This window comes from Lampetra fluviatilis, chromosome 2, assembly GCF_964198595.1.
Source record: "Lampetra fluviatilis chromosome 2, kcLamFluv1.1, whole genome shotgun sequence".
In the NCBI taxonomy this organism is placed as follows: Eukaryota; Metazoa; Chordata; class Hyperoartia; order Petromyzontiformes; family Petromyzontidae; genus Lampetra; species Lampetra fluviatilis.
Window position 1 is genome coordinate 1,711,203 of NC_136276.1, and position 66,056 is coordinate 1,777,258.

The 66,056-nt window shown below is 52.7% G+C and overlaps 1 long non-coding RNA gene across 1 annotated transcript; it reads left to right on the plus strand.

Moving 5' to 3' along the window:
- Window positions 1-20,485: 20,485 nt before the first annotated feature.
- Window positions 20,486-43,494, plus strand: LOC144939142 (uncharacterized). The gene is made up of 3 exons (XR_013638341.1): window positions 20,486-21,360; window positions 32,980-33,089; window positions 43,323-43,494. It is a non-coding gene; the product is annotated as an uncharacterized LOC144939142 (long non-coding RNA).
- Window positions 43,495-66,056: the final 22,562 nt, after the last annotated feature.

A 66,056-nucleotide genomic window follows, 5' to 3' on the forward strand; every position in this document is an offset into this window, starting at 1 on the left:
TTCCATATCAACAGGGACGGATTAAGGCTAATGGGCGGGATGAGGAAGAGGCGGGGGGGGCTGCTATAGTTTTGGGGGGCATCCCCTGCCCCCTACTATTTGTAAATTAGATTCCTACCCCTTGACTGGTTCACCACCACACTCTGTCACAGCTCTTCACCTCGGCTAGAGCCCTTTGTTGAGATATTCATGAAATGTTCACTCGGAATCGTGAAGTTTAAATGCGTGCTGTTGTTGTTTTTTCCCTTTCATGTAAACAAACAAAACTCGTTTTAATTTCGGCAAGTAACCGGGAGCGAACGGTCCGCGTAGCGACGTTAACTGCAACAATCACGGCGACACATGCGTTGAGAAGACTTTGATGATTTGTGTTGCTGTGAATGTCCCAAATGACGGGGACAATTTGTCGAGCTATCATTTGTGGTGGGCAGGTCGCTCCTGAAAAATAAGTTGATAACCTCAGTGAGCTTAGCCTGGTAGGATGGGGGTGGTTTAGTTGTATTAGTATGTGTTTGGGTGGAGTTGTTTACATTTCCTGTATTTCGCGCTACTGTCGTGTTTGTGTAACTGTTGTTGTAACGTTCTTACCCCGTTCCCCAACTGGACATCTGTGAAAAAGAGCTTTATAGCTCATCGGATTCCTCCTGCGCAGTATAAATAAATATTCTGATTCTCTTAATTGGTGTAATTGGCGGCGCTGCTGCTGTTGCTGCTGCTGCACACGCAGCGTCAACCACCACGAATTCCAACACAATCGTAAGCAGCGCGGCCTTCAGAGGATGCACATGGAAATAATAGGCGACGTTTCGAACAATGACGCTTCCGAATGGCCGCGTGCTATGTAGGAGGGGCCATTGTTCGAAACGTCGCATATTATTTGCGCATCGCATGCACCCCTCCGATTAGCACGCATGGAGACGTACGGTGCTAAACAAGTTGAACGCGCGTCCTCATCACGATAAAGTTTTGTGTTTGAACCATTATAAAGCAATGTAGAGTATGTATATATATACAAACAAATTCTGGGCCCTCTAGATTCCAGAGGCCTGCAGTCCGACTGTGCGTGGGCAGTCCATGCGGTCCCCGTGTGCGAGTCGCGGTGCCTGGTGGACGTGTTGTGATCGCGATAGCCGCTGCCCACAGCCACCCCCACAGAGCGGCCCCAATAGGTGCTCGCTAACACCATTTTCCCCAACAGCCTGCGACAGCGTACACGGGAGTTGTGCCTGCGTGTGTGTGTGTGTATGTGTGTAAAGTATAGCGGGGAGCGCGCTCGGCTACCAATCCAGCGAGCGGTGTGTGGGATGCGGCGACCCGAGTTCGATTCCCGCTCACGGCCAACTTCGGTGACGTTGATGCGAACCAGTCCTGCGCCCCCCCCCCCTAGGTCGACTCAACCTCAAATGAGTACACGGTGCGGCGTGTAGTAAACATCGGCCCCAGGGAGACAAAGGCGGCCGGGCGTGTTATTGGCTGCCCACCACCTCTCGTGTGTCATGCGGGCCATGTGATCGCGAACAGCACTTGCCCCACAGGGGATCTTTGTTAGAACGTATTTATTTTCTCGAACAGTAAACACGGGGAGTAGAGATTCACTCCTTTGGCCGCGTGAAGAAGCCTCGCCGAGTCGCACGACTCTGCGTGTCGAGAAGATCGTGGCCCCGACCGATACAATTCCTGCTTAGATAGAAACCCGCGACTCCTGCAGAACGCCCCCCCCCATTCCCCACCACAACACGCACCGTGGGCTCAGCACAGATGGTTGTATTCAATAATCCACCCGCCGTACTGACGTGCACCGGCCATAGCCTGCGGTATTCCCAGGACTGTCTCCGATCCGAGTGCAGTACTCACCAAGTTCCGAGCCTGCTTAGCTTCCGGTGGCTAGGAGATGTTAACTACCTCGCCTGGTATACAGGAGCTCGTGGGTTCGATCCCGACTGTATATTCGGAGTGTGCATGTACTCCCCCCGTGGTCGCGTGGATTTGTCTCCGGGTCTTCCGGTTTTTCCCTCCACATTTAGAATGAACGTCACTCGTTTAGAGTATTCGGCCGATATGCATGTCCACGTGATAAGCCACACTTAGTTGAGCTACATAGCTCAGTGGGGCCTTTGCCTGGTAAAATAAAAGAAGTTTAGTTGAGTGCAAGGACAGCAGTAATTACAAACCGGACCCTCCATCACTGCAGGTGAGCCTCGGCACCTCGAGGAGGCAAGCACGACAGACAACCAGAACAATTCACCGCCTAAGCCGGACAAGGTCCCCCCCGTGGGGGGGGGGGAGGGTAAACGTGCCCCCGTTAGAGAGCACATGCTAAGGCCGGCAACGACACACGAAGGAGCAGTGTGGCCAGGACCGCCTTTGTCTTCCCGATGCTGTGACAGTCGGGGGGAGGGGGGGTAACTGTGTCGACCTCGGCAGAGGGAGGAGGCCCCAGAACTTGGCCAGTGCAGCAGCCGCGTCCACGGCAGCGGCGTCGGCCACGAAAGGCGAAACACGAAGCCGAGAGTCTCGCCGCCACTGCGACAACTGCCGAGCGGTGGTCTCGCCTCGTGGGGCCGAGCGCCGGAGAGGGCCTCGCGTGCCGAGAAAACACGACGACAACAATCCGCACGTACAGCCACGCGCGGCCGAGGCAAAGATCCACCCCCACCACCACCTGATGTTCACACACGGCACCGGGTCTAATTTATTACGGGCTGAATCGACCTAGGGGATGCCCAGGACCGGTTATAAATATCCGCAACTGTAGTTGGTCGCGAGCGTAAACTCGAACTCGGACCGCCGGTTTCGCAGCGACAACCCCGCGGCGCCACCGCTCCGCGCAGACGGCGCAGCACACGGGAGACATCGCCACGCAGCGCCGCCGAACTACTCACCCGCAACATCGCCAACTCCACTGCTGGATGAGGGCCTCCTCCACGCCCGTCAATTGGCCATACTTCACCGCGCGGGTCGGTGCTCCAGGCGAAGACCGCGCGAGGCGGGTGGAGTGGCGAGCGCGCGCGTGCGTGCGCGCGCTCGTGTGGGGGGGGGGTGTCGCTAGCCGACTGAGTGACTCACGCTGCCGCGCAACGACATCGGAGGGCGGATGGGTTCGATTCCTGGCCACGAGACGCGTTCACCGCCAGCGGGGGGGGGGGGGGTGCCATGCTGTAATTGTAATGTGAACAAACAAATAACTTGGCCTGGGCTTCCTTTGGGTCGACTCAGCCTAAAATCATTGCAGCGTTTGGCGATGCCATGAATATTATTGCAAGGCATTTCCAACTCCGAACAAGTGTTATGTTGTGCAGGCTACGTGTGTGTTCGAGCATCCACAGTACAATTGCTCCGTGCTAATGATTATAGAAGACAGACGGTGAAAATGTTTTTGAGAACGTAAAATAGTATATACAGCAGTGTGGGGTGGAGCGGTGGCGCAGTGGTTAGCGCACCGCACTGTAAATCTAAGCACGAGTCCCATCCACCGGTCATGCACAAGCCCCCCCCCCCACACCGCATTAACCAAAGTGGTGAAGTATGGTCGAACAACTCGCTCGACCGATATATGCACAGCCATGCTTCGTCCATCCAACAGTGCCTTGGCAAAGGGCTGTGGATGATGATTCGTGACGTATCACAACACACACACACACATTTGAATACAATATCTCGCATCAATATCACAATCATCAGCAGTCGTCATCATCATCGCCGGCGTCGTCGTAACAATAACTGCATGTCGCGTTATCATCAACTGCGTGTGGCTGTTGCAATGCACGACACCGACTCGCCGTACATTCACGACTCACGGAGAGCCCTGGAGGGGAAAACCTCAGCATATTCGTCACTAACACTGTGGCCTTCAAACAAATTGAAACGCATGCAATAGGCGACGTTTCGAGCAATAGCCCTTCTCTACAGCGCGCAGAGAAACCAAAGAGAGGGTGGCAATCGTCGTGGAAGATTAGCTTCCCACGTGTGTGTGTACTGTATATATATACACACACGTGGGGAGTGAACACCATTCATGTACACACACACACGTGTAGGGGAGCGGCAGTGTCGTGGTTAGCGCGCTGCACTACGGACCCGGCTACCGGAGTTCGATTCCCGCTCACCAGTGACTGTCCTGGGCCTCCCCTAGGTTGACTCGGCCTCAAACGAGTACCTGCTGCGGTGTGTAAATATCGCCACTGGGGAGACAAAGGCGGAAGGGCGTGGTGCCGGCCGCTTCGTGTGCCGTACCGGCCTTCACAGGTGCCCGCTAACAGCACTCGCTCCAAGCAGTCTGCTAAGGCTATACGGGGCTTCTTTGTCTTTATACCACTGCACGTCTCGCAGCACGCCAAGTCGAGCGATTCAAGCTGCGGAGAGACCCCCGCCGATCGTTTAAAACCATTTCGGTGCCACGAAGGCGGAGAGGGCAGCGAATTCGGTGCCGCACCAAACGGAATCGGGGACAATCGGAGGCAACTGGGAGGGAGGAGAATCAGGAGCAAAGCTCGTGAGTGAAACAGCCCACGGGACAGAGTCGAATGGGAAGGGCGACGTCTTTGCCAGAGGCCGCGATGGACGTCTGAAGACGGCGAGTGAGCCGCAGTGCCCGTGCAGGGTTTTTCAAACTCAAAATGCAAGGAACCTGTCCAGCCTATGCATTCATTTTATTTAGCTTCAAAGCGAACGAGAAAGCGGTAACGAGTCGGCTTGGAACACCGCTCTATGCGGTGAGATGGAGGGGTGATGGGTCGTGGTGGTGGGTAGTGGTGGTGGGTAGTGGTGGTGGGTAGTGGTGGTGGGTAGTGGTGGGTGGATGGTGGGGTGGTGGTGGGGGGTGGTGGTGGTTAGTGGTGGGTGGTAGTGGTGGGGGGTGGTGGTGGTGGGTAGTGGTGGGTGGTAGTGGTGGTGGTGGGTAGTGGTAGGTGGTGGTAGTGGGTAGAGGTGGTGGGTAGTGGGTGGTGGTGGTGGGTGGTAGTGGTGGTGGTTGTGGGTGGTGGTGGTAGTGTGTGGGTGGTTGGGTGGCTACACAAAAACAACCACAATCGGCTGAGGCTACACGACTGCGACCCCGACAAACGCGTGACGAGGGGGGGGGGCGGTGTGGAAGCCCCCCCGGGGTTCAGGGGAACCGTTCCGTGCAACCGAATCGCTCTCACGTCGGGCGACTGCTCGCATGCAACCGGTTGCGCGAGCGACCGCGCCACCGGTTTGCTTCGTGCGACGTTCGCGGCGAATTCGCGCGATTCGCGAAGCTGTGTTTGTATTTGTATCACGATGACTCGGGCGGTGAAAGTCCCGGTGAAACGCGCGCTCGGTGCGCAATTGCCCGCTCAGATGCGTGGGCGCAGCGGTTGCAGGCGATGATTTAAAACCGGTTTTTGTTTTTTTTGTTGCTCCGAGAGAGATTTCATTTTTGCACAGCTGATCGCTCGCGATGCGGGCACAGCGGCTTTAGTTGAAATGCACCCAGAGGAGGCGGCGATCCGATGCGGGTTGGTTTAAGTTCGACACGAACTGTGTTTGTTCCCAGTGTGACTTTAATTTTGTTCACGTAACAAGTGTTTTTTTTGTCGTCACATCAATGGGGATAAGTCGACGTTTGGATGAAACGTTATTATGGCAGAAGCGGCTGTCGCTTGAACACTTGCAGTCAAGAGTTTACATCGGCAGGGTCTGCACGTAGACATATGCAGTATATACATACACTCACGTGTAGAATATAGACAGTATGTGTGTACAGCATACATGTAGCGTAGGTGCAATTTATATAACGTGTGTTCGAACTGACATGGAAGTCAATTGTTGAGTAGGTGCTGTGATTACATGTTGAGTATGTCAGTAGTGAATATGTGTGCTGTGAGTACACTGTGTGTGTGCTGTGTGTACACAATGTGTGTGTGTGCTGTGAGTACACTATGTGTGTGTGTTGTGAGTACACTATGTGTGTGTGTGTTGTGAGTACACCATGTGTGTGTGTGTTGTGAGTACACTATATGTGTGTGTGTGCTGTGTGTACACTATGTGTGTGTGTTGTGAGTGCACTATGTGTGTGTGTTGTGAGTGCACTGTGTGTGTGTTGTGAGTACACAGTGTGTGTGTTGTGAGTACACAGTGTGTGTGTTGTGAGTACACAGTGTGTGTGTTGTGAGTACACTATGTGTGTGTTGTGAGTACACTATGTGTGTGTGTTGTGAGTACACTGTGTGTGTGTTGTGAGTGCACTGTGTGTGTGTTGTGAGTACACAGTGTGTGTGTTGTGAGTACACAGTGTGTGTGTTGTGAGTACACTATGTGTGTGTTGTGAGTACACTATGTGTGTGTGTTGTGAGTACACTATGTGTGTGTGTTGTAAGTGCACTATGTGTGTGTGTGCTGTGTGTGTACTGTGAGTACACTATGTGTGTGTGCTGTGTACACAATGTGTGTGTGTGCTGTGAGTACACTATGTGTGTGTGCTGTGTACACAATGTGTGTGTGTGCTGTGAGTACACTGTGTGTGTGTTGTGAGTACACTATGTGTGTGTGAGTTGTGAGTACACTATGTGTGTGTGTTGTGAGTACACTATGTGTGTGTGTGTGTGCTGTGTGTACACTATGTGTGTGTGTTGTGAGTGCACTATGTGTGTGTGTTGTGAGTACACAGTGTGTGTGTTGTGAGTACACTATGTGTGTGTTGTGAGTACACTATGTGTGTGTTGTGAGTACACTGTGTGTGTGTTGTGAGTACACTATGTGTGTGTGTTGTAAGTGCACTGTGTGTGTGTGCTGTGTGTGTACTGTGAGTACACTATGTGTGTGTGTTGTGAGTACACAGTGTGTGTGTGTGTGTGAGTACACAGTGTGTGTGCTGTGTGTACACAATACGTGTGTGTGTTGTGAGTACACAGGTGTGTGTGTTGTGAGTACACAGTGTGTGTGTGTGTGTTGTGAGTACACAATGTGTGTGTGGTGTGTGTACACAATGCGTGTGTGCTGTGTGTATATAATGTGTGTGTGTTGTGAGTACACTATGCGTCTGTGTGCTGTGTGTATACTATGTGTGTGTGTGCTGTGTGTATATAATGTGTGTGTGTTGTGAGTACACTATGTGTGTGTGTTGTGAGTACACTATGTGTGTGTGTGCTGTGTGTATACAATGTGTGTTGTGTGTGTGCTGTGAGTACACTGTGTGTGTGCTGTGTGTACACAATGTGTGTGTGTGTATATAATGTGTGTGTGTTGTGAGTACGCAATGTGTGTGTGCTGTGTACCCTCTACCACCCGCCACGGCCCGGCAAATAAAGCGGTCTCCTCGACAATTGTACGGATTCATGGGCACTTAGACTTTGTAAGCGTTCCATCTCTTTCTCTCTCGTTTGTGAGAGCGACTTCGAGGTGGAGCGAGGAGGCGTTACAGACGAGCGGGAAGACGACAGCAGCAAGTCACCGTCTCTGAATATGCACTAACAACAATTGCCCAAGATCTGCGGTCCTCGATATATTGTTAGATGTCTTAGGCCAATACACGCGTGTGCGTGCGTGTTGCTGCGAATACAGGTATGTCCGTGCAGTGGATGTGTTATGCGTGGCTGTGTTGTGTGTGCGGTGTGTGCGGTGTGTGCGGTGTGTGCGGTGTGTGTGCGGTGCGTGAGGTGTGTGCGGTGTGTGTGTGGTGTGTGCGGTGTGTGAGCGGTGTGTGTGTGTGCGGTGTGTGTGTGTGTGCGGTGTGTGTGCGGTGTGCGGGGTGTGCGTTCGGTGTGTGTGTGGTGTGTGCGTGCGGTGTGTGTGTGTCCTCCAGCACGAGTGTGAGAGTGTAGTAGTCAGCGCACTGCTCTACGAACCCGACGATCCAAATTCGATTCCCGCTCACGGCGATGAATATCCGCACCGATGCCTATCCCCTAGGTAGACTCAGCCTTAAATGAGTACCTGGTGCGATGTGTAAAACATCGCCACTTCGGGAGACAAAGGCGGTCGGGCGTGATGTTCGCGCACGCTCGTGTGTGCAGAACTGACCTTAATAGTTGTTCGCTAACAGCACTTGCCCCAACAGTCTGTCGAAGGCTATGTGGGTGATTGTTGTCCCCGTATGTGTGTGGCTTTGTGTTGTATGTGGTTTATATGTATTGTGTGTTGATTGTGTGTTGAGGACATGTTCTGAGTGTGTGTGTTAGTTGCGTTATGAACACGCTACATCATTTAAGCCGTGTTGTTATGTCTGGTGTACGCGTTAAGTTGTGCGGGTGTTAAGCACGCATTCGTACGTTGCATAATGTGCGTGTTGTATTGTGTGTGTGTGTGTACATGGTGTGTGTGTTCATGGTGTGTGTGTGTGTACATGGTGTGTATGTGTGCACATGGTGTGTACCGATTAACTGCGTTGTACATACTTGTGTTTTGTGTGCGTGTGTATATATGTTACGGTGTGTGTACATGTCTTTGTGGAGATGTTCTTTCATGTGTGTAACTGTGTTGTGAGTACATACACGTGTCATTGTGTCTATGTGATGCGTGTGTGTGTTAACTGTGAGTACGTGTCTTTGTGTCGTTCTGTATGTATCTGCATTGTGTCCATGGTATAGTGTGTGTTAACTGTGTTGTGTGTACACGTGTCTGTATTGTGTACATGGTATAGTGTGTGTGTAACGGTGTTATGTGTACACGTGTCTGTATTGTGCACATGTGTGTGTTTTAACTGCGTTGTGTGTACACGTGTCTGTATTGTGTACATGGCATAGTGTGTGTGTGTGTAACTGTGTACATACACGTGTCTGTATTGTGCACATGTGTGTGTGTTGTGTGTACACGTGTCTGTATTGTGTACATGGTGTAGTGTGTGTGTTGTGTGTACACGTGTCTGTATTGTGTACATGGCATAGTGTGTGTGTGTGTAACTGCGTTGTGTACACGTGTCTGTATTGTGTACATGGCATAGTGTGTGTGTAACGGTGTTATGTGTACACGTGTCTGTATTGTGTACATGGCATAGTGTGTGTGTGTGTGTAACTGTGTACATACACGTGTCTGTATTGTGCACATGTGTGTGTGTTGTGTGTACACGTGTCTGTATTGTGTACATGGTGTAGTGTGTGTGTTGTGTGTACACGTGTCTGTATTGTGTACATGGTGTAGTGTGTGTGTTGTGTGTACACGTGTCTGTATTGTGTACATGGTGTAGTGTGTGTGTTGTGTGTACACGTGTCTGTATTGTGTACATGTGTGTGTGTGTGTTGTGTGTACACTTGTCTGCATTGTGTACATGTGTGTGTGTGTGTTGTGTGTGTACACGTGTCTGTATTGTGTACATGGTGTAGTGTGTGTGTTGTGTGTACACGTGTCTGTATTGTGTTCATGGTGTAGTGTGTGTGTTGTGTGTACACGTGTCTGTATTGTGTACATGGTGTAGTGTGTGTGTTGTGTGTACACGTGTCTGTATTGTGTACATGGTGTAGTGTGTGTGTTGTGTGTACACGTGTCTGTATTGTGTTCATGGTGTAGTGTGTGTGTTGTGTGTACACGTGTCTGTATTGTGTTCATGGTGTAGTGTGTGTGTTGTGTGTACACGTGTCTGTATTGTGTTCATGGTGTAGTGTGTGTTGTGTGTACACGTGTCTGTATTGTGTACATGGTGTAGTGTGTGTGTTGTGTGTGTACACGTGTCTGTATTGTGTACATGGTGTAGTGTGTGTGTTGTGTGTGTACACGTGTCTGTATTGTGTACATGGTATAGTGTGTGTGTTGTGTGTGTACACGTGTCTGTATTGTGTACATGCTGTAGTGTGTGTGTTGTGTGTGTACACGTGTCTGTATTGTGTTCATGGTGTAGTGTGTGTGTTGTGTGTGTACACGTGTCTGTATTGTGTACATGGTATAGTGTGTGTGTTGTGTGTGTACACGTGTCTGTATTGTGTACATGGTGTAGTGTGTGTGTGTTGTGTGTACACGTGTCTGTATTGTGTACATGGTGTAGTGTGTGTGTTGTGTGTGTACACGTGTCTGTATTGTGTACATGGTGTAGTGTGTGTGTTGTGTGTGTACACGTGTCTGTATTGTGTACATGGTGTAGTGTGTGTGTTGTGTGTACACGTGTCTGTATTGTGTTCATGGTGTAGTGTGTGTTGTGTGTACACGTGTCTGTATTGTGTACATGGTGTAGTGTGTGTGTTGTGTGTACACGTGTCTGTATTGTGTACATGGTGTAGTGTGTGTGTTGTGTGTACACGTGTCTGTATTGTGTACATGGTGTAGTGTGTGTGTTGTGTGTACACGTGTCTGTATTGTGTACATGGCCTGCTATTTGTGCGTTAAATCTCAAATTCACTCCCGAGTAGAATTACTCCGTAAGAAGACGTACAACCCGTGATAGTTGTTATTATTATGAATATTACATATATATGTTGACAATGTCTTTCAAGAAATGCATTATCCGCAAGGTGAAAATTACGAAAGTTAAAAATGAATGAATGAAGAAGCTCTTACCGAGGTCTATTAAAACCGCGACGGTCGGCAGCACATATTCCATGCGACTGTCGTCCACAACCCAGATCTCCGCCTTGCTCTCTCCCCCCCCTCTCTCCCTCCTCTCCCTCCTCTCCCTCCCCCTCTCCTCCCCCTCTCCCTCCCCCTCTCCCCCTCTCTCTCTCTCCCTCCCCACTCTCCCCCCTGTCTCCCTCCCCTCTCTCTCTCTCTTTTCCCTCCCCCTCCATCCCCCTCCCCCTCTCTCTCCCTCCCCCTCTCCCGCTGTCTCCCCCCCCCTCCATATCTATGCTGCTTCCCCCACTCTCTCTCCCTCTCCTGTCTCCCCCTCCCCCCTCTCTCCACCCACCACCTCTCTCTCCCCCCTCTTTCCCTTCTCGCCCCCCCCCTCGTCTCTCCCTCCCTCTGTGCATGAATTCTAAAGCCGCAGGGAACCGCGAGTTTCTACACGTGGGGGAGGGGAGAGACGGGGTGTAGGTGTGTGTGTGTAGAGACGGGGTGTAGGGTGTATGTGTGTGTGTAGAGACGGGGTGTAGGGTGTGTGTGTGTAGAGACGGGGTGTAGGGTGTGTGTGTGTGTAGAGACGGGGTGTAGGGTGTGTGTGTGGGGGTAGAGACGGGGTGTAGGGTGTGTGTGTGGGGGTAGATGGGTGTAGGGTGTATGTGTGTGTGTAGAGACGGGGTGTAGGGTGTGTGTGTGGGGGTAGATGGGTGTAGGGTGTGTGTGGGGAGATGGGTGTAGGGTGTGTGGGGATGGGTGTATGGTGTGTGTGTGGGGGAGGGGAGACGGGGGTAGGGTGTGTGTGTGTGGAGAGACGGGGTGTAGGGTGTGTGTGTGTGTGGAGAGACGGGGTGTAAGGTGTGTGTGTGGGGGGAGATGGGTGTAGGGTGTGTGTGTGGAGAGATGGGTGTAGGGTGTGTGTGTGTGTGTGTGGGGGGAGAGATGGGGGTAGGGTGTGTGTGTGTGTGTGGAGAGATGGGTGTAGGGTGTGTGTGTGTGTGGGGGGAGAGATGGGTGTAGGGTGTGTGTGTGTGTGTGGGGGGAGAGACGGGGTGTAGGGTGTGTGTGTGTGTGTGTGGAGAGATGGGTGTAGGGTGTGTGTGTGGGGGGAGAGATGGGGGTAGGGTGTGTGTGGAGAGATGGGGTGTAGGGTGCGTGTGTGTGTGGAGAGATGGGTGTAGGGTGTGTGTGTGTGTGTGGGGGGAGATGGTTGTAGGGTGTATGTGTGTGTGTGGAGAGATGGGGTGTAGGGTGTATGTGTGTGTGTGGAGAGATGGGGGTAGTATGTGTGCGTGTGGGGAGATGGGGTGTAGGGTGTATGTGTGTGTGTAGAGATGGGGGTAGGGTGTGTGTGTGTAGAGATGGGGGTAGGGTGTGTGTGTGTGTGGAGATGAGGGGAGGGTGTATGTGTGTGGGTGGAGAGATTGGTGTAGGGTGTGTGTGGAGAAGGGGGTAGGGTGTGTGTGTGTAAAGAGATGGGGTGTAGGGTGTGTGTGTGTGGAGATGGGGGTAGGGTGTGTGTGTGGAGATGGGGGTAGGGTGTGTGTGTAGAGAGATGGGGGGTGTAGGGTGTATGTGTGTGTGTGGAGAGACGGGGTGTAGGGTGTGTGTGTGTGTGTGGAGAGACGGGGTGTAGGGTGTGTGTGTGTGGGGAGATGGGGGTGTAGGGTGTGTGTGTGTGTGTGGGGATATGGGGGTGTAGGGTGTGTGTGTGGAGATGGGGGGAGGGTGTGTGTGTGTGTGGGGAGACGGGGTGTAGGGTATGTGTGTGTGTGTGGGGAGATGGGGGTAGGGTGTGTGTGTGTGTGGGGAGACGGGGTGTAGGGTGTGTGTGTGGGGAGATGGGGGTAGGGCGTGTGTGTGTGTGTGTGTGAAGAGACGGGGTGTAGGGTGTGTGTGTGTGTGGAGAGATGGGGTAGGGTGTGTGTGTGTGGAGAGACGGGGTGTAGGGTGTGTGTGTGTGTGTGGAGAGACGGGGTGTAGGGTGTGTGTGTGTGTGGGGAGATGGGGGTGTAGGGTGTGTGTGTGTGTGTGGGGATATGGGGGTGTAGGGTGTGTGTGTGGAGATGGGGATAGGGTGTGTGTGTGTGTGTGGAGAGATGGGTGTAGGGTGTGTGTGTGTGTGGGGGGAGAGATGGGTGTAGGGTGTGTGTGTGTGTGGGGGGAGAGACGGGGTGTAGGGTGTGTGTGTGTGTGTGGAGAGATGGGTGTAGGGTGTGTGTGTGTGTGGGGGGAGAGATGGGGGCAGGGTGTGTGTGGAGAGATGGGGTGTAGGGTGCGTGTGTGTGTGGAGAGATGGGTGTAGGGTGTGTGTGTGTGTGGGGGGGGAGATGGTTGTAGGGTGTATGTGTGTGTGTGGAGAGATGGGGTGTAGGGTGTATGTGTGTGTGTGGAGAGATGGGGGTAGTATGTGTGCGTGTGGGGAGATGGGGTGTAGGGTGTATGTGTGTGTGTAGAGATGGGGGTAGGGTGTGTGTGTGTAGAGATGGGGGTAGGGTGTGTGTGTGTGTGGAGATGAGGGGAGGGTGTATGTGTGTGGGTGGAGAGATTGGTGTAGGGTGTGTGTGTGTGGAGAAGGGGGTAGGGTGTGTGTGTGTAAAGAGATGGGGTGTAGGGTGTGTGTGTGTGGAGATGGGGGTAGGGTGTGTGTGTGGAGATGGGGGTAGGGTGTGTGTGTAGAGAGATGGGGGGTGTAGGGTGTATGTGTGTGTGTGGAGAGACGGGGTGTAGGGTGTGTGTGTGTGTGTGGAGAGACGGGGTGTAGGGTGTGTGTGTGTGGGGAGATGGGGGTGTAGGGTGTGTGTGTGTGTGTGTGTGGGATATGGGGGTGTAGGGTGTGTGTGTGGAGATGGGGGGAGGGTGTGTGTGTGTGTGGGGAGACGGGGTGTAGGGTATGTGTGTGTGTGTGGGGAGATGGGGGTAGGGTGTGTGTGTGTGGGGAGACGGGGTGTAGGGTGTGTGTGTGGGGAGATGGGGGTAGGGCGTGTGTGTGTGTGTGTGTGAAGAGACGGGGTGTAGGGTGTGTGTGTGTGTGTGGAGAGATGGGGTAGGGTGTGTGTGTGTGGAGATGGGGGGTGTAGGGTGTGTGTGTGAAGAGACGGGGTGTAGGATGTGTGTGTGTAGAGAGACGGGGTGTAGGGTGTGTGTGTGTGGAGAGATGGGGGTGAGGGTGTTTGTGTGTGTGGGGGGAGATGGGGGTAGGGTGTGTGTGTTTGGAGAGATGGGGGTGAGGGTGTTTGTGTGTGTGGGGGGAGATGGGGGTAGGGTGTGTGTGTGTGGAGAGATGGGGGTGAGGGCGTTTGTGTATGTGGGGGGAGATGGGGGTAGGGTGTGTGTGTGTGGAGAGATGGGGGTGTAGGGTGTATGTGTGTGTGTAGAGAGACGGGGTGTAGGATGTGTGTGTGTGGGGAGATGGGGGTAGGGTGTGTGTGTGTAGAGAGACGGGGTGTAGGGTGTAGGGTGTGTTTGTGTGTGTGTAGAGAGACGGGGTGTAGGGTGTGTGTGTGTGGAGAGATGGGGGTAGAGTGTGTGTGTGTGTGAGATGAGGGGAGGGTGTATGTGTATGTGTGGGGAGATGGGGGTTGGGTGTGTGTGTGGATAGGGTCTATGTTTGCTTGGGGAGCGGTGGCGCTGTGGTTAGCGCACGGCGTTACGACCCCGGCGAGCCGAGTTCAATTCCCGCTAACAACCTAGGGCCTCCCCTACGTCGACTCAGCCTGAAATGAGTTCCTGGTGCGGTGTCTAAACATGAGTGGAGACAAAAGCGGCCGGGCGTGGTGCTGGCCACGAGCCCCGACCTCAACAGGAGCTCGCTAACACTCTGTGTGAGGCTGCCCTGCGATCTTCATGTTTGTTCTGTAGGCGATTGGGATTTGGGGTTGTGGAGAGAGGGGTGTGTGAGTGGGGGGTGGGGTTCTGGGGGCATATTAAGGGATTGTGTGTGTGGGGGTGGGGCGGCAGGGCTTGGATAGGGAATGATTGTCCAGTTTCACAAAACCCACACACTACACCCTGCACCCACTACACCCTGCACCCACTACACCCTGCACCCACTACACCCTGCACCCACTACACACTGCACCCACTACACCCTGCACCCACTACACACTGCACAGACTACACCCCGCTCAGACTACACCCTGCACCCACTACACCCTGCACCCACTACACCAACTACACCCTGCACCCATTACACCCTGCACCCACTACACCCTGCACCCACTACACCCTGCACACACTACACCAACTACACCCTGCACCCACTACACCCTGCACCCACTACACACTGCACCCACTACACCCTGCACCCACTACACACTGCACAGACTACACCCCGCTCAGACTACACCCTGCACCCACTACACCCTGCACCCACTACACCAACTACACCCTGCACCCACTACACCCTGCACCCACTACACCCTGCACCCACTACACCAACTACACCCTGCACCCACTACACACTGCACAGACTACACCCCGCTCAGACTACACCCTGCAGCCACTACACCCTGCAGCCACTACACCCTGCAGTCACTACACCCTGCACCCACTACACCCTGCAGTCACTACACCCTGCTCAGACTACACCCTGCACAGACTACACCCTGCACCCACTACACCCTGCACCCACTACACCCTGCACCCACTACACACTGCACAGACTACACCCTTCACCCACTACACCCTGCACCCACTACACCATGCACCCACTGCACCCTGAACCTACTACACCCTGCACCCACTACACACTGCACAGACTACAACCTGCTCAGACTACACCCTGCACCCACTACACCATGCACCCACTACACCCTGCACTCACTGCACCCTGCACCCACTACACCCTGCACTCACTACACCCTGCACCCACTACACCCTGCACCCACTACACCCTGCACCCACTACACCCTGCACCCACTACACACTGCACAGACTACACCCTGCTCAGACTACACCCTGCACCCACTACACCCTGCACCCACTACACCCTGCACTCACTGCACCCTGCACCCACTACACCCTGCACTCACTACACCCTGCACCCACTACACCCTGCACACACTACACCCTGCACCCACTACACCCTGCACCCACTACACCCTGCACACACTACGCCCTGCACCCACTACACCCTGCACACACTACACCCTGCACCCACTACACACTGCACAGACTACACCCTGCACCCACTACACCCTGCACCCACTACACCATGCACCCACTGCACCCTGCACCCACTACACCCTGCACCCACTACACCCTGCACCCACTACACACTGCACAGACTACAACCTGCTCAGACTACACCCTGCACCCACTACACCCTGCACTCACTGCACCCTGCACCCACTACACCCTGCACTCACTACACCTTGCACCCACTACACCCTGCACCCACTTCACACTGCACAGACTACACCCTGCTCAGACTACACCCTGCACCCACTACACCCTGCACCCACTACACCCTGCACCCACTACACACTGCACAGACTACACCCTGCTCAGACTACACCCTGCACCCACTACACCCTGCACCCACTACACCCTACACTCAGTGCACCCTGCACCCACTACACCATGCACTCACTACACCCTGCACCCACTACACCCTGCACACACTACACCCTGCACCCACTACACCCTGCACACACTACACCCTGCACCCACTACACCCTGCACACACTACACACTGCACAGACTACACCCTGCACCCACTACACCCTGCACCCACTACACCATGCACCCACTGCACCCTGCACCCACTACACCCTGCACCCACTACACCCTGCACCCACTACACACTGCACAGACTACAACCTGCTCAGACTACACCCTGCACCCACTACACCCTGCACCCACTACACACTGCACAGACTACACCCTGCTCAGACTACACCCTGCACCCACTACACCCTGCACCCACTACACCCTGCACCCACTACACCCTGCACCCACTACACCCTGCACACACTACACCCTGCACCCACTACACCCTGCACCCACTACACCCTGCACACACTACACCCTGCACCCACTACACCCTGCACACACTACACCCTGCACCCACTACACCCTGCACCCACTACACCCTGCACTCACTACACCCTGCACCCACTGCACCCTGCACACACTACACCCTGCACCCACTACACCCTGCACACACTACACCCTGCACCCACTACACCCTGTCTAGACTACAACCCACGGGTCTCCTGCTCGATCTCCCGGCACGGCATAAGCAACTGGGGGCCGAGTTTGTGTGTTCACCGGCCCCCACGTGCCCCCCCCCCCCACTCCCCCCCCGCACTCCCACCCGCCCCCCCCCCACTCCCACCCTGTGGAGCGGTGGCGACACGCGGGGGCCTCTCCACCTCTCCCACTCCGTCTGATCGGCGTGGAAGAGTAGGCCAAAGACCCTCGAGACGGGGCTCGGCTCTCCAGAGCTCCCTCGAGCTCAGCTCGCTCGGAGTACGGTGCAGGGCGATCCATTTGTAGATACCCCACGCATTTCGAATGGCCCTCTTGCTCGCTCCTCGGCTGCTGATCGATTGACGCCAGCGAATGCAACGGGGCGGCTCCGTGTCTTGCAGAGGGCTCGGCCAGAGATGCAACGGGTGCAACTGGGATTGGCGGGGAACGTGCAATCGATCGTCTGCCCTTGTTATATATATTTTAGTGGGGTATCTATAAATGGATCGCGCTGCGTGTTTCACCGTTTCGCCACTTCTGGGCGGTCGGGTAGGAGCGGTGGCGCAGCGGTTGCCGCAGCGAATTGCCGCGCTGTGAACTCGGCCACGGACGAGTTCGACTCCCAGCCAGGCCATCGCGAGTGGGATCACAAGCCGCCCTTGGCGGGGCGAAGCGCGATCAATCAATCCCCGTGACCCAGAGGCGTGCGGAAGACTTCATCCAGCAGTGGAGAGACAACGGGATTCATGCAACGTGTTTACTAGATCACGGTGTGCGCATGCTGATCGATCAGTATCGATTATTAATCTTAGGATGCACACCCAGGCGGGGTGTTGCTCCTCCCGGCGGCTCCATCTCCACGAAGGTGGTCCAGTGGGTCGCCTTTGACTCCCGTTCCGTCACCGGTCTTGCCCATCGCTGATCGTCCCCTTCCTGCCCAGGCCTCTTCCTTGCAGCCAATTCTCAACACGGTCGATACCAGCACCGTATGTGGCCTTCAGGGAGAACACTGTATAATCGGTGACGTTTCGGGAAATGGCCCTTCTTCAAAGCACACAAAGCACAGATGGGGGGCTTTTATTCTTTCAATCAAAACATTGAAAACTCGTTCGATTTAAAGCTTTCTTTTAGATCGTTTTAAACTAATTTCTTTCGAACTGCTTTTCGTGTTTAGTTTGCTGTCCTTCACCCGCAACTCCGATCATCACGGTTGGCTACGTACGGCGAGAAAGAAGTTCAACGTAAATACAGAGGCCGGAGAGAAACATCGCATATTACATATTAGACATTTAAAGCGAATGTGTTGAGGGGTGGGGTTCTTCTTCTGTTTAATTGTGCTTGTGCAACCTTTGCCAACGTAACAGCAGCAGCAGCAGCATCAGGCAATGAATGAAAACTACACACGAGACGACCTGTTTCTGTTTTACCAGCTAAGTAGCCCGGGGTAGCGGACTGATGAGTCGCTGTGTGGATGCACCGCGCTCTCAGGGATGGGTCACCTCGCCCGGCGTCTCCTGGCACTGTCCATCAGCCGCTCGTCCCCAACCTCAGCCACTGCCAACGTCTCTGCTTCATTGTCGTCTGGAAACACGCATTTATTTTAGATCGTTTTAGATGATGTATGTTTTTTCCGCGGCTGTAAATTTCCCCGTGAGAAGCCACTTTGTTGAACTATCATTTGTGGCGAGGTTGCTTCTGAAAAAATAAATCTCAATACCTCGGTGGGGGTTTACCTGATAAGATGAGTAAAACATAGTTTAGTTTTGTTTGTATATATTTAATGTTATTTGTTTACCTTTACTCTACTCTGCACTCCTATCGCGTTTCTGTATCGTTTGTTGTTAAAACAAAATGTATCTACGTGACTTTACCGAAAGAAGCAAAGAATGTAATTTATTGTTGTTGTAACATTCTGGCCGCGTGCCCCCTACTGGACATCTGTGAAGAAGAGCTTGTTTGCTCATCGGATTCCTCCGGAATAAATACTGATTCTGAATGCCAATCAATAACTCTACCCACACACAGCCTGATGGAGCAAAGCTACAGTCCGACTCGACTCTTCTCTGTGCGTGGAGACGAATGCGGAGCTCTGCCAAGCCACCATCGGCACGGCCGTCAGCACCCGCCGGCTGGAAACGCCACTTCCGGCCTCTTATTGTTGAGTTCACGACCTGAACATCTGCGTGTGGCATTGGTGAGTGTTACTGTGTTGTTGTTGTTGATGGTGTGTTGTTGTTGATGTGGGGGCAGGGGGGTGCGCCTTGCCCCCCCATCCCCCTCCCCCCACTGATGGCCAAAGCTACGAGTTGGAGGCCCCCTTGATAACCACCTCGAGATTTGTTTTCAACAACAACAATTACAGTGTCAGAACAACAAACACTGATTTTAAACGCAGCGCCCCTACAGCCTTAAATGTTCGAGACCGTGAGCGTGACGACGCTGTGATGAGCAGGGCAAGAGAAGCCGCGATATCGAACCGCCTCTGTGTGCGACCTCGCGAGACAAATCGAATATTGGGGCACCCCCCACCTCACCGATTCCCACCGCTCCACCCAGTTACCCTCAAACTCAACCCATGAGTGCAGCGCATCCCGGGATATAATGGGCGTCATTGATTCGAACGCAGATTCTGATCAGCAATCTTCGACGATTGGGCATGCACCTCCCGAACGCGATGCCACGTGCAAGGGGATAATGAAGGGCTGCCATTGTGTGGGAGGGGGGGTGGGAGAGGGATCTCGTTCCACGGCCCCCGAATGCGCCAGAGATCTCAACAGATCTCGCGAGCTAAGCGGGTCTCGGCCTGCTTTGGTGACCGGTTGGGTTGCGTTGGGTGCCGTCCGCGCCCTCGCTCAGGTGCCGGTCAGCTGCTGCGTGGGTGAGATGCTGGCACGTGGAGGGCATCGCAGCGGAAAATCCATTGCTGTAGTTCACTTGAGCCCGGGCACTCGGCAGCCAGCATTGTGTGGGGAGGGATCGCAGTTGCGGGGGAGGGAGAATGCGTAGCAGAAAGTGTGTGTGTCGGGAGAGTGTGTGGGGAGAGTGTGTGTGAGTGTGGGGAGTGTATGTGTGTGTGTGGGGCGTGTGTGTGTGTGTCGGGAGAGTGTGTGTGTGTGTGTGGGGAGTGTGTGTGTAGGGCGTGTGTGTCGTGAGTGTGTGTGTGGAGAGTTTGTATGGGGAGTGTGTGTGTGTATATGGGCAGAGGAGAGGTGGAGGTAGTACCTATTGAGAGTGTGTGATGATAGTGTGTGTGTGGGGAGATATTTGTAGGGACAGTGTATGTGTGTGGAGAGAGTGTGTGGGGAGAGAGTAGTTATAGTGTGTGTGTGGGGAGTGTGCATAGGGGAGTGTGTGTGGGCAGAGAGAGTGTGTAGGGGAGAGAGTGTGTGTGTAGGAGAGAGTGTGTGTGTGGGGAGTGTTGTGTGGAGTGTGTGTATGGGAGTGTGTGTGTGTGTGTATGTGTGTGGAGTGTGTGTATGGGACTATGGGAGTGTGTGTGTGGGCAGAGAGAGTGTAGGGGAGAGTGTGTGTGTACTGTGTGGAGTGTGTGTATGGGAGTGTGTGTGTGTGTATGTGTGTGAAGTGTGTGTATGGGACTATGGGAGTGTGTGTGTGGGCACAGAGAGTGTGTGTAGGGGAGAGTGTGTGTGTGGAGTGTGTGTATGGGAGTGTGTGTGTGTATGTGTGTGGAGTGTGTGTATGGGACTATGGGAGTGTGTGTGTGGGCACAGAGAGTGTGTGTGTATGGGGAGAGAATGTGCGGGGGGAGCGAGAGAGACAGCGGGGGTGGGGTGTGGGTGGTGGTGGGGAGGAGGAGGGGGCGAGTTGAGAGAGAGAGAGTGTAGGGCAGAGAGTGTAGGGCAGAGTATGCAAGGGAGAGAGCGAGAAGGGAGAGGAGAGTGCGTGTCGTCTCCCACGGCCTCGCGAGGTGCAGACGACACCACAGGCGCTGTCACGTTTTGGCGGGAGACACAGAGAGACACAGAGAGACACAGAGTGACAGAGAGACACCAGGAGACAAAGAGAGACACCGGCAGACACAGAGAGACACAGAGAGACACCGGCAGACACAGAGAGACAGGGATACACTGGGAGACGGAGAGAGACAGAGAGACACCGAGAGACAGAGAGAAACAGATAGACAGAGACACCGGAAGACACAGAGACACACAGCGAGACACCGGGAGACACAGAGAGACAGAGATACACTGGGAGACACAGGGAGACACAGGGAGACACAGAGATACACAGAGAGACCGGGAGACACAGAGACACACAGAGAGACACACAGAGACACCGGGAGACACAGAGAGACACAGAGACAGAGAGAGAGACAGATATACAGAGACACCGGCAGACACAGAGAGACATAGAGAGAGACAGAGAGACGCAGAGAGACACAGAGAGACACCGGGAGACACAGGGAGACACAGACACACAGAGAGAGACACAGAGAGAGACATCCGCACCATGAGTGCGCGATGCTGTTCTCAACGTCCCCAGGTGAAGAGGAGGAGGAGGAGGCGGCGAGCGTCGCCTTTGGAGTTGAGGGGCCAGAGTCGGCATCGCCTCGAGCCCCCCACCACTGAGCCCCCCACCACTGAGCCCCCCACCACTGAGCCCCCCACCACTTGACGGGGCCGCCGCTCCTGCCAAAGTGATTGTCGCCGCGTCGACGATCGAGACGACGACGATGAAGACGACGAGGAGTAGAGGACTTAAACCGTAAGACGTGTTGTCTGTGTGTGTCTGTCTGTGTGTGTGTCTGTCTGTGAGTGTGTCTGTGTGTCTGTGAGTGTGTCTGTGAGTGTGTCTGTGTGTGTGTGTCTGTGAGTGTGTCTGTGTGTCTGTGAGTGTGTCTGTGAGTGTGTCTGTGTGTGTGTCTGTTTGTCTGTGTGTCTGTGTGTGTCTGTCTGTGTGTGTGTCTGTGTGTGTCTGTGTGTCTGTGAGTGTGTCTGTGAGTGTGTCTGTGTGTCTGTGAGTGTGTCTGTGAGTGTGTCTGTGTGTGTCTGTGAGTGTGTCTGTGTGTGTGTCTGTGTGTGTCTGTGTGTGTGTCTGTGTGTGTGACTGTGTGTGTCTGTGTGTGTGTCTGTGTGTGTCTGTGTGTGTGTCTGTGTGTCTGTGTGTGTGTGTCTGTGTGTGTGTGTTGTCTGTGTGTGTCTATGTGAGTGTGTGTCTGTGTGTGTCTATGTGAGTGTGTGTCTGTGTGTGTGTGTCTGTGTGTGTGTCTGTGTGTCTGTGTGTGTGTGTCTGTGTGTGTGTTGTCTGTGTGTGTCTATATGAGTGTGTGTCTGTGTGTGTGTCTGTGTGTGTGAGTGCGTGTGTCTGTGTGTGTGTGTGTTGTGTAAGTCTGTGTGTGTGTCTGTGTGAGTCTGTGTGTGTGTTGTCTGTGAGTGTGTCTGTGTGTGAGTGTTGTCTGTGTGTGTGAGTGTGTGACTGTGTGTGAGTGTGTCTGTGTTGTGTATGTGTGTATGTGTGCATGTGTCTATATGAGTGTGTGTCTGTGTGAGTCTGTGTGTGTGTGAGTGTCTGTGTGTGAGTGTGTCTGTGTGTGTGTCTGTGTTGTGTGAGTATGTGTGTATGTGTGTATGTGTCTGTGTGTGTCTGTGTGTATGTGTCTGTGTGTGTCTATGTGAGTCTGTGTGTGTGTATGTCTGTGTTTGTCTGTGTGTGCCTGTGTGTGTCAGTGTGAGTCTGTGTGTGTGTCTGTGAGTGTGTATGTGTGTCTGTGTGAGTCTGTGAATGTGTCTGTGTGTGAGTCTGTGTGTGTTGTCTGTGTGAGTCTGTGTGTGTGTATGTCTGTGTGTGTATGTCTGTCTGTGTGTGTATGTCTGTGTGTGTATGTCTGTCTGTGTGTATGTCTGTGTGTTTGCGTGCGTGTGCCAGTCGACTCGGCCTCAAATGGGTACCTGGTGCGGATGCGATGAACATCGCCACTGGGGAGACAAAGGCGGCCGAGCTTGGTGCAGGCCACCCAGCCCCTCGTGTGCCGTGCCGGCCTTCATAGGTGCTTCTCGCTAACAGCACTTACCTCAACAGTTTGTTAAGGTTATACGGAGAATCGTTGTGTTTGTTATTGTGTGTCAGTGGGGAGCGGTGGTGTATTGGTTAGCGCGCCGCACTACGAACCTGGCGACCCGAGATCGATTCCCGCTCACGGCCAACACCACCAGTGACGATTATCTGGACCGGTCCTGGGCCTCCCCTAGGTCGATTCAGTCTCAAATGAGTACCTGGTGCGGTGTGTAAACATCGCCACTGGGGAGACAAAGGCGACCGGGTGTGGTGCTGGTCACCCCAAAACTAAGTTATACGGGGGATCTTCGTCCTGTCCATCTGTGTGTGGCTGTGTGTATGTGTGTATGTATATGTCCGTCTGTGTGTGTGTTGTTTCTCTGTGTCGGTCTTACAATGTGTGTGCGTGGTGCTGGCCACCCATCCCATCGTGTGCCGTGCCAGCCCTCATAGGTGCTACTCGCGAACAGCACTTGCCCCAACAGTCTGCTAAGGCTATAGGGGGATCTTTGTCTTTGTGTTCGTAGTACAGTGTTTGCTGTTCGTGCGTTTGTGGGTCTTGATTTTAGTGGATCTTGATTTGGAGCCGACGTACCAAACTGTGTGCTCGTGCATTTAAACATGCGACAGCACACACACACACTAGTGTACACACACACACTAGAGTACACACACACACACACACTAGAGTACACACACACCAGAGTACACACACACCAGAGTACAGAGTACACACACACACGAGAGTACACACACACACGAGAGTAAACACACACACTAGAGTACACACACACACGAGAGTACACACACACACTAGAGTACACACACACACTAGAGCACACACACACACTAGAGTACACACACACACACTAGAGTACACACACACTAGAGCACACACACACTAGAGTACACACACACACTAGAGTACACACACACACACTAGAGTACACACACACACACTAGAGTACACACACACACACTAGAGTACACACACACACACTAGAGTACACACACACACTAGAGTACACACACACACTAGAGTACACACACACACACTAGAGTACACACACACACTAGAGTACACACACTAGAGTACACACACACACTAGAGTACACACACACACTAGAGTACACACACACACTAGAGTACACACACACACTAGAGTACACACACACACACTAGAGTACACACACACACACTAGAGTACACACACACACTAGAGTACACACACACACTAGAGTACACACACACTAGAGTACACACACACACTAGAGTACACACACACACTAGAGTACACACACACACTAGAGTACACACACACTAGAGTACACACACACACTAGAGTACACACACACACTAGAGTACACACACACACTAGAGTACACACACACACACTAGAGTACACACACACACTAGAGTACACACACACACTAGAGTACACACACACACTAGAGTACACACACACACTAGAGTACACACACACACTAGAGTACACACACACACACTAGAGTACACACACACACTAGAGTACACACACACACGAGAGTACACACACACACTAGAGTACACACACACACTAGAGTACACACACTAGAGTACACACACACACGAGAGTACACACACACACTAGAGTACACACACACACTAGAGTACACACACACACTAGAGTACACACACACACTAGAGTACACACACACACACTAGAGTACACACACACACTAGAGTACACACACACACACTAGAGTACACACACACACTAGAGTACACACACACACTAGAGTACACACACACACTAGAGTACACACACACTAGAGCACACACACACACACACTAGAGTACACACACACACTAGAGCACACACACACACACACTAGAGCACACACACACACTAGAGTACACACACACACTAGAGCACACACACACACACTAGAGTACACACACACACTAGAGCACACACACACACACACTAGAGTACACACACACACACTAGTGTACACACACACACTAGAGTACACACACACTAGAGTACACACACACTAGAGTACACACACACACACACACTAGTGTACACACACACACACACTAGAGTACACACACACACACACTAGAGTACACACACACACCAGAGTACACACACACCAGAGTACACACACACACCAGAGTACACACACACCAGAGTACACACACACACTAGAGTACACACACACACACGAGAGTACAGAGAGAGAGAGAGAGAGAACGAGACTCAATGCCTGGTCTGACACTTGTGATGAGACAAGGCAGTGAAGAAGGCTGCCTCTGGTGTAGGCCATTCGGTTTCAAATACAATGCTCCATATATTATTATTGTCAAAACGTACTCTTTGGTTCTTTCGGTAAAGTCACGTAGGTACATGTTTTGCCACGGGTACGTGTGGTTAATGCAGACTTGATGCATTACTTGGTGTTAGAACATCTCAACACCTCCCTGTGTCATTGCCAAAAGGGGTAAAACACGTCATCTTATTTTATTTACACCTCGAATCAATCGAGTTCCACGTTGATTTCGTCTCACCAGCTGAGAACGCCACCAGAGGACCCAAGATAGAGGAGTCTCGTTCGCCAGAGTGATGGGTGTCACCGACATTAAGGAAGCAAGAGCGTAAACAACAACAACAACAACAACGACGACGATGAATTTAACTTAAATCAGAGCGAAAACAACTTCCGCGTGGCACTGTGGAGCATTGTGGGTACTGGAATGAACGCAGACGGCCCCAGTGTCTCCGCGTGCGAATCGGACGTTCTTCTTTTGAACTTCACATCGGTGGCCCATGACCTGTCAACCTCTCATCAGTGCCCTACCTTGTTACAGACAAATTCACACCGTATTGGTCAAACCCGTGTCCCCTTATACATCTCAACGTTCATCCTATACACTACACTATACACTACTTTACACTACACTATACACTACTATACACTACTATACACTACACTATACACTACTTTACACTATACACTACTATACACTACACTATACACTACTATACACTGCACTATACACTACACTATACATTACTTTACACTACACTATACACTACTTTACACTGCACTATACACAACTCTACACTACAATACAGTACACGACTATACGCTACTTTACACTGCACTCTACACTACTATACACTGCACTATACGCTACACTGTACACTACTACATACCTGTCAACCCATTATCAGTGCCCTACCTTACTACAGACCAATCCACCCCGTATTGGTCCCCCCTGCCCCCTTATAAATCTCAACGTCCATCCTACAAAGTCACCATCACAAGGGAGAAAAGCACAAATCGACAAACTAAATGTTGCCCGTGCCGAAACGGCTGCACGTCGTATGGAGCTGACAACTCACTTTCCCTGGGCAAGAACACGTGGTCACACCGCGTGGATCGACACGACGTGGGTGCCTCACCACAGCTTCCCCGCACCAACATTGCCATGCAGCAGCAGCAGCAGCATCAGCAGCAGCAGCATCAGCAGCAGCAGCAGCATCAGCAGCAGCAACATCAGCAGCAGCAGCATCAGCAGCAGCATCAGCGGCATCAGCGGCAGCGGCATCAGCGGCATCAGCGGCATCAGCAGCAGCAGCATCAGCAGCATCAGCAGCAGCAGCATCAGCAGCAGCAGCATCAGCAGCAGCAGCATCAGCAGCAGCAGCAGCATCAGCAGCAGCAGCATCAGCAGCAGCAGCAGCATTTGTGCCGCTTAGGCAGGCAAAGCAAAGCGCCGGCCTCCACCTTGTTGGGTCTCATCGGCGGACTGGGGCTCGTGAGACAAACGCCGCAGTGGTTGTTATGATTGGCTCCTTCCCCACCCCCCCTCCTAGGTCGACTCGGCCTCAAATGAGTAGGGTGCACGATGATGTTGGCACAGCGCTCGGCTTCTGAAGCCAAGAGAGCGGTGGGGGTGGGGGGGGGGAGTCTTTACGCGTGGCGGGTTTGGCTGTGAATGAGTGCGCTGTGGATGTGTCGGGGCTGTTGCTCTTAGCGAGGGGATATCGAGGGATATGGGGTTTATTGGCGGGCTGAGAGGGAGAGAGGGGGGGGGCTATGGGATGGAGGAGGAAGGGAGGTGGTGGTGGGGCGGGGGGAGCAGTTATCGCTGTTTACGCCGCTAATTGGGTTCGCGCTGCCGTGATTTATAATGGGGCGAATTTGCCGCCGAGGAGAGGGGAGGGAGGAGGAGGAGGAGGTCGCGAGTCGGGATGAGAGACGTTCCGAGCGGCGAACATTAGCGGGGAGCTGCGTGTCGGTGGGGGTAGAAGGTGGGGGGTGGGGGGGGTGTTTGTGTGTTAATGCGTGTGAGTGTATTAGTGTGTGTGTGTATTAATGTGCTGGTCGTGGTGTGTGTGTGTGTGTTTGTCTTCGGGGAGCGGTGGTGCAGCGGTTAGCGCTGCGCTTCGAAGCCGGCGACCCCGAATTCGATTCCCACTCATTGCCAACACCGCCAGTGAACCGGTTCCGGTCCCCCCCCCCCTAGGTCGACTCAGCCTCAAATTGAGTACCTGGTGCGGTGTGTAAACATCGCCACTGGGGAGACAAAGGCGGCCGGGCGTGGTGCTGACCACCCACCCCCTCGTGTGCCGTGCCGACCTTCATAGGTGCTCGCTAACAGCACTTGCCCCTACAGCCTGCTAAGGCTATACGGGGGATCTTTGTATTGTCACTGGACGTGTGTGTTTATACCTGCCTTATTATCGCGTGTGTATTAATGTTTACGTATATATGGTGTACTTATACGTATAAACAAATGTGTGTGTGTAGAATAAAATGTGCTAGAGACTGTATACATATACTATTACGTGTATCGTTTAATGCATAGTTATGTACAGTAAAGACAATTGTGTGTGTGTGTTATTGCGTCTGTATCCATTGCTCCAGTAATTGTCTGACGATGTGTTATGATGTAGCAATGTATCGGTTGTGGATTGATCAAAGTGTGTCATTTACGTATGCGTGTGAATTCACGTTCGTGTGTCGGCGCAATGATAATATTGTGTCTCTGTGTTTGTAATTGTGTGGTCGTGTATGTGTATATTTATATACATGTGTGTACATATCATATATACACGTGGAGTTTTGCTGTTTGCTATTATTTTTCATGTTAATTTTGCGTGGGGAGCGGTGGGGCAGCGGTTAGCACGCTGCGTCGCGACCCCCGGTTTCACTTCGGGGTACACGACTCACCACAGTGGCGCCGCCGCCCTATTACAGAAAACATTCACTGACCAGCGAGGTGAAGTATGGACAAACGATCCCCATGACCGACACAGCGTGGAGGTGGATTGACAAAAGCTCTCAATCATCATCATTATTATTATTATTGTGCATGTGCGTTTTATTTTACGTGGGTTATCTGATTAAAGTGCAGTAATGTACGTAGTCATATCCGATTAATATTGTATGCGCATGTGCGATATGAATATAAACTGGTGTGCTGTTTGTACGCACTGCACTGCATGCACGGGTAACTGGTATTGCAATTGTTACCCACGGCGAACATCAGTGGCGAGTGATATCTGGAACCGCTCCTAGGCCCCTTATTGTGCCTGGGAAGACAAAGGCGGCCGGGCGTGATGTTACCAACCAGCCTGCTTGTGTGCCGTGCCGGCCTTCATAGGTGCTCGCTCACAGCATTCACCCCGACAGTCTAGAATTCGACAGGGCCGATGTATCTCCGTGTCTCCGTGCGAGTGTGTGATGAGTGTGTTTAAGATGTGTATGTATATAGGTGCCGATGTTAACGCATCCATGCCTGTGTCTGTTCATTTTCTGCCTATGTATATATCATACTGTAAGTGTATCTATATTTGTTATTATGCAGAGTGTGTTTAGTCGTGTGAATGTGTGTCCTTATGTATCTGTGTGTTTTTCCATGCGCGTGTGTGAATCAACGCGCGTGTGTTATGTGGGGAGCGGTGGTGCAGTGGTTAGCACACTGCGCTGCGAACCCGCCTATCCGAATTCGATTCGCGCTCATGACCGATAACAGTGACGATTATCTAAACCGGTCCTGGTCATCGCCTTGGTCTACTCAGCCTTAAATGCGTACCTGGCGAGGTGTGAACATATCGGCACAAGGGGAGACAAAGGCGGCCGAGCTTGGTGCTGGCTACCCAGCCCCTCGTGTGCCGTGCCGGCCTTCATAGGTGCTACTCGCTAACAGCACTAGCCCCAACAGTCTGCTAAGACTATACGGGGTATCTTTGTCTTGTGTGTTTATGTATTTTGTTGATGTGTGTTGCTCATCGTGGAGCGTGAAGACATCAATAAGGTGTCCATTCGTGAGTACACGTGTAATCACGCGTACATGTGTATCTATGTGTGCGTGGTTCACGTGTTGGTTTACTCCACACGTTACGCGTGTGCCTTGAGCGTGTACCCGTGGCTGTTAGTGAACAGGGGGGGCTTGCCCCTGCCAGCAGTGAGCAATTGCGGAGCTGCGCCTTAACCTTGAAGCTAAACGCTGCAGCTCGTTTGGAGAGTTCGGAAGGGGGGAAATTGATTCGATCACGACTTCGAGACGAGATGCGCTACACCGGCTACCTATTGAGGGCGCCACGGTGGCTAGGAGATGTTAACTACCTCGCCTGGTACACAGGAAGTCGTGGGTTCGATCCCGACCCTGACGCCTGCTGCTGCTGCTGTGTGTTTGGAGTTTGCGGTGTTTCTCTCGCCGTGGTCGCGTGGATTTTTCTCCGGGTCTTCCGGTTTTTCCCACCGCGTTCAGAATCAACATCGCGCGTTCAGAGTATTTGGCTGCTCCGCATTTCCACGTGAGAAGCCGCTTGGCTGAGCTCTCGTTTGTGATATCCAGGTCGCTTCTGGAAACAGCTATATAGCTCAGTGGGCATTACCTTACCGGGTAAAATAAAAATAAATGTTTATATTCATTAAACATAGCATTGCTTACGTATGCAAGTGTGATGATCTTCCTTCACACCCGTACGTAGCCAACCGTACTGCACATCTACAAGAATCTGCACAATTCCTCTGCATCCCACCTTGCCGATCGGCACGTGCACCGGTCTCAACAGACCCAGATCGACACCGTCTACGATCCGCAGCCCCACGGCGACCTGCTGTCACCGCCGCGTGGACGCCTCGTGCTATCGGCTCAGCGCAGTCTCGGGGTCTCCGGCTCCGAAGACCCGGAGCGCGTTACCGGCTCGCGTTCGGGGATCCATCGCTGAGCCTTGATGCAGTTTTGCAAGAGACTTTAAAACGGTGTCGTTCCAAAGAGCTCACCGCGCGTGATTAGTGCGCATTCGCGATGGACCAGAACCCGTAAGAGTGTGCGCTAGGAAATGAGTCGCTTTGAAATTCCAACGGGAAGAGACACAAGGCGATGTTAGCAAACCAACGTGCTCCACTGCTAAATAGCGGTAGTCATCGTTCAACAACCGTCATCGGATCATGCACCACCACCGTACACCCGTAACCATTATTTCAATCGGTTATCAGTGTTGTCGTTTAACAGCCCTTGTAAGAAGAAGGGTGCTAATTGTGTCCTTGCGCGCGTGATTCCATCAGCAGCAGCAGCAGCGGCGTGAGTCGGTGGCCAGATCCTCAGTGTGGAGGTCTCCTGATGGCCATGACGAGAGGGCTTCAGCAGAGAGAGGGAGGGAGGGAGAGATCCGTCTCGGTGCTGCTGTGAGATCGAGTAAATATACGAATGTGTCGTCAAACCCGCCACCACATGACACGGCCAATTAATCATGTGGATGTCGCCTGATGAAGCTAGTTGTAGTTACTGGTGAAACGTCGTACTCGGATTGTAAATGTTGTGGCTTGGCTCTCCAACATACCGGTTAGTGCTGTACTAGTACACTACACTATACACTACACTATACACTATACTGTTATACACTACACTATTATACACTACACTACACACTACACTACTATACACCACACTATGCACTACACTACTATACACTACACTACACGCTACACTATACACTACTATACACTACACTACTATACACTATAATATACACTACTATACACTACACGCTACACTATACACTATACTATACACTACACTATACACTACACTATACACTACACACTACACTACTATACACTACACTATACACTACACTACTATACACTACACTACACACTACACTATACACTGCTATACACTATACACTACACTACTATACACTACACTATACACTACACTACTATACACTACACTATACACTACACTACTATACACTACACTATACACTACACTACTATACACTACACTACTATACACTACACTATACACTAGACTATACACTAGTGCTGTACTAGTGACGAATTGGCCACGTTCTGTTTACGTGACAACCCTTACTAGTTGGCTGTGTCGGGTGGAGGCGGGTTTCACGACACATTCACATGTTTACGCGATCTTACTCCATCACAAAACTGTATTACGATGTCTTTACTACTATTATTATTTTGGACGTTCGCGTCGCTCCACTCTGTCCGCGCGGCAGCGTCCTTCGAGGTCAGGGAAGAGATTCTGGGATGGTGACAGCGGCGGCCGCAGAAACCCAGAAGGGGAGATCGGCACTTGAGCTGGCGGCGATGATGGCTCCCTGCTGAGGTCTCGGTGGCTGATGGTGGCCGCGGATGGCCATGATAGAGGAGGGGGTTGGGGTGAGATCGCGTAAATATATGAATTTGTGTCGTTAAACCCGCCACCACCCGACACAGCCAACTAGTAAGGGTTGTCACGTAAACAGAACGTGGCCAATTCCTCTCTAGTACAGTACTAGTGTGTAGTGTATAGTGTAGTGTATAATGTAGTGTATAGTTGTGTAGTGTATAGTAGTGTATAGTGTAATGTATAATGTAGTGTATAGTTGTGTAGTGTATTGTGTAGTGTATAGTTGTGTAGTGTATAGAATAGTGTAGTGTATAGTGTAGTGTAGTGTATAGTTGTGTAGTGTATAGTAGTGTATAGTGTCGTGTATAGTGTAGTGTATAGTGTAGTGTACTAGTACAGCACACCGGTGGTTTGTTGGAGAGTAAACCCACAATATTTACAATCTGGGTTACGACGTTTCGCCAGTAATTACAACCAGCATCATCAGTCATCTAACCCCAAAAACCTCGATTATGGATAATATTGGTAGCGAAGGCCTCCTCCTACGTGTTCAACTTTGCGCGGATGTCTTTGCTGATATTTAGGTGACAGAATGTTCGCCACAACAGGGAGCCAATGTGATTGGCGTGCTAACGTACACTCATGATGCGTATGATTGTATCCGTGTGTGCACGTGTGTTCACGTGTGTTCACCAATATCGGTGGAAATCGCGCGTGTGCATCACATGCGGATTATCCAATAGCCGGGCAGCGGCGGTGGCTAAGTTTGTTTGTATGTATGAACGTTCAACCTCTTTCGCACCGTACGTACGTAGCCAACCGCGCGATTCCTCGGTGTGTCTTCGCACGTGCCCGCCTCCCTGATCTCGAGACCATCAGAGACCGCGGAGGCTCTGAACGTCTGCAGTCCTTTTCATTTCCCCTAAAGTACATTCCACCAATATTTAACTTCGTAATCGAGCCGTCAACGGTGGGCTTTTCACTCCGCATGGAAACACCCACGAGCACTCGTTCAGGTGGCAGCAGCGGCAGTGGCAGCAGAGCCCTTACACGGCGTGACAGCCTCGCGGCCACGGCGATGCGAGGCCACACACGGGCCCCAGACCGTCGCAGACGCCACGGAACCATTCACGAGGATTGAGCGCCGCCCCCATCCACCCCACGGCGGAGATCGCGATGACAGTGATGGTCGCGGCGATGCGCCTGCAGCTGATGATGATGTTGATCATGATGATATTGCTGCTGCTCTGGTTGCTGTTGCTGATGATGATGTTGTTGATCATGATATTATTGGTGTTCTAGCTGCAGCTTATGGTCATAATATTGATCATGATAATATTGCTGCTGTAATTGCTGTTGTAACTGCTGCTGATGATGCTAATCGTGATATTACTGCTGCTCTAGCTGTTGCTGATGGTGATGACGATCCTGCTGTTTCTGCTGATGATGATGATGTTGATGATAACATGTCATGCTGCTGGTGATATTAATGATGGCATTGCTGCTAGTGATACGGATACTACAGATGCTGCTGATGTTGATGATGCTGCTGCTGATGATCATATCGACATCACAAGGCCGCTTGCTTTTGATGATGAACACAATGACGTTGCCGGCGATGGCGACAGCAGCAATGGTGACGGTAGTTCTGCTCGTGACATCCCTCCTCTTGCTGATGATGCGTTCAGGAATATTGGAGCTCATCAGCACCGGCAGCCTGGATAGCGTCACGCCGATGAGAACATGAAGATGGGAAGGGAACCGCCAAGGTGGCCGTGAAGACTCCCACGTGACGCAGGTGAGTGGCGCAGATCTACAGGCTCACTTAGTGCCTAGGAGATGTTAACTACCTCGCCTGGTATGCAGGAGGTCGTGGGTTCGATCCCGACCCTGATGACACCTGCTGCTGTGTATTTGGAGTTTGCGTGTCTCTCTCTGATTATCATCATCACGGTGGCTAGATGTTAACTACCTCGCCTGGTATGCAGGAGGTCGTGGGTTCGATCCCGACCCTGATGACACCTGCTGCTGTGTATTTGGAGTTTGCGGTGTCTCTCTCTCTCCCCGTGGTCGTGTGGATTTTTCTCAGGGTCCTCCGGTGTTTCTCTCCACATTTAGCATCAACAACACGCGTTTTAGAGTATTTGGCTGCTGTGCATTTCCACGTGATGATAAGCCACTTCGTTGAGCTGTCGTCTGCGATAGCCACGTCGCTTCTGAAACAGAACTACGTATCTCAGTGGGCCTTACCTGGTTAAAATTAAAAACGAAGTTTTATTGGCAATTATTACAATCGGGATCAGGAGTTGATTTCCCACTGAGTAAAGTACTCTGAGCTATGAATGGATCTCGTTAACACGGGCGACTCGGCCGGGAGACGTCAACAGCAAGCCCGAACAAGTGGAGGGTTAACAAATAAACAAACCCACAGACTTTGTTCTGCTGGCATGGGGCTGTTGAAACCAAAGCGCTCGGTGTGGCTTGGAGGACGGAGTGAGCGGATCGCCCTCGCCGCTGATGTTAAAGCCGTGGCGTGGAATCGATCCAGGTATTTTTTCGCCTGTGATTAATCCCGGGTTCTCTAGCATAGCGAGATCACGATAGACTCACATAGAGACCCATAGACTCACATATAGACCCATAGACTCACATAGAGACGCATAGACTCACATAGAAACTCATAGACTCACATAGAGACGCATAGACTCACATAGAGACCCATAGACTCACATAGAGACGCATAGACTCACATAGAAACTCATAGACTCACATAGAGACGCATAGACTCACATAGAGGCTCGTAGACTTATATAGAAACTCATAGACTCACATATAAACCTATAGGATCACGTAGAGATATATAGACTCACATACAAATCCACAGACACAGACAAAGATCCCCCGTATAGCCTGAGCAGACTTTTGGGGTAAGTGCTGTTAGTGAGCACCTATGAAGGTCGGCACGGCACACGAGGGGGTGGGTGGTCAGCACCACGCCCGGCCGCCTTTGTCTCCCCAGTGCTGATGTTTACACACCGCAGCAGGCACTCATTTGAGGCCGAGTCAACCTACGGGTGACCCAGGACCGGTTCAAATAATCGTCAACGGCGTTGGCCGTGAGCGGGAATGCAACTCGGCTCGCCGGCTTCGTGGTGCAGCGTAGCGCAGACCCCTACACCACCGCTCCCCACGTGGAACAACCGCGCGATCGCATCGAGACCAATACACTCACAGAGGCTGCGCCGTGATGAAGGCGGGTTGTCGAGTGGAGCGACTCGATGATGATCGCCAACGACTGCACAACAACAACAGCAGCAGCAGCAGCGACTCGGAGTGCGATATGGGAGGTTTTAATTTGGCGATATTCCAGCTGCGAGGCCGAGCGGTGTGTCTTCAGGAGTTGTTCTGTGAGGTCGTCTTCCGGGGGCCGCTTCTGTGACGCAGGGTGGTGCACTGCTCGCTGCGGAGCTTCGAACTCGGGGGGGGGGGACACGCCTTTGTCCCGTGACGACGCTGATAGCGCGACATCACAAACCTCATAAAATATGCATCGTTCTCTCATTCAAAGGGGCTCATTGATCCATCCCTTAGCTCCCCGCATCCACCCCCTCTCCAAAATATCCACACCCCCCCTCGACCCCCCCCCCCTGCACCCCCCCCCCCCCCCCGTGACCTCTTCTCTAACGCCCCCCCCCACTCGGCCCTACTGTGGCTCCTCACTCCTCGTTGCTCTGGGCACCCCCAACCCCCTCCTCGTGGTGATGGAGCGTTGCCCCCCCCCATTCCTCATTGTTGCCGTGCAGTGACCCATGTCGCATAGGGTGAGTGGGTGACTGTGGGTGACCGTGGGTGACTACGGGTGAGTGGGTGACTGTGGGTGACTGTGGGTGAGTGGGGAGAGCGTAGGTGACTGTGGGTGAGCCGTGAGTGGGAGACCGTGGGTGACTGTGGATGAGCGGGTGAGTGAGTAAGTGAGTGAGTGGGTGAGTGAGTGAGTGAGTGGGTGGGTGGGTGGGTGAGTAAGTGAGTGAGTGGGTGAGTGAGTGAGTGAGTGGGTGGGTGGGTGGGTGGGTAAGTGGGTGAGTGAGTGAGTGGGTGAGTGAGTGAGTGAGTGGGTGAGTGAGTGAGTGAGTGAGTGGGTGGGTGAGTGAGTAAGTGGGTGGGTGGGTGAGTGATTGAGTGAGTGAGTGAGTGGGTGGGTGGGTGGGTGAGTGAGTGAGTGGGTGGGTGGGTGGGTGAGTGAGTGAGTGAGTGATTGAGTGAGTGAGTGGGTGAGTGAGTGGGTGGGTGAGTGAGTGAGTGGGTGGGTGGGTGAGTGAGTGATTGATTGATTGAGTGAGTGGGTGGGTGGGTGGGTGAGTGGGTGGGTGAGTGAGTGGGTGAGTGAGTGGGTGAGTGGGTGGGTGAGTGAGTGATTGAGTGAGTGAGTGAGTGGGTGAGTGAGTGAGTGGGTGGGTGGGTGGGTGAGTAAGTGAGTGAGTGGGTGAGTGAGTGAGTGGGTGGGTGGGTGGGTGAGTGGGTGGGTGGGTGAGTGAGTGAGTGGGTGGGTGGGTGGGTGGGTGGGTGAGTGAGTGGGTGAGTGAGTGAGTGGGTGGGTGGGTGAGTGAGCGAGGATTCGGTGAGGGGCTGATGGTTGTATCGGGTGAGTGGCAGCATAGTGTAGCGGTTAGCACAACGCTGCATTACGAACTTGGCAACCCGGGTTCGATTCTCACTCATGGCCAACAGCAGTGACGAATATCTGAACCAGTCCTGGGCCTCCCCTAGGTCGACTCAGCCTCAAATGAGTACCTGGTGCAGTGTGTGAACATCGCCACTGGGGAGACAAAGGCGACCGGGCGTGGTGCTGGCCACCCACCCCCTTCGTGCGCCGTGCCGGCCTCCATAGGTGCCCGCTAACAACACTTGCCCCTACAGTCTGTGAAGGCTATACGGGGGATCCTTGTCTTTCTGTGTTTGGTGAGTCGGTGTGAGAAGGTGTGTGGGTGAGTAGACATTGGTGAGTGAGCGTGTGAGCGGCTGAGCGTGGATTGGAGTGAGACTGTGTTTTTGTGTTTTTTGTTTTTGCTGAGTCGGTGAGGGTTGGGGTGAGCGTGGGTTGCGGGTGAGTGTGATAGCAGGTGAGTGTGAGTGTGTGAGTGGGTGAGCATCGGATTGGGTGAGCATAGGTTCAGTTGGGGCGAGTGTTTTGAGTGTGAGTTGCGGTGAATGGTTCAGTGTGGGTTACGATAGATGGGTGAGTGTGTAAGCGGGTGAGTGTGTAAGTGGTGAGTGTATACGTGGTGAGTGTGTAAGTGGTGAGTGTGTACGTGGTGAGTGTGTAAGTGGTGAGTGAGTTAAGCTTCGGGTGAGTCGAGAAGCGGGTGTGCATCTGGCGAGTGAGTGAGTGAATGAGCACTTGCTCCGGTGAGTGAGTGCGGTTTTGGGTGAGTGTGGGAGTGTGCGAGTGAACGAGTGAGCGAGTGTTCTGGTGAGTGGGTGAGTGTGTGAGTTTGGGGTCAGGTGAGTGTGGGTTCGGATCAGTCAGCGGCTGAGTGAGTGGCTCATCCGGGTGAGTGAGGGAGTGTCTCTGGGTGAGTGAGTGAGTGAGTGTGTGAGTGAGTGTCTCTGGGTGAGTGAGTGTGTGAGTTTCTCTGGGTCAGTGTGTAAGTGTTTCTGGGTGAGTGTGTGAGTGAGTGTCTCTGGGTGAGTGTGTGAGTGTTTCTGGGTGAGTGTGTGAGTGAGTGTCTCTGGGTGAGTGTGTGAGTGTTTCTGATTGAGTGTGTGAGTGCCTCTGGGCAAGTGTGTGAGTGAGTGTTTCTGGGTGAGTGTGTGAGTGAGTGTGTCAGTGAGTGTCTCTGGGGCTTGAACCGGCAGGACACTGCGATGCTGTTCTGTTTGCCACTCCGAGTGTCGTCTCAGCAGCAGGGGTCACACATGGAGAGAGGGTTCCGTGAGGGGTGGGGGGGTGTGTGTGGGGGATGTATAAGGGGGTGAGTGGCAGCAAGGGGGTAGGGGAGAGAGCAAGAGAGAGAGAGCTGTGTGGATAAAGGGAGAGGGAATTAGAGAGCGGAGACCGTTTTGTATACACGGTGAATGTGAAGGCTCTGTGAATAGGCGTGTGTATCATTTCTCTGGGGACGTTTGCAACCACGAACCCCACATCCAGAGTTCGACTCCCCGGCCACATCTGTACCGTATCCCGTACATTGACTCCGCCTTCAGGGAGCAAAGGCCCCCAATGTGGTGTCTAAACATCAGCACTGGGGAGACAAAGGCGGACGGGTGTAGGGGTCATGCACGTGGTCACACGCATGCTCGCTGACAGCACGTGTCACAGCCGACAGCAGCGTTGTATGGAAGATCTGCGCTCTCTGCGTTCTATGCCATTTGCCTTATACAATAAATATTAGCAAGGTTTGTGACGCGGTGATTCAGTGGAGTTGCCACCTGTCCTGGTTGGCCCCGGACAGTGCCGGGACTTGGCGCCTGTGATGGGGTGCCAGGGAGTTGATCCGTGCCTGGTCCCCCGGTCGGTTTTGTGTCGGACTTTGTTGCAGAGCACCGCGCAGTTTGCTCCACAGTGGACCAGGTGACCCCACATCATCATCAATATTTTAATTTGCAGAGCCCGAATTCATCCACGTTTAAGCAGAAACCCGAGTGTAATATCACAGGCGTCGTTGTGGCCAGACCGACACCACCAACTTGAGACGTTCACTCGAGAACCCAGTGCCATCGGCTTGGGGACTCGGATTCGAACCCAGCTCGTGACAGCGTGGCTGGCCTAGGGTCCCTGACAGGGCCGCCACGAGCCCCCCCCCACGTGTGAACGCGATCTGAGCGCGGCTGCGGGAGCCCCGCATGGACCTGGGGACCAACTCAAAACTCGAGTGGGAAGATCTGGGATTGCAGCTGCTCCAGCGGTATGGGGAGAGAGGGGAAGACCAGGGGATAGAGGGGGGATCAGGGGTGAGAGACCAGGGAAGAGATGAGCGGGGGAGACCAGGGAAGAGTGGGAGACCAGGGGAGAGAGGGGAAGACTAGGGGAGATAGGGGGATCAGGGGAGAGAGATCTCAGGGAGGAGAGAGAGATGGAGACCAGGAGACAGAGGGGGAGATCAGGGGAGAAGAGAGTGGGAGGGGGAGTTATGGAAGAGAGGGGGGAGACCAGGGGCCAAGGAGAGAGAGAGAGAGAGATGGAGGTGGCAGAGAGAAGGGCGGCCTCGGCCTGAGGGCCGTGGTGCTTGTGCGCTTTGTCGCCATGTGAGCATGCCCTCTGACCTCACTCCGCCCAAAACCTGCAGCCAATCAGCTGAGTTAAGGGGCAGAGGTTTCCAAGGATGACCCCTGACCCCCTAGAGCTCCCTGCATTCCTGGCCTCTCTTCCCTCTCCTCCTCCTCTCGCCCCTCTCCCATCCTCCCAGCTCTGAGTGAATACTTGTCAATGCCCCCCCGAGCGAGGGATGGGGGGAGGGGTGTCGAGGGGGGGGGGCTCATGATTCACTGCCCCTCTGGTGAATGGATAAATTGTCACGATTTCAGGGACCGACATTTTTGATTCATGAATCGATTTATTTCCTTGGCCTCGTCTTGTTTATATTGAGGGGCGGGGGGCGGGGGGCGGGTTGTAATTGCTCAGCCTCATTTGTAGACATGTGTTGGCCTAATTAGCCTAATCGTTAAACCGCGGTCTCATTTGCATATAATTTGCACACTGCGTAACCAAAGTCAACAACATCGCACCAACAATCGTCATGGATCTGGCAATGGTGCTGGTGGTTAGTGTGGTGGTGGTGTTCCAGCGGTGGTAGTGTGAGGAGCGGTGGTGTAGCGGTTTGCTCGTTGTGCTAAGAACCCGGCGACCCGAGTTCGATTCCCGCTCACGGCCAAGAACAGTGACGGTACTGGGCCGCCTCTATGTCGACTCAGCCTCAAATGAGTACCTGGTGTAGTGTGTAAACATCGCCACTGGGGAGACAAAGGCGGCCGGGCGTGGTGCTGGCCACCCACCGCCTCGCGTGCCATGCCGGCCTTCATTGGCGCTCGCTAACAGCACTTGCCCCAGTCTGTTAAGGCTATACGGGCGATCTTTGTCTTTGTGTATGTCGATCTTGACACCGCTGGTACCAGCTGATGACTCGTCACAGCGGTGTCAAGATCAGCCTCTGTGGAGGAGGCTCGTGAAGGACGCTGCTGCTGCCACTGGGCAGTTGGAGGCAGTCGCCATCCAGCAAAAACGAAGGGCGGAGAAGCGATGCTCACAACAACGAGCGGAGCACCTGGCGGCTAAAACACAGCAAGTTGGCAGAGTAGGGGGGCACAGCTGATGCATCAGCCAGTCATCTCAGCCAGTCAACTCGTGGCACCTGCAGGGTCTGCCCCGTGACCTGCCAGCGGGCATGTCACTTGGCAATCAAAGTGCACCTTGCCTGGCACAAGCGCAGTGGTGAACGGCGGTTGTTGTTATACAGTATCCGGTGGTGAGTGCGGTGGTGGTGGTGGTGTGGCTGTGAGTGTGTGTGGTGAGATGTCGAGAGTGGTGTGAGTGACTCGAGGTGGTGGTGATATGCCCGTCAATGATGAATGCGGTGTGGTTGCTGTGTTTAACGGAGAGTTGGTTGAAGGGGGGATGGAGGGTGGGGGGATGGAGGGGGAGGGGGGATGAAGGGGAGGGGTAACCGGATTAGGAACCATCTGTCCCACTCACGTGGGCCCCTCCCCCCCCTCACCCCCCCCCCCCTTCTTTCCGCCTCAGCACTCGACGACTTTCCATCGAACTCCTCCTCCGCCACTTCCACACTCCCAGGGCAGGGACGAGAAGCCACCACCATCACCACCATCACCACCATCACCACCATCATCAGCAGCAGCAGTCAGCACCACCAAAAGTGTCCCCCGCCGTGTCGTCTTAACAGACCTTTGGGGCAAGTGCTGATCGCGAGCCAGCCTAGGAAGGGGTTGAGTGGCCACCCTCACGCCCACCCGCCAGTGGCGATGTTTACACACAGCACCAGGTACTGATTTGAGGCTGAGTCGACCTAAGAGAGGCCCAGGACCGGTTAAGATAATCGTCGTTGGTGTTGGCCGTGATCAGGAATCGAACTCGACGGGTTCGTAGGATAACGGGCGAGTCGCTACACTGCACACAGCAACAACAATGCCACCAGCATCAGTGCCGCCACCACTGCAACCACTACCAGCACCACCACCATCGTCTCCACCATTTGCACCAGCACCACCACCACCTTTGATGTTCTTGTTCCACCATGCCCGTCCTGTCGCGTGCTTTATTGACTCACGAGATGTAAAGTCGAGCGATAAATAATAATTCCATGGCATCCCAACGGGACCGTACATTTGGGTTGTCACTTATAACTTGGCAAAATTCCAGCGCTGAGAACGTGGCGTCAATCGTGGCTGTGATTGCGGGCACGGGAAATGTTTCTCGTGTGGATCATCAGCAGCATCAGCATCATCAGCATCGTCAGACATGGGCAATCCACTGCCAAGCCACCACTACCAAATCTCACAATCCAGCGATGTAAACTAAACCATTTTTTTATTATGTTGCCAGGTAAGGCTCACTGAGCTGACATGTCGCTCAGAAAATGACAGGTCAGCGAAGTGGCTTATCGCGTGGAAGTTTATAGCAGACAAATGTATAGCAACCAAACACTCTAAACCGTGATGTTGATTCTAAATATAGAGGGAAAAGCCGGAGGACCTGGAGACAATTCCACGGGACCACAGAGAGAGAGACACCGCAAACTCCAAATATACAGCAGCAGCAGCAGGCGTCAGGGTCGGGATCGAACTCACGACCTCCTGTATAACCAGGCGAGGTAGTTAACATCTCCTAGCCACGTCACAATGTAATGACCCACGCTTGTATTAACAACACGCCTCCTTCACGTATCTGCCTGTCCACCACCACCACCAACATCATCATCGTCGTCGAGACGCAGGGCCATGGCGTGGTGGTGCTGCTGGACGGCAGCCTCGAGAGTGGACGTCCAGGCCAACAGCGCCTCTCCACAACAATAACAACAACAACAATAATGACAAACACTTATATACCGTGTATATGTATGTGTGTGTGTAATGCACATGTATTTCTCGCACAACCTATTGGCCCCAACGGCCTTCTGGGAGTGCATGCTTTCAGCAGAGTTTATTATGCACGAGCAAGTGAGAGGAGAGGCGAGAGGGTGAGTAGGAGGCATCTGAGAGCGTAGGAGAAAGGGCAGGTGGGAGGCAAGATGAGATGGCAGGTGAGAAGAAAGGTGAGAAGAAAGGTGAGAGGGCAGGTGAGAGGGCAGGTGGGAGGGCAGGTGAGAGGGCAGGTTAGGGGGCAGGTGAGAGGGTGGATGAGAGCGCAGGTGAGAGGGCACGCTAGCGGACAGGTGATATGGCAGGTGAGAGGGTAGATGAAAGGGTAGATGAAAGGGAATGCTAGTGGACAGGTGAGAGGGCAGGTGAGAGGGTAATTGAAAGGGTAGATGAGAGGGCACGCTAGCGGACAGGTGATATGGCAGGTGAGATGGCAGGTGAGAGGGCAGGTGAGATGGCAGGTGAGAGGGCAGGTGAGATGGCAGGTGAGAGGGCAGGTGAGAGGGCAGGTGAGAGAGTAGATAAAAGGGTAGATGAGAGGGCACTTTAGTGGACAGGTGAGAGGGTAGGTGAGTGGACAGGTGAGAGGGCAGGTACCATTGTCTCCTGGGATTCACAGAGCGGTGCCATCGGTGTCCAGGTCTCCCCCCGCCCCCACAGCTCTTCCCCCCTCCACCTTCCCCCACTGCCCACCCCCCCGCGTCCCCCCCCCCCCGCGCCCCCCCCTCCACCCCGCGTGTCGTCGCTGTGGTCCCAGGGGCGGAGTGCGGGAGACAAAGACGACTCAGAGCGCAGGGGGAGTGCGGGGGGGGGGTGAATTTGGTGCGGGGAGGGGAGGGAGGGGGCAGGGGGTGGATGTGGGGGAGGGATGAGGCGTGGAGGAAGTGACGATGGTGCTGATGATAATGATGACGATGGTGCTGATGATGATGACGATGGTGCTGATGATGATGACGATGGTCCTGATGACGATGGTGCTGATGATGACGATGGTGCTGATGATGATGATGACGATGGTGCTGATGCTGATGACGATGGTGATAATGGTGATGACGATGGTGCTGATGATGATGACGATGGTCCTGATGATGAGGATGGTGCTGATGATGATGACGATGGTGCTGATGACGATGGTGCTGATGATGACGATGGTGCTGATGATGATGACGATGGTGCTGATGATGACAATGGTGCTGATGATGATGATGATGACGATGGTGCTGATGCTGATAACGATGGTGCTGATGCTGATGACCATGGTGCTGATGATGATGCTGATGATGACGATGGTGCTGATGCTGTTAACGATGGTGCTGATGTTGATGCTGATGATGACGATGGTGCTGATGCTGTTAACGATGGTGCTGATGATGATGCTGATGATGATGATGGTGCTGATGACGATGGTGCTGATGATGACGACGATGGTGCTGATGATGATGATGACGATGGTGCTGATGATGATGACGATGGTGCTGCTGATGATGATGATGATGATGGTGCTGATGATGGTGCTGATGATGATGGTGCTGATGATGATGGTGCTGATGACGATGGTGCTGATGATGATGACGATGGTGCTGATGATGATGACAATGGTGCTGATGATGATGATGATGGTGCTGATGATGGTGCTGATGATGATGGTGCTGATGATGATGATAAAGAGGATGAGCGTGGGGAGGAGGAAAATAATGATGGTGATGGTGCTGCTGCTGCTGATGATGAGTGGCGGAATGACGATGCATCGGCGAATTGTTGATTATAATGATTCTGTTGTTGCTGATGATGATGATGAGGAAGAAGACGAGTTATCGAACGATGTAACTGAAGATGATGCCTGCAGCTCGAATGGCTTTTGATGATGATGATGATGTTGCTGCTGCTGATGCGTAATATGATTGTGATGATAATAAACATGCTTATGATGTTGCTGCAGATGCTGCTACTGCTGATGATGAATAAGTGGATGATGCTGAGGACGAGGAGGAGAACGAGGAGGAGGACGAGGGGGCCGGGAGTGGGGGGCTGGAAGATCGAGGGGACTCGGTCCCGCTCCGCTGCTCGCGTTGCCGTGGTGACGAGGAGAGCGAGGAGTTTGGGTGGACGAGGAGGAGGAGGAGGAGAGGGTGAAGGGGGAGTGGGGTGAGGGGTGAGGGGGCGAGGGGGGGAGGGGGCGAGGGGGATGGGAGCAGCTGTTTGGCTGCACGGCGGGTGGCGATGATGGACGGGAGAGGTTAATTTGTGAATAAACTTTTGTCCATTTTCATTTTGCAATGGGTAATGCAATGACCACGTGTGTGTGTGTACGCCAGTGGGTCAGTGTGTGTGTGTCAGTGGGGAGCGGTTGTGTAGTGGTTAAGCGCGCTGCGCTCTGAAACCGGCGACCCAAGTTGGATTTCCGCTCACGGCCAACACCAGTGTCGATTATATCAACCGTTTCTGGGTCTCCCCTAGGTCGACTCAGCCTGAAATGAGTACCTAGTGCGGTGTGTAAACATCGCCACCCACCCCCTCGTGTGCCGTGCCGGCCTTCATAGGTGCTACTCGCTAACAGCACTTGCCCCAACAGTCTGTTAAGACTATACGGGGGATCTTTGTGTGTGTTTCCACTTTATATGGGCGAGCGGTGGTACAGTGGTTAGCGCACTGCACTAAAACCGCGGCGACCGCTCATGACATCTAAACCTGTTCTGGGCTTCCCTTTGGTCAACTCTGCCTTAATAGAGTAGAGTGTGGTTGGGGAGGCCTTCATCCAGCGGTGCAATGACAAACGTGGCTCTGCGTCAACGTATCCATCATCGTGATCATCAGCCAAGTTGAAACCACTGCTGGATGAATGCCCTTCCCCCAGAGTGTGCCGTCACGTCTCACGACCCTGCGATGTAACAATCCACCCCGGCACCTCGTGCACGCGAAGAGATCTGCATCGCTCCATCTCCACGCGCGGACGTGCCTCTCGGAACGCGTTCCTCGTCTCGTTCACGGAGTGCTGCTGCAGAGCGAGGAGGAGGTTTTATTGACGTCATCGGAGTCAGTCACGTGGCGCTGGGACGGGGGTTTCCCGCATTCGGCAGGCCGGGCATGTCGGTGTGGCTGAAACTTTTGAACAGGAGCGAGCAATCGACCACAAATTTGAAAAAAGTCGATTTTAACGTCAAAATTACTTTATAATTTTTTTAATTTTATTTACCAGCTAAGGCCCCATTGAGCTGTACAGCTCTTTTTCAGAAGCGACCTGGCTAACACAAACGACAGCTCAACGAAGTGGCTCATCATGATGTGGACATTTATTGCAGCCAAATACTCTAAACGCGTGACGTTGATTCTAAATCTGAAGGAGAAACCCGAAGGGCCCGGAGAAAACTCCACGCGACCCCGGCGAGAGAGGCACTCAAAGTGCAGTTTCACACGTAGGCTTGCAATTAGTGCCGAAACGTCGAACTCGAATTGTAAATGTTGTGGGTCTACTCTCCAACACACCGGTGTTGCTGTACTCGTAATGAATTGCCATGTTTTGTTTAGGTGACAAACCTTACTAACTCTCCTTTTGCCCGTCCAAGGACGGGTGTGTTGCAGTAAATCTGAAACTTGCAAGCAAGAAGCAGACCACGACGTGATATTCATTGCATCAATTCGTGTGCAATTTGTAAGGGCGCGGTGACACAGACTTCATTTTAAGATTATAATCCATTGTTCATCATCATTACGTCCATACAGTTACGGAGATCGCGTGACGTGAGGGTTCTGCCTTTGTAGTGGGGGTTGTAAGTTGACGCCGAGGAGGGGGGAGGAGGCGCCTCGCCCCCCCCATGTGGAGTGACGTCAGCTGCTAATTATTATTAATGGAGGGGGGGTGTCCATTTGGAGGACGTCACCTGCTCATGATTATTAATGAGGTGGGCTGTTCGATGTGGAGTGACGTCACTTGCTCATGATTATTAATGAGGGGGGCTGGTCGACGTGGAGTGACGTCACGAGCATTGCACACAGACATTCTTGACTCATTATAGTAGGTAATAATAATGGGGGGGGGGGTGTCCATGTTGAGGACGTCACTTGCTCATGAATATTAATGAGGGGGGCTGGTCGATATGGAGTGACGTCACGAGCGTTAAGGACAGACATTGCTGGGTGATGATAGGAGGTTTTCGCTGTGTCGGGTGGCGGTGGGTTTAACGACACATTTATATATTTACGCGAACTAACCCAAAAACACCTCTATTATGGACGCAAACTCCAAATGTATAAGAGGTATCAGGGTCGGGCTGGAACCCACGAATCCCCTGTATACCAGGCGAGGTCGTTAACGATTAATACGTCGATTAATTATAATTGTAATTATTAATTATAATTAATCGACGTATCGTTATCCCAGTTCGAGCCAGCGTCCCCAGCCCTCCTGGTGGCCGCCTCCTCCATCCCCGCACCCCTCGCTACTTCTTCCTCTTATCTGATCGCGAGGCCACAGATGCCTTCATTTATTAAAAGAGCCCCCCCTCCTCCCCTCGGCCCCCACCGCCACCCGCACCGAACAAGGGCCTCGTGGTCCCAGGCAGCCCCCCTCTGGAGGGCCGCCCAGGCCACTGGGCCCCCACCCCCATCCCCCCCAACCCCTCCCCCCTGCAATTTGTGGAGCGGGTTTCCATTGCGCCGTGTCGCACTGCCGCGCGTGTTCTGTTCGGCCGAATGTCCGACGTTTCGAGGCAAGCAGCACGACCGCCGAAAACCTACGCACGCCGAGTTCGTGTCCTAATCCTGCGCGTGATCGCTGGTTTATTCTCATCATCATCAGCAGCAGCAGCCATGGCCAATCCACTGCTGGATGAAGGGCTCCTTCCCAGGAAGAAGACGCCGCCGTCTCTCGCGATCCTGTGATGCACCGATCCACGCGAACTGAATTCGCGGCTCCATCTCCGCGGTGCACATGCCCCCCTCGGCCGCCCTCTGAAACGACTTGGTGCAATCAGAGCCTCTCCACGTCTCCCCAACAATCTCGATTCGACTCCGTGATCACTTCTACCGCACCCTCTCATCTGTACGACCTGCAGCCCATCGCAAGCAGTAACCATGCCAAGCCGGGCGTGTGGTCGTGGAAACGTTGCCTACCAACGTTAAACCAACGTCGGTGCGACGTTGGCGAGTGGTTGCTCTAGGTGCTTTCACTCTATCATCTGTTGAGTAGGAAAAAAACAATCAAAAGTAATTTGCCGTTCAAGTAAGTGCCGAGACTGTGGAAATTCTACGTTTCTATGGCGGGGAAGAGTTGACGAGTTTATCCCAACGGAAAACCACTGACGACTTTCCTACAAAGTGTTACCTCTTTTATCGACACCGGAGCGATGATGGGCTAAGTCAATACCCCTCCCCCCCCATTCCCCATCCCACCCTGCCCACCCCGCTCACTCTGCCCACCCCGCCCACCCCGCCCACCCCCCCCTGCTGCCCCCCCCCCCCCTGCTGCCCCCCCCCCACTGCCTCTCCCCCCGACACCGCCGCAACGTCGCGCCCGGTGCGCCGGTGACGCTGCCCATGCCGAGGGCAGCTTCACTGGCGGGTAGAGGGTGAGCGGTGCACTGGGCAGAGTTGGGGTGGCAGAGGGAGATGGTTGGGTGTCCCCCACCCCCGAGTCGCCCCGCGTCTCCGTAGGATCCTCCGCTGCCGTGGTTAAGAGCCCCAATTAAGGCGGCTGCCGCATAAGGAACTCATTGACCCCTGCCTCCCCGTGACCTCTTGACCTGGGACCGAGTTTAGGGGCTGGGGAGCCTCGCTCCGGGGTCAGGGAAGCGACGGACGGGGGCAGCCCCCCCCTCCTCCCCCATCACGCTACGTGCTGTTTCAGATTATTTTTAATCGCTTTATATTTTAATTGCTTTATATTTCGACCGTGTTGCTTGGGGGGGGGAGCGGTGGCACAGTGGTTAGCGCACTGCAACTACAAACCCGTGGCAGAGGTGTCCAGTGCATCATGGAGTCCTCCATGACAATGTGGCTGTGTGTGGAGTGGTGTGCTGTGTAGAGTGGTGTGTAGACTGGTGTAGAGTGATGTGTAGAGTGGTGTGTAGACTGGTGTATAGTAGTGTGTAGAGTGGTGTGTAGACTGGTGTAGAGTAGTGTGTAGAGTGGTGTGTAGAGTAGTGTGTAGAGTGGTGTGTAGAGTAGGGTGTAGAGTGGTGTGTAGAGTAGTGTGTAGAGTGGTGTGTAGAGTAGTGTGTAGAGTGGTGTGTAGAGTAGTATGTAGAGTGGTGTGTAGAGTAGTGTGTAGAGTGGTGTGTAGAGTAGTGTGTAGAGTGGTGTGTAGAGTAGTGTGTAGACTGGTGTAGAGTAGTGTGTAGAGTGGTGTGTAGAGTAGTATGTAGAGTGGTGTGTAGAGTAGTGTGTAGAGTGGTGTGTAGAGTGGTGTTAGTGTGTATCTGGAGCGCGGTGTGCTGCTCCTGCTGCTGGCCACGTTAATGAACACACTGCGAGTGGCTCCGTCACGCCACCACCACCGCCGCCTCCTCCACCTCCTCCACCCCACCGCCACCTGCCCCGCGTCCCGAGCGATGGGAACTCGCCCCGTGCGTGCCACGAGGCCGCCCCTCGCTGACTCCCAACGCGGAGACCCCCGGGAGGGTTCCGTCACTCCGCCCGCAGGTGGCCGCGACAACGCGAACTCCGTCTGCTCACCCACCCGTCCCACCACGCTCACCCCTCGCCTACTCACCCACCCTCTCACTCACCCCCTCGCCAACTCACCCACCCGTCCCACCACGCTCACCCCCTCGCCTACTCACCCACCCTCTCGCCTACTCACCCACCCACCCTCTCACTCACGTACTCACCTTCTCACTCACCCCCTCGCCTACTCACCCACCCACTCACTCACCTACTCACCCACCCTCTCACCTACTCACCCACCCACCCTCTCACTCGCCCCCTCGCCTACTCACCCACGCACCCTTTCACTCACCCACTCGCTCACCCAACCTCCTGTTCACGGAACGCCGTTGACGGCACTGCGATCGGTAATGACACACAACCTAACCGAGACGACATCGCACAGACGTTGACGGGATGGCAGCCAAAGGAGAGATCCGTGCGCCCGAGGGATACGACCGCAGCGGAGATGGAGCCCACGAGATCGACCTCGCGAGCCATCGCGGGACCGTGTCAGTCGGGCGCTGTGCGGGGGGAGGCTTTCATTCAGCAGCGGATAGGAACTCGGCTGATGAGTTGGATGATGATGATGACGATGATAGTTGTGGACGTGATCTCTGATCTATCGGCCTGGCTGGAATCTCGGTGATGAACAAGAACGAGAGAGAGAGTGGGGCTAGCACCACTCCCGACCGCCTTTGTCTCCCCAGTGGTGACCTCTACACACCCGCAGCGGGTGCTCTCTTTGAGGCTGAGTCGACCTAGCAGAGACAGTGCGTCGTGGTGCGACCCTGGTCTCAGCTGCGCTGCGAAGCCCACGGAACGGCTGATGAGTGTTTGTTTTTCCGCGCTTCAACGTGGTCCGACTTGAGCCATTGCACCATTGCCACAGAGCCTCGTTACAAACAACAACAACAATAACAACAACAATAACAACAACAATAACAACAACAATAACAACAACAATAACAACAACAATAACAACAACAGCAGCAGCAGGTCACCCCCGAAGTCAGCGAGAGGCACAGCTGGGAGAGCCGATTATTTAAGGACTGTGTGTGTTGATTATGTAAGTACTAAGTGTGTGTTGATTATGTAAGTACTGTGTGTGTGTGTGTTGATTATGTAAGTACTGTGTGTGTGTGTGTTGAACTTCTATCGCGCCGTACGTAGTGAACCGCGCTGATCGAAACGACATCGAACTGAACAGAAACGGAAGTTCGAACGAGCGCCATATTTACATATAGCCATTAAGACAAATATGCTTACTTATTGGTAATATATAATATAGCAGCAACGCAATGAGCGTATACGTTTAATTATTGACGATATATTACAGAAGAATAAATAAAAAATAATTATATATTTAGATTATCGACAAATATCGTGCCTAAGGAATGACATTTTTTGTATATATAGTATGTCTTATATTCGAGAATATATACTGTAATAAACTTAGTTAGTACTGTATATCACCTACTAATGAAATAATTGATATAATGTACCCTCAATTATCGACGAGACATGCAATCATAAAATCAAGAGGTATTAAAGATGCTCAACGATCAAACACAGAGGTAAATATGTTCTCCGGCTCTAGCCGATTGAATGGACAACGCGTACACCAAAACCTCTCCCATCGCGGCCTCTCCCATCGCGGCCTCTCCCATCGCGACCAAATCCGCCGAGTCGCCGATCGCGCCCCGCGTGGCGCCTCGACCAATCGCGGTTGACCGCGAGACTCCTGCACGGCGCGCATCGTCGACGAGAAGCCGAACGGGGCCTTCGAACTGCACTGCTCGCGACGACGACGATGATGGTGGTGGTAGTGGTGATGATGGTGATGATGATGGTGATGATGGTGATGATGATGGTGATGATGGTGATGATGATGGTGATGCCGCTGCTGCTGCCACGGAAGAGCAACACGCGCGGCGCGGCGCCTTTGTCTCCCTCTCGTCTCCCACGTGGCCCATCGCACTCGTCCCGTGTCACGTGGTGTTGCTCCCAGACTCCAGTGAGGCCGAGGTTTTTATTTCTCTGTTCTTTCCATTCTAGACATTTTTATTACACGCTTTTTTATTCACTCACTCTGTCTGTTGTCGTTGTTATATCCTCAAATCTTGTAACTCAATTTTTACCCACTTCCCAATGTGGTATCGACTGCAAACTTCGTATACTTGTCATACTGATGACAATACCATATTCTATCATAAAAAATAAAAACATATATTTTAAAACAATATTTTTTTACATGTTATGTTTCGGCTTGGGTCTAATTGTCCACGCTCAACTGACGTTGGCTGTAAATCACCACGGGCCCTTACGTGATGGCAAGCCTCGCGGCCACGTCCTGGAGTCGTGGAGTTCTGCCATTACTAGTACGGTACATTTCACGTAAAAAAAAAGTATTTAAAAACATTACTTATCAACTATACGCGTTATCTATTTAATGCCGTCGAAAAGATGAATCACAGTTTACGTTAAAACAATACTTCCCTTTCCATGTTTATGTTAACGTGGCGTGACGTTAAACACAAGGAGAGGTGGGAGTCGTGTTGACCAAGCGGGAACCAAACCCTCGTTTTCCCCATTCCCCGTTTGAATTTGGGGACGTCCATAAATGACGTCACGCGATTTTGGACGATTTCTGACCCCCCCCCCCTTCTTCACACGGCGTCACAAAAAGTCAGACCCCCCTCAAATATGACGTCACAAAGCTCTGCCCCCCCCCCACCAAATAAAACATGCTTCAAATCGCCTTAAACTATGGTCATTGTAGTGCGTATTTAATGTGGCGCTGCACTCTGATGTTGTAGGAGAAAACATTTATTTAAAAGTCTATTTAATTAAGTAGAACGTGTTGTCTATATTTATTTAAAGTTGTGCATTTTGATGTGACGTCACATTTCTCCCCCCCCCCCCTCGTCACACATTGTCACAAATGTCTGACCCCCCCAGGTGCGTGACGTCATTTATGGACGGCCCCTTTGACGGATCGCGGATTTGCCGACTGCGGTTTATTTTCAAGAACGTGACTTCTCCGCGATGGTCAAGGTTCCGGTGTACAATATTTAACATTAGCAGTTATAATTAATCCACGTTCACTTGTGGTTCGAAAGCGCGTGCCATCGATTGCACCGGTCTGGCGGGCACAGACCGCGTGCAAGCTGTGCCAAGCTTCTCGCTGCTGTGTTTGATTAGCAATCTAGATATATATGTAATATATATTTGGTCTCAAATCATCGACATTGTTTCTAAAGGTTAATTTACATTTCGCCGACATTTGATGATGTACCGTGCTGAATGCGTCTATTAAACATGCATTGCCAAAAACCCAAGTTGTGATTCCTTGGCATAACTTTTGTTGGGCAGCACAGGTGTACGAACATAGCGTGTTCCGCCACAAACACGGAACGAGATGTCTTTGAACAAGATAGACGCAGGGATCGCGGCATGCTTTGCATGGCAAGATGACATGCCCGATGGAAATGCAAAGCATCTCTCGAAAAGTCATTTTCTGTGGGAACAAAATGTACGAACACCCTTCATTCGGAACCGTACGCGTTTTACGATGCTGATCATGACGACGACGATGATGACGACGATGATGATGACGACGATGATGATACTGTGTGCAGGGGCGTGCCAGGGCGCTTCACATCTGGCATCGCATCTCAATGCATTGGAAAGGGCACCCCCAGTGGCAGCTCTCCCTGTGTGACACCGAGGCGACTCAATTTTGGAATGTAACAAATTGGGACCCTGGCGGCCGGCACACGATACATCCTGCCCTTGCGAATGCCGTCACTGGATCTTTAACGTCCTCTGTGAAGCAGACGGCATGCGTGGGATTTGCACGGTTCACACCACGCTACCGCCGCAGTATTAATCGGGGCGGCCGCTCGATTCGAACCGTGAAAGTCTGCAACAAGGGACGAACGTAAAGTCACGTAGGTAAAAAATAAAATGAAATAAATGAAAACAACTAAATTAAATCACGACGTTTCGGGCGCAACACAAGCGTCCTTCTTCAGGTGGGGACAACGTAGCGAAAGCACAACCGCTTAAGTGTGTCTACGAGATGGCTGTGACGAACGCCCCACCGCCAAGCCACGTCATTGCCCCATCATCACCATCATTATTGTAGAATCACATCATCATCATAGTGTTGTAGATCACCATCATCATTGTATATTCACATCATCATCAGTGTTGTTGTTGATAATCACCATCATCATTATTTAATCACATCATCATCAGTGTTGATGTTGATAATCAACATCATCATTATTTAATCACATCATCATCAGTGTTGTTGATAATCATCACCATCATTATTACATCACATCATCAGTGTTGTTGATAATCACCATCATCATTATTACATCACATCATCATTGTAGAATCACATCATCATCAGTGTTGTTGATAATCACCATCATCATCATTATTACATCAAATCATCAGTGTTGTTGATAATCACCATCATCATTATGTAAAAACATCATCACCAACATCATCATAATCTCTAGCCAGATGAGTGTCTTCTGACTCACTCATGGGATTGTGGGATCCCAGTGGCGAGGTTTGAACTTAGGACCTCTCGGTCCGCAAACCAAACACTCATCTCCTGACCCATTCATCCATCTGGCTGGGTCACAATTAAAAATGTAATCCCTTAATTCAAGGGTCAGGTGAATAATTAGCTCCCGAGTTAATCATTGCGGGGGTTGAGAGAAAATGTGGGTCGCTCTCCGGAGTCTTTCCGCAACACACAAAGGCAAAGATCGCCCGTGTAGCCTTAACAGTCTGTTGGGGGCAAGAGCTGTTCGCGAGTAGCGGCGCACGAGAGGGTGGGAAGTTGGCTAGAAGCCGCCTTTGTCTCACTCGTGGCAATGTGAATCAATATTGGGTGTGCCCGCGACAGGCCTGGATATTCACGAATTCTTTAGTTTTGTTCGTCGCGAGTCGGAATCGAGCTCGGGTCGTCACCCAGGTTCGTCGTGGCGCAGTGCGCTCACCACTGCACCACCGCTCCCCACTGCAACACACAGACGAGCGACAGGTTATGCGTGCATACGTCTGTGTGTGTGTGGTGTGTGTGTGTGGTGTGTGTGTGTGGTGTGTGTGTGATGTGTGTGTGGTGTGTGTGTGGTGTGTGTGATGTGTGTGTGATGTGTGTGTAGTGTGTGTGTGGTGTGTGTGTGGTGTGTGTGTGGTGTGTGTGCGTGTGGTGTGTGTGTGGTGTGTGTGGTGTGTGTGTGTGGTGTGTGTGATGTGTGTGTGTAGTGTGTGTAGTGTGTGTGGTGTGTGTGTGGTGTGTGTGTGGTGTGTGTGTGGTGTGTGTGGTGTGTGTGTGTGTGGTGTGTGTGGTGTGTGTGCGTGTGGTGTGTGTGGTGTGTATGTGTGTGGTGTATGTAGTGTGTGTGTGGTGTGTGTGTGGTGTGTGTGTGTATGTGGCGTGTGTGTGGTGTGTGTGTGTGTGGTGTGTGTGGTGTGTGTGTGTGGTGTGTGTGGTGTTTGTGCGTGTGGTGTGTGTGGTGTGTCTGTGGTGTGTGTGGTTTATGTGTGTGGTGTGTGTGGTGTGTATGTGGTATGTGTGTGTGGTGTGTGTGGTGTGTGTGCGTGTGGTGTGTGTGGTGTGTGTGGTGTGTGTGTGGTGTGTGTGTGAGAGAGAGCGGTGTGCTCGCTAACAGCCCTTGCCCCAACAGGCTGAGAAGGCTATGCAAAGGGGATCTTTGTCTTTGTATGAAGCGGTCGTTTGGCGGTCAGCGCATTTCCATGCGAACCCGGCAGTCGCGGTTCGATTCCGGGCCACGAATAACAAAACTGAGGAGGGGAAATATTGACCAGTTCTGGGCCCCTTTTAGTTCGGCTCGGCCTTAAACATTAGCACTTGTTGCGGTGCATCAAGGTTGTCACGAGAGAGACAAAGGCGGCCCGGCGTGGTGCTGCCCACCCATGCCCCCCACCGTGTTCCGTGCTGCCCTTCATCTGTGCCGCTACTCGCTCGGAGCACTCGCCCCAAAGAGAACGAGTATTTCAAGGCTATACGGGCGATCTTTGTCTTTGTTGTTTGTACTCAGATGTGCGTGTTGTTCCTGTGTGGTTTACAGCCCTAATGAACTTGTGCGCAATGTAATGGCTCGGGGCGTAAGGGGCCATGTGGTATCACACTTAATGGTGGCAAATGCTGGGAATGTGGTTGTAAATTTGACTTCGGTGGAAAGCTTCGGTTTAGAGGGGGGGGAGGGTGCGGAGGCGAATGTGTGAGCGTGTGTGGGAGAGTGCGTGTGTGGGAGAGTCCGTGTGTGTGTGGGAGTGTGTGTGTGTGTGGGAGAGTGCGTGTGTGTGTGTGTGTGTGGGAGAGTGTGTGTGTGTGGGAGTGTGTGTGTGTGTGTGTGGGAGAGTGCGTGTGTGTGTGTGGGAGAGAGTGTGTGTGTGGGAGAGAGAGTGTGTGTGTGTGGGGGAAAGTGCGTGTGTGTGTGTGTGGGAGAGTGCGTGTGAACCGGTCCTGGGCCTGGTGCTGTGTGTAAACATCGCCACTGGAAAGACAAAGGCGGCAGGGCGTCGTGCTGGCCACCCACCCCCTCGTGTGCCGTGCCGGCCTTCATAGGTGCTGCTCGCTAACAGCACTTGCCCCAACACTCTGTTAAAGGCTACGCGGGAAAATCTTTGTCTTGTTGTGTTTTTGTTTGCGTGCGTGTGTGTCGGTGCACGCGTGCGACAGCGTGCGTCTCCGCCTGGCAGTCGGATCGCACCGGACGCCTCTTTGCGGGCAGCTGAATCGTGAAGTCGTCCCACGGCATCACGGAGGGGGGCGGGGGGGGGGCAAGGGGAGGCGAAGAGCGCGAGAAGACCGCGGTGGTGGTGGCGGTGGCACGCGCGGCGCGAGTGGTGCCCAGAGCGCGCTCACGTGGCCGCGAGCGGGGGGGGTGCAAACGGGGGTTCAAAGGTCACTTCGGAATCACCTCGCGTGGGCTCACGACCGCTCCGTCGTAACCTCGCGGTGGCCTCGCGGTGACCCCGACGGCGCTGACCGCCCCCCCCCCACCGAATGCCCTGCCCCCATCAAACGACCCCATTTGCCACCTCCAGCTCTGACCCCCGTCTCCTTGATTGACGCCCGACCCCGACGACGCTCGTCAGATCTTGTATTTATAGAGAGGCGGCGGCGGCGGTGCCATCCATCACGGCCTCGGCCCAGGGTGCGAGATGTTAACTACCTCGCCTGGTGTACAGGAGGTCGTGGGTTCGATCTCGACCCTGACGTCTGCTGCTGTATATTTGGAGTTTGCGCGTCTCTCTCTCTCATCACCATCACGATGGCTACGAGATGTTAATTACCTCGCCTGGTGTACAGGAGGTCGTGGGTTCGATCTCGACCCTGACGTCTGTTGCTGTATATTTGGAGTTTGCGTGTCTCTCTCTCATCGCCATTACGATGGCTAGGAGATGTTAACTACCTCGCTTGGTATACAGGAGGTCGTAAGTTCGATCTCGACCCTGACGCCTGCTGCTGTATATTTGGAATTTGCGGGTTTCCTCTCCCCCCGTGATCGCGTGGATTTTTTTCCCGGGTCGTCCGGCCTTTTCCCCTCCACATTTAGAATGGTGTGTTCAGAGTATCTGGCTTGCGATACGTTTCCACACGTGATAAGCCACTTCTTTGAGCTATCATTTGTGGCCAGGTCGCTTCTGAAAAAGAGCCTCAGAGCTGAGTGGGCCTTACCTAGTAAAATAAACAAATTAGTTTATAGTTCAATTAAAGTAGATGGGATCAATCATAAACATCATTATCGTCGTCGTGATTATTACGAGTGTCCTCGTCATCATCAGCGCGATATTTGTCACTGTGATCATTGTGACGGTCAATTATTATAATCGTCAACATTGTCAATGCATATCTTTAGCGTGGTCGTCATGGTGATTGTGATCATCATTACCATGTATGCTGATGATGATAAGCATGATCATCATCCGCAGCAGCAGCGCTACGTTTCATGTCGTACGCTTTAAGACAAACGTCTGCCATGAGTCAGAGGCTTTATATGTACGTTTCACTTCTTTCGCACCATACTAGCCACCCGTGCTCATCGGAGGTGCGTTCAAATGAACGCCATCTGTGCGTCCTCGTCATCATCATCATCATGGCCATCGTGGTCACCATCGTCGCAATCAGCACTATGTCCTCATCATCGTCATTGTTTTAGTTTAACACGCAGCAGGCGTTCACGACCAATACCATTCATAATAGAGAGCAATTGCCCAAGCTCTGCAGTCCTCTCCATGCGAAGGTGTTCTCAGTGTTCATTGTAGACGTGGGAGGAAACCGGAGCAAGCGCACGCGTGCGAGGGGACAACGCTCGACGCCGTGCAGATGTAGCAGGCGGAGTGCACCTTTGTTTGATTTGCCGTGCCGCCCTCCTCTGGCGAGCCAGGGCCACAGACTCCTCGTCACGTGGAAGGGAGTTCCACAACAACATCTGTGTGTGTGCGGTGATCCACCAACTCTCGCCGCTGCTGCTGCTCGGCTCCGCGCGGGGGCCGAGGCTGGCGAAGGACGAGGCTGAAACGGATCCAATCGGGGGTTGTGAATCTCGAAGCAACAAGTTCCACGATCGTGATCGCCGAGTGGCGCTGCAGGATCGCCTCTCGCGCCGCCTCCAAGGGAATCGTCCGCGAGAGGACGACTGCGTCCCTTGCGAACCTTCACAGCGCTCCCTTTGTTTGTTGCGCGGCCGAGTGGCGTTGTTGTCTGGGACCTGCGTCCTCGTGATTTAAGAATAGGTAGCAAATGAGGCACTGCTAAGGTGGCGAGTTTTTATTTGTGTTTTTTTTGCTCTTTAAGTTTGTTTTCTTATTTTTTTTAAAGTCCAACAGCTGATAGCCCCCCCCCCTAATCCCCCACATGCCCCTATAGCCCCCCCCCTAATCCCCCACATACCCCTATAGCCCCCCCCGCCCCATTCCCTCGACCCCCCTTCCCACTCCAGCCCCCTCCTCAACCCGCACGCCACTTCATTGTCCGCGCTGTCAGGGCACGTCAGTCTGTGTGCCGTGGGGAGCGGTGGGGCAACGGTTAGCACGCTGCGCTACGGACCCGGCGACACGAGTTCCACTCCCGCACACGACCAATAACAGTGGCGAACATCTGAACCCGTCCTGGGCCTCCCCTAGGTGGACTCGGCCTCAAATGAGTGACTGGTGCGGTGTGTCAACATCGCCACTCGGGAGACAAAGGCGACTGGGCGTGATGCTGGCCACCCACCCCCTCGTGTGCCGTGCCGGCCTTAATATCAAAGGTGCTACTCGCTAACAGCACTTGCCCCAATAGCCTGTGGACGGCTATACGGGGGATTTTTGTCTCTGCTTGGTGTCGGCCACAGCTCCACGTGGCTGAGTGATGTGGACCCGAGGTCTCGCGCTCAGCTGGGGGGCTGTTTGCGTTGATGAGAATTAAACCGGGGGCTGGCGTAGCGGGGGTGGGGGTGGGGGTTACTTTGGCCCAAACTCGCGGCTAATCAAGGGCGGCCTCGGCTCTCCGAGAGAGAGAGAGCGAGAGGAGAGAATGCGGGGCGACAGAGACAGAGAGACAGACGATGACCCCCGAGTTCGATTCCAGCTCGCGACCACCAACAACGACGCTGACGATCATCCGAACCGGCCACCGTCACGAGCGGCGTACGACCCCCGTGGAACATTCGCCGCGCGGTGCCGGCGGCACTGAAGTCGACCGCGTCGACCCTCAGCGTCCGCGCGGGATCGACGCCGTCAGTAACGACGCAACGCGGGCAGACGCCACGTGGTCGCTCCCCCCCCCCCCCACTGCACGTGGACCTCTCCTGTTGCCACGTGACCGCCGAACTGTCACCACTGAAGACGCATCTCGACACCTCGCAAGCAGCGTGGGCACAGCCTTCATTGACGCTCCTCGACGCGCGTGCGTTTGTCGGCGTTCGGCGACGCATCCACGGAGCGGGAACGGAGCGCGAACGCGATGGGGCTGTACCCTCTCAGCACGTCCATCTCCCTGACGCCGCCGTGGACGTTCTCGCGAGCGGCGGCGGCGGTGACAGCGCCATCAATCATCGTCGCGCGAAGAGCCATCGAAGGCCTCGCGAGCGGCACTCTCCGTGCCACTCGCGGGGCCGAGGGGCGGAGGTCTCTGCTCCGTCGCTACAAACAACACCGCTCACCCCCCCACCACCCCCCCCCCCCGTTTTGTAGGGCCTATTGGTTGTGGTATATATATGAACCGATTGGATAGAAGGCGTGATTTTTATAGTGAAATACTTTGGAAAGTATTCTTAAGGTGTCTCGCACGTGTGTGTGTGTGTGTCTCAGCCTTAAATGAGTAGCTGGTGCGGTGTGTAAACATCGTCACTGGGGAGACAAAGGCGGCCGGGCGTGGTGCTGGCCACCCACCCCCTCGTGTGCCACAGTGCCGGCCCTTCACAGGTGCTGCTCGCGGGCGGCACTTGCCCCGAGCCTCCGTCTAGCACGGTTCGCAACGTACGGTGCGAAAGGAGTTCAATATGCATGCAAAAGTACGTCACGGCTCCACGTGGGGTGTGTTTGTATCTGTGGAGTGGTCGTGTCGTGGTGGTGAGCGCGCTGCGCTACGATCCCGGCTCGCAGCGCGCATCGCGATGCACGCGGGACTCGCAGACAGCTCACGGGCCCGTACAGATCACAGCGAAGCTGCGGGACTCTCTCGCTCTGTCTCTCGATGTCTCTGCCTCTGTGTCTCTCTCTGTCTCGCTGTCTCTGTCTCGCTGTCTCTCGCTGTCTCTGTCTCGCTGTCTCTGTCTCGCTGTCTCTGTCTCTGTATCTGTTTCTGTCTCGCTCTGTCTCTATCTCTGTCTCTCTCTGTCTCTCCCTCTCGCTCTGTCTCTCTCTGTGTCTCTCTCTGTCTCTCTGTCTCTGTCTCGCTGTCTCTGTCTCTGCCTCTCTGCCTCTGTCTGTCTCTGTCTCTCTCTCGCTCTGTCTCTCGCTCTGTCTCTCTGTCTCTGTCTCTCTCTCTGTCTGTCTCTCTCTGTGTCTGTCTCTGTCTCTCTCGCTGTCTCTGTCTCTCGCTCTGTCTATCTGTCTGTCTCTGTCTCTCGCTATGTCTCTGTCTCTCCCTCTCGCTCTGTCTCTCGCTCTCTTTTGTGTTGTGCGCGGTGCTTTTAGCGCCACAGCGCGTCGATTTGTAGCGTTTATTTTGATTTGTTTGCTGGTGACTTTGTGTATATCAGAACAATCACCACCACCACAACAATCACCATCACCACCATCACCACCATCGCAATCACCACCACCACAACAATCACTACAACCACCATCATCACCACCACAACAATCACCACCATCACCACCATCACCACCACCACCATCACCACCACAACCACCATAACCACCACCACAACAATCACCACCATCGCAATCACCACCATCACCACCACAACCACCACCATCACCACCACAACAATCACCGCCACCACAACAATCACCACCACCACCAACGCCAGTGCCTCCGCTGTGCCTGAGGGGCGCCACCGTCGCTGAGGAATTCAAACGAGGGGGGGGGGGCGTGGAATGCGCGGGGGGGCCCGAGGGCGATTCGGTGGAATGGGGGGGGGACAGGATTCGGTGCCGTTAATTGATTAATCAATTAAAACTGAGTATTATGCATGAATGGAATGTTGGGGTGCGATCATCGATTGTGTACTGTTTGAGATTTTTTTGTAAAATAAAATATATTAGAATGAGTACAACTATACAAGCAATACAGACAAACGCGAAACAATGCAACGAATTTAAACAATACAAACGATAAACAATAGAAATGAAAGAAAATAAAGCATAAACAATGCAAGCGATATATAATACAAACGAAAATGAACACAAAGGATAAACAATACACACAAGAAACAATATAAATGACGAACAAAAGACAATATGAACGAGAAACAATACATTGAGAAACAATACAAATTAAAACAATAGAAACGAGAAACAATACATTGAGAAACAATACAAATTAAAACAATAGAAACGAGAAACAATACAGACGAGAAACAATAGAAACCGGAAACAACAGAAACGAAAAACAATAGAAACGAAAAACAATAGAAACGAAAAACAATAGAAACGAGAAACAATACAAACGAAAAACAATGTAAATGAGAAACAATGAGAACGAGAAATAACACAAAAGAGAAAACACAAACGAGAAAGAGTTCAAGCGATAAACAATACAAACAATAAACAATACAAACGATAAACAATACAAACAATAAACAATACAAGCGATAAAAATACAAACAATAAACAATACAAACAATAAACAATACAAACGAGAGGTTGGAAGCGTCTCTGTCTCTGCTATGAGCAAGAGACATTGCCGAGAAACGTCGCCTATATCACAAACGTGTTGTTGTGTTGCTGATGAGGGCGTTGGGTAGCTGTCGTTTGACGCGTAGTGGTTATATTAGTTGTAGGAGGAGGCTTTTGTGCTCAACATGATTCAAAATATAGGTTTTTTTGCGTTAGAGCACGTAAATATAAATGTGTCGTCAAACCCGCTACCACCCGACCACAAGCAATGAGTAAGGTTTGTCACGTTAACAAAACGTACCAACGTTTACAATTCGAGTGATTACAACAACAGCAAGAAGCAACAACAACAAACACCAACAAGCAACAACAACAACAAGCAGCAACAACAACAACAACAACAAGCAGCTTCCATCAGCGGCGAAACGTGACGCTACTCGAATTGACAATGTTGTAAGTGGCTTCACTCTCCAACACACAACCCGTGCCCTGTACTAGTAACCAATTGTCACGGTTTTGTTAACGTGACAACCATATTCATGGTTCTTTCGGTAAAGTCACGTAGAAGGGAAATAATAAAATAATACAAATATGAAACAATAAAATTCTCACGACGTTTCGATTGCAACGCGAGCAATCATCATCAGGTGTGGAAACCACAGCAAGAACATTTTTCTTTATTTTATTATTTCCCTTCTACGTGACTTTACCGAAAGAAGCAAGAATATGAATCACTGCAGTCACGAAAGCTTCAAATCGAAATTCACGTGACAACCCTTAGCAGTTGTCTGTGGTCGGGTGGTGGCGGGTTTAACGACACATTTACGCGATATAACCCAGAACACCCCATCGATGTATGTTGCTGTTTGTTGTTGTTGTTGTGAACTCTCTGCTTGGGCACGACTGTCACCGTAGCGATAGCTGCTGCTGCTGCTGCTGCTGATGCATCATCAAGGGACGCGTTTCACGTGGTCCCGAACGATCCGGTGATGGACCATTCTGCACGAGTCGAATCCACCCGTCACCTTCACCCTCCGCATCTTCACGAGGCAAAGTTCTCCCCCGTGGAGCCGTCAACACGACTGTTCGGGGCAAGTGCTGCTAGCGAGCGAGCAGCCGATGAAGGTCGAGACATGGCACACGAAGGGGCTGGGTTGACCAGCACCACGCCCGGCCGCCTTTGTCTCCACAGTGGACCGTATCTTCACATACACAGACATCATGTTTTCACACACACACGCGTCACGGGTTCACACACGCATGACATCATGCGCGTGACATCATGCGCGTGTGCGTGTTAATTCATCCACATGATGGCAGCAGCCGTTGTAACCCACACGATCAAGAGCATGCGATTTTTGTTTGCACGTAAGGGTCAACCTCCCGCCATAGGAACGTGTAATTTCCACCGGTGGAAGAAGGGAATGAGCATCGTCTCTCAATGCTCATTTCAGCAGGGGCATCGCTGTCATCATTTGCACCATCCCCTCCGCGCCCGCTCGCCAGGCGTTATTGGCAAGTGCCCTCTCTCGACACGACGTGTGTGCGTTGTTGAACTTCTTTTGCACCGTACGTAGCCAACCGTGCTACTCGGAGGTGCGGAGGGGAAGGACAACAAACTTAACACGAAAACATGAGTTCGTAAATCTTTACTCTTTGGTCCTTTCGGTAGGTGGAAAGAATAATAGATCACGACGTTTCGATCGCAACCCAAGAAATCGTCGTCAGGTGCTGTGGTTGTCCCACCTGATGACGATTGCTTGTGTTGCGATCGAAACGTCGTGATCGATTATTTTCTCTACCTACGTGACTTTACCGAAAGAACCAAAGAGTACGGATTCCTGCAGTCACGAAAGCTTCGAATCAAGATTCGTCAATCTAGACGATGATGATTTTAAAAATGCGTAGCTCCAGTGGCTTCCTAATATCGAAATGAAGAGCGTTCCAGACGGCCGCAGAAGCAGCGCCATCATGGGCCGTTAGCTCAAACAATTGAAGAGTCCCGTGCCCTACGTTGAGCTCACTCACCGAGCGCCCTCCTCAACGATTCGAGAAGATCATTCATTCGTGAAGCCGTCTTACGTCCTGTACGCCAATCACTCTCACTGCCCGACATCCTCCAAAGCAGCACGAGAGCAAGAGCATTCTGGGTAATTAAAGGGCCGCCACGTGACAGCGGCCAGCAAACACGCGGCGCTATGAAGGTTGTCATTGATAAAGGATAAATAAATAATTATTATTGTTATTGTTGATGTCGATGATAACGAATTGGTGGGAGTGGTGGGGAGGGAGGAGAGTGGTGAGAGAGGGGGGAGGGGAGGTAAGGGGGGGGGGTCACAGCGGGAGTCTCCGCTATTTAACAACTGTTTGGGAAAAATGCAAATATCCCGGGTCACGTGGTCATTAATCAGGGGATTAGGGAACCCGCGTGGGACCCGATATAGCGACGTAGAGACAAAGATCCCCGCGTAGCCTTTCGGGGCAAGTGCTGTTAGCAGGTCGCACCACCTTTGAAGGCCGGCATGGCACAGGGAGTGGGTGGCCAGAACCACGCCCGGCCGCCTTTGTCTCCCCAGCGCTGATATTCACACCACGCCCCCAGGTACTAACGTCAGGCTGAGTTGACCCGATCGCACACACACACACAGAGACACACACAGAGACACACACAGACACACTGCCACACACACAGACACACAGAGACAGACACACACACATATACACAAATACACACACAGAGACACACACAGACACACACACAGACACACACACATACACACACACACAGACACACGCACAGACACACACATACACACACAGACACACACACACCAGATATGTGTACACCCCAGCGCGCCCTGGCCGCGTGGACAATGAATTGGGTTGTGCAAGGGGATGGGGGGAGGGGTGAAGGGATTAGTGTGGGGGGTGGGTGGGGTGACAGGGATTCCTTTTCTCGTGAGTGTACACGTGTGAGTACGTGTGTACACGTGTGTGAGTGTACACGTGTGAGTACGTGTACACGTGTGTGAGTGTACACGTGTGTGAGTTTTGTAGGGAGTGGTAGTGTAGTAGCTAGCGCGCTGCGCGACGAACCCAACGACCCGAGTTCGATTCCCGCTCACCGCCAGCACCAGGGAACGATTATCTGAACCGGTCCTTGGCTTCCTCCCCTAGGTCGACTCAGCCTATAATGAGTACCTGGTGCGGTGTGTAAACATCACTTGGTGAGACAAAGGCGACCGAGCGTGGTGCTGGCCACTCACCCCCTCGTGTGCCGTTCCAACCTTCAAAGGTGATACTCGCTATGACAGCACTTGCCCAGGCTATTATAGGCTATACGGGGGATCTTTGTCTTTGTATTGTGAGTGAATGTAATCACAGCAGCCTTGCCTGCGCTCTCGCCTGGAGGAGCCGCATCAGTCGATATGAGTCCGGCGAAATGTCCACACCCCCCCCCCCCTCTCGAGCATCGGGGAAACGCGCGTCTCGACCGCTCTACGGCCCGGTGCCAGCGGTGGGAATTCCACGTTCCAGTGGCAGGGAATGCTCACCTGGTGAATTGAAAGTTGAGTTGATGTTGGGTTTAGTTTATGGATGGGTTGAGTTGATGATGGGTTGATGAACGGTTGAGTTGATGGATGAGTTGATGATGGTTTCAGTTGATGGTTGAGTTGATGTTGGATTGAGTTGATGGATGAGTTGATGTTGGGTTGATGGTTGAGTTGATGAACGGTTGAGTTGATGGATGAGTTGATGGATGAGTTTGATTGGTCGAGTTGATGTTGGGTTGAGTTGATGGTTGAGTTGATGGATGAGTTGATGTTGGGTTGAGTTGATGTTGACTTGATGTATTGAATCATCCTGATCGGTCTCAGCATCCTTCCGAATCTCGAAATAAAAAACTTTATATCCCCAAGTAAAATATAAAAAAAATCTTTTAATATTTTGCGCCCCCCTCCCCTCGCAGATTTTGGGCGGCCCAAATTTATGTTGGGTTTTTTATAATCAAGTCCCGGCTGTATCTGTGCCGTATTCCAGATTCATCGCCATTCTCGAACACTATTCCAATTCATCGACGGGACCTTTTTTGGCAGTATCAAAATGCTAATGCAGACTTGATACCTTGCAACAACAACAACAAAAAATCCATTTGGTGTTTAAACATCCTAACACCTCCTGTTTTATTGCCAGAAAGGGTAAAACCTCTTCGTTATCGTTTCACGATGCGAATTCACCAAAAGACAGGCACCAAATACCCCCGCAAAACCAGCAAACCCCAACGATGGCTCTCAGTGGCCCCCTGAGCGTCTTGCCATCATGCGCCGCCAGCCAGAAGTAGGTAGGGGGATGACGCCTTCGCGCCCGTAACAAGTCGCATCTTTAGATTCGGGATTCGAGACACTTTTGAATGCCGAAACCGGCCCAGGGTTTTTCCTCGCGTGGAACCGATGCGTCCAGAGGACCGCGTGCAGGCTGATGGGATGCGTTGAAAAAAACTGACGTATTTTGTTTACGTCCAGAGACCTTCATGCGAAGGAGGCGATGTAATGTTACCGACAGCACAATGTAGTCATTCTCGCTTCGTTGTGGAGAATATAAGTAACACAATAGAAATTCGGATGTGTCAGTCGCATATCCGTCTGTCCCAGAAGGCCGTGGGGCCAATGGGTTGTACAACAACTCCGCTCGTCATCCTCGTAGCAGCAGCAGCAGCGGCGGCTTCTGGCTCAGCCGTCGAGCAAAGACGGCGGCCACCGAATCGTCGCGCGGCGCTTTCAGATGACGCTGCTTCTGCGGCCCGTCTGGAACGCGCTCTTCCCTTCCGATATTAGAAAGCCACTGGAGCTATGCACTTTTAAACCATCGTCATCTCGATTGAAAATTAATTTATTTAGAACTGCTTGTTGTTGTGTTCAGTTTGTTGTCCCCCCCTCCGCACCTCCGATGAGCACGGTTGGCTACGTACGGTGCGAAAGAAGTTCAACGTACACACGTCGAACACGACATGATCCATATTTTCTTTATTTTTGTAGTCTGGTTACGTGGTAGTTTTATGATAAAACATTGTCGTCGATCCTCCACCACCCGACGAGATTGTTATTATGTAAAACGTTGTTATATATATAAAGCATTGTTATATATGTATAAAACATTGTTATATATATAAAACATTGTTATATATATAAAACATTGTCCGCTTCTCTTCTTGCTAACGGCCGAGGCCATTCCCTGCATTCTGCTGCCACCTGGCGGTGCCACGTGGCACCAGACCCGTCGCGCGTCATTGCCGCCCATGTGTGACGTCACACAGCACACAACAAAGTTCCCGCCCACCCCCCCTCCGTATCGTCCTTGGGGCAAGCGTCCTGAGCGAGCAGCACCAATGAAAAGCCGGCATGGGTCCAAGAGGCCGCGGTGTGGCCACAAACTACACCCGTCCGCCTTCGTCTCCCTTATGGTTCCGTTTACACAAAGCAGCAGGTATTTTTTAGGCTGAGTGGACCTAGGGGAGGCCCGGAACTTTGGTTCTGATGTCACCTGCCACCGACGTTCGCCGTGGCTGGGAACCGAACTCGGGTCACAGAGTTCGTAGTGCAGCACGTGAACCAACTGAAATCGTAAGACAAAGATCCCCCGTATAGCCCCGAGACTGTTGGGGCAAGTGCTGTTAGCGAGCACCTATTAAGGTCTGCACGCCACGTGAGGG